Raw genomic sequence first — 72,089 nt, 5'->3', positions numbered from 1 at the left:
CCAAGGATCTTAGCCGCAGTATTCACAATGGTCAAAATGTGGAAACAACCCGTGTCCATCGGTGGATCAATGGGTAAACAAAATGTGATCTGTCCATGTGAGGGAATATTATTCAGCCTTAAGAAGGAATGAACTTTTAACTTTTGACACCTGCTACAACATGGCAGAAACTTGAGGATATTTTGCTAAGTGAAATAAGGAGACACAAAAGGACAAAGATTGTGATTTCACTTCAGAAATAGTCGAATCCGAGACAGATAGTAGAAGAGAGGCCACCAGGAACCGGGGAAAAGGAATATAGGGTGCATTAATGGGTACAGAGTCTCATTTGGGGAGAATGCAACGGTTCTGGAGTCCGATAACGTACAACAATGTGAATGCACCAGTACCACTGAACTATACAATTAAAAGTGGTTAAAAAGGTTAATTTTGTGTTATGTGTATTTTACCACAGTAGAAAGAAATTTCCATGCTTCCCCCCCCCACCCCGATCTAACTACTTTGATTTAACTACTGGTCTTTTAAATATCAAATTTCAGTTACCCAGCTCAAACTGGTTGAAAAAGAACTTCCTGGAACGTGACCTTGGCCGAGTAACCCCATCCCCCCAGGAAGGTGTGAAATGCTTTCGCTCAGCTGTGTAGCTCTTATTTTAAAGCATAACCATGGTTTCAAGTTTGCTGACATACTGATTATATATATATATATATACCCCATTCCGTAGTGTTTTCTGTACTTACTGCACACCTTTTTAAAAGGGGCTTATTTTGTTTTTGTGTTGGTGGGTTTGGTTTTGCTGGGGCGGCGGCGACTTTTGTTTTGTTTTGTTTCGTGTGTCCCCTGAGCTTTGCTTCCTCTCACAGCCTGAGCACACATTTTGCACTTCTGGTCACACCTTCATGTCGTCTACTGTACTGATTTGTGCTGACTCCTGGTGCCTCTCGGCTCATTTATCGTGCATCAGTTAAAACGTAACCCTTCACCTGCGCCATCGGCGCAGACAACCTCAGACCTGTCTGGTTTCCTTCCAAGACACTTTGAATTTCCAACTCAGCAGCCACCCCACATCTGGGCTGTTTACCTCCTCCCCTCTCCCAAGACAGAAGCCCCTGTCTGCCTCAATCAAGACCTCTTCCACGATATTGCACCAATAGGTCTCTATCTGCCTTGGGTGGCAGCATTTTCTCATTCTTGGGGACATTTCCCTCCATTTCTGCATCTGGCGTGGACTCAGTGCTCTCCCAATGCCACTTGCTTGGGGGCGGGGGGCACCTGCTACCTGTGTTCAGAGCCTCTCCGCTCCTTCCCTTGCCAAGACGTAACTCTGCCTTGCATTCCGCCTCTTTCTCTAGGTCATTGTCATCTCCCCTGCTGGTGCTGACCCACTGCATAAAATTTTTAAATAGGAAATTGGAAATTTGAGAATGTTTCCTACTTCTTTTTTTGCAAATGACTTGGTAGCATGAAAAGCGACGGGTTCCCGAGAAAATCTCTGAATTTTATGATGGTTGTCCTCCACTGTGAGCTACATTCACTGTCTTTTCATCACCTTGGCATTTAATCATGTTAGCCGTACTGTCCCAAGAGATGAGATCAGTCTCTGCCTTGCCTTTTTGCCTCTAGTCTCCAGCAGACTTCATGGGATAGTGGGTTTGAATGTGGCCCTGGGCAGGGGACAGCTCAGCACAGCAGTTCAAAACATGGCTCCGAGCCAGACGTGGGAGTTTGGACCCTACATCTACCAATTGCTGGATTTTTCTTAGCTCTGTGAACTTGGGCAGGTAACTCAAATTTGTGAGCCTTGTTTCCTTGTCTGTAGCATGAAAGGTCTTTACAGTATCTCACTCGCTGTGGGAATTGATGAGCTATCATGGGTGAGTGCTTGGCACCATAGCCCCTCCCACAGCTGGCAATCATTCAAGGTCTGGACTGCATGCTCCCTCCCAGGGCAGGACCTTACCTCCCCCGCTGTGTCCCTGGGCCCGCATCCTGCCTGGCTGGCACAGAAGCAAGCACGGATGGAGGCAGGTAGGAGGATTAAGACATGTGATGCTCTATGGCTCCGTGCATGCCCCACGAGACTCTAGCACCAGCTCTTAGAGCCTTCTCTAATGGTGCCCTTCTCCTGGCGGGGGGGGGGGGCAGCCTCTCACGCTTATGCCCATAGTGGAAACATATACACGCTTCCTTTCCAGGCTCCTCCCTTCGGTTCTGGCATGCTCCTCATCTTCAGAGATCCTCACCTTTCTTCCAAACTTGGATGCCCTCATACTTTTCTACGGTTTCATCCAGAGAAAGCTTGCCTCATCCTGCCCAATCCCCACCCCAGGCCAGGCTCCCCCGTGGCTTAACTCCTCTTTCATCTTTCCCTGGTTTCCCCCCGCCCCACACCCCAAGAAAGGAAATCTGTGGTCTGCCTTCTCTTTTCTTTGCCTTTTTTCTCCCTTCCTTCCTTTCTCTTTCTTCCTCTCTCTCTCTTCCTTCCTTCCATCCATCCTTCCTTCCTTTTCTTTTTTTTTTTCAAACTAGTGCTTGCCTTTGCTTGCATTGTTTGGGAACCACTTCAGCCTTTATAATGAAAGTCCTGTGCCTTGCACTATTATAATTTGATTTTAATAACACAGGGGCTTCTCGTCTTGGAGGAAAGCCTTTTCCCACTTTAACATGTCTCAGCCACTGCCCTTCCTGTTAAAGTCACAGCAGAGCACCGGCTCTGGTACCGGGCAGCCTCGGTTTGAAACCAGCTCTCCTACTCTCTAGCTGTGTTACCTTGGGCAAGTCACTTAACCTCTCTGTGCCTCACCTGTACAACTGGGACAATAATGGTCGTTGTGAACACTGAAAGAGATAATGCCTGCAAAATACTTCATGTGTAGAGTGTTGTAATGTTCCCAATAAGTAATTTTGTGAGACTCCTACCACTGGTAGTAAGTCTTTCCATGTTTTCTCATTTCTGCTTTTTTCTCAGGCTGAGTCACCCAGAAACTGCAGGGAGAAGTTGGGCTGGGTGGAGCTCGCTTCCAGTTCCTGCCCTGCACTGCACCCACGTTCTTCTTGCCACGCTGCCCGTTTGCTCCCTGCCCGTTTGCTCCTCGGGCACCCTTACTGGTACCAGAAGCCCCGGCTGAAGGAGAGTCTGAAGACGCTTCTCTGGGCATCGCTGGTAGGTGAAGCACCTGGATTTAAATCTGTACTTTCTGACCTGGGGCCTCCAACAACGACCACCTTTGTCACTTGACAAACCCTGGGAGCCAGGCACAGGGCTAGGTGATGCAGAAACATTTCCCAGAACGCTGGTAGCATGGGGTGGTGACAGATACACAGAGCCTCAAAAACCCCTTGAGAGGGACAGCACCGGGGGCAGGTGTGTGCCCCGCTGGGCCGGGTGAGGCAGAGGAAGAGAAGGCTGCTGAGGCCCCGAGGAAGTGGGGCGAGGGCCACGCTTGGGATGAGGAGGGGACGCTGGTAAGGGCATTCCAGGCAGAGGGGACAACGTCGACTAAGGAATGGAGGCAAAAACGATCTGATCCAAGGGAAGCCCAGAACCAGATGGAGTTGACTGTTACTGGATGTGAAGGGGAGAATGTGTGGCGCAACAGAAGTAGATCAGAACACCAGCTCGAGGGTTGATAAACTCCACCTGAGAGTATAGCTCAATCCTCAGCCACAGGCTGGCTCCCTACACAACCCACCCCCCCCCCCCCCCGCAGTAAACTTACCTCCCCAAACTGCTGGCCTCTTCCTCGGGGTAGAGCCTGCCCAGGCATCAACCACGCAGGTGAGCAGAATTGCTTTGAGAAGGAGACAGAAACCAGAGGGGGGCGCTCTCCGCTCCCCAGTCCCCCTCCCTGCTTCCCCACTGCCCACCACCCAGAAGTGGCCTCTCGTGGGGAACTTGTAGAGGGGCAGAAGTGGGCCCCTGAAATGATGCGACCCACCGATACCTGCTGTGCTCCACTCTGTCCTCCCTGGGTGTGTGGGGGGCACAGGGTTTACCCCCCTCTACAAACTTTCTACAGTGGGAATTCCTGCCTGTTCCTGCCAACCCTGAATCTTGGCTGCCAAGGCCCACAGTGTAGCAGGTGCAGGTATGTGTGTAATGCTCCCGGGACTCATTCAAGAGTCAGACCTCTGTACAGCAAACCAAAGGATGCATTTAAGTACCTTGAAGGCGTCTCAGACCCATGATCCTTCTCTGTAACCAGGTGCTCTCTCAGGGTGGCCCTGTTGCAACAAATGTTGTGCCAGCCAAGCACGTGGGAGCGACTCTTAACATCTCCTGCCCCCCCACCCCCCCACCGACCGTATACCTCCACTACCAAGCCCCGCCTGTCCTACCTCCTAAGTGTTTTCCTTCCATGCGCATCTTCCCCTCTTCCCACCACCCCCCAAGTCCTAGCCACCACTACATCTTTCCTGGACTCCTAAGAAAGCTCCTAATTGGGCCATCCGCATCTCATCTTGAACCCTCCCAATCCGTAACTCAGCCCAAAGCCAGGGTGATTGTTTTCCAGCGAGAAATCTGGTCACATCTCCAACACTCATTACCTTCTCCGGCTTCTGTCTGCCTCCAGGACGAAGGTCCAAGCTCTCGCCAGGACCGATGGGGTTGTGTGATGCCAGCCTCCCGGTTCCACCCATCCCCACGCTGTCTTCCTCTGTCCCTCCCTCCGCCCCCCATCCTCCCGGGCCTTTGCGCAACTTCTACTGGGAGATTCTGCGCCTCCACGTTGACTCCAGTGCATCCTTTAGAACTGCGCTCTCCTAGCACTCCCTGGGGGAAGCCTCCCCTCCCACTCATGGAGGCCCCAGGTGCCTGGTGGGTCACTCATTCTCGGAGCCGACTGTCCCCATGTAGCCCACACCATGGGGTGCGCTGTGTCATGCCTCCGTCTTTGCAACTATTGTTGTCATCCTGTCTCTGTCACCAGCTCAGAGTTTCCCTAAGGAATAATTTTGCTCACTCTGGTCCCTCCAGGGTCTAGGACGGTAGTAGAAACGCAATATAAATTAATGAATTCCTCATTATTAATTTAGAGGCCATCAAGCAGAGACCTACCAGTGGGCTCCTTAAGTGTGGAATTTAATGCCAAATCCCTACGTAATTTTAAACAGTTCTTTTACTAGAATTTGGGGAGAAACGTCATAATGAGAGCCACATGGGGGGTACATTTTACACACATTTGCAGACGGGGAGATGTAAAATGACATTTTCTGCCCAAATTCCCAAGCTATTAATATTAACCCAAGGTTAAACCTGAAAGTCCCTTCCTCCATGAGTGGCACTGAACTAGGAGGCAGTGCGTGAGGGTGTGGCGTCCCTGCAGAGACCTCTGAGCTTCTCGTGACTTTAGAAGAGGAGAAAGAAAGAAACTTCTTAAAGCTGGCAAGAGTGAAACAGAAATGCGTTTGCAGCAATGGCTCTGGCAAATTCCTTAGTGGTTCTGACGGTGCAGTACAGACACAGAATCCGACGTATCTATCATTAAGGTGCTAACGAGAAAACATACACGTATCACCTGAAAGCTGCAACGGAAAGCATCACTGTATCACTGGAAGAGGCGAGAAATGGAGTAATCAGCATCAACAAAATCTATTGTTCCCAGGCTGCAAAATTGAGGTATTATTTCTACTGCAAGTCAGAATGAAATCTGTTTACATTTGTCAGCAAAATGATCACATTTTACACCATTAACATTTGGCAAGACAGAGCACCCTCCATTAGCTAATCTGCCGATGCCCCAAGCACGAATTCAGGAAAACAAAGAGCCAGCAAGGGGCTGACTCGTCCCCACTGAGCCAAAACGATGAGCTAAGGCAGCATCTGGGTTACAACTCAGGTAAGGTAGTGGCATGGTAGGGGAAATGGAATGGTTCATTAAAACAATTCAGGATCTGGTGACTGCTGGGAAAAATGTCACCAGCATGCATTAAATGTCAGGAGGTACTCAGGGAGGGACCACTGACACATTAAGATATGCATGGGGTAGCCGGAAAAGGCTCAGGACATCGCAGTAAATAAAATAAACACCTCTCATTAACTTACATCTCAAGGATGGTGAGCGGGTGCCATGTACTGGGCTCCAACGTCCTCTCTTGAGTCCCCAGTGCTGAATGCTGGGTCTTGGGACCCCCTCCTCATTCCCCAGCCTGGCTTTCTCTTGGTTATGCGGCCACTCGACAATGTCCTTGAGTTTCAGTCCATCTTGGTGGCATCCAGCAGATGGCTTTCCCAGCTGTCCTTCTAGACTCAAAATTCGCTGGATGTCTGGGAACTAAGGTCTGGTTCACAGGTACCACCTACTCCTTGGCCATTGGATATTCTTTCCAGGGAGAGAAGCCCTCATAAGATGTTGCAAAACAAAACTTGTGGCATGAGGCTAGATGTAGCGGAACAGTGAGCTGTGAAACCCCACACCTAGAGGGTGGTCCCCGATGACTTGGGGAAATTATCCAACAGATCCATGAATGGTACCAAGAATAGTAGCAATCACTCCCCCAATTTTCCTTGATAAATGGATTTCTTGAGTCTTCTAAATATGAACCTAAGAAAATATTTTGAAATGTAAACACCATAAGACTTATTAAGAGAGAATCATACTTCAGCATTTGTGCTTACACATAGTGGGTGTTACTGAATGAATGAGTGAATCCCGGCCCCAAGAACAGACATGCTACCATGGAGTCAAGTAAAGTATTAGTGGTTGTGGACACCGAGATTCGTCGGTGTAATGACTCTTCGTCGACGAGCACTGCCATTTCATATGCACCAGTGGAACAGCTTCCAATTGTCATGACTGGGCTGGAATCCAGTTGGAATCTTCTAGCCCAGAAGACTACCCTAACGTACTTTTCCAGCGTGGCCCCTAGTACTAGGATGAAACATGGAATTTCAGATTGACCTGAGCTCCAGACGGTGGCAACACTATTTTCCATTTGTACGGTGCTTTGGAAAAGCACTTCTATCCTCTCTCTTGTTTCCACACATATTATCTCTGAGAGGGCGGTGGGACAGAACTTGTCCTCTGTTGTGAGGACACAGAGGGGTCACCGGGGACCTGGGCATAAGCCCTCACTCTTCCTCTCGGCTCTGGCTGAAACTAACAGGAGACCCAGTTCCCAGCGTTCCACCAGGACACCAAATTCTTCCCACTTTTGACCACTTGTCTGCATATTCTCTCTGCCTAGAAAATCACCCTCCCCCTGCCCCCCACCATCCCCATATTCTGCAGGTAGAGAACATCACGTCTCAGCTTAAGCAAACTTTTCAGGGAGGCATCCCTTTCAACTTTGTCCTTCCCTTCGTGTCCTTCTCAGACCTTTTTGAACTCCGCAATGACATATTTATCTCTGTGTGTATTTATTACGGTCTGCCTACCTCAGTAGCCCTGAACTGCATGTGGGGCAGAGACCCTTTCTGGTTTGTTCCCTGCTACAGCCCACCTCCTTGTTGGCATCCCAACTGCACTGTGTGTGTTACTAAGTTCCGTTTCTGGGTCCCAAACCCAGCCTTCTGTACTCCTCCTCCAGAGATGGGGGCTGAGGCTCTGCAAACACAAGTCTCCTTTGCCAAGTGCTCTCAGTAGGGTGCGGAGAGGCAGCCTGGGCTGGCGGCAGGGCCGGGGAGGAGGGATTTGTTCCTTTCTTTCTGCCGACTCCTCCTGCCAGAGTTTCCCGAGCAGTGTCCGGGAGTTTTTCCTTGCCACCTGCTCATCGTGATCCCCATAGGCCCTCACGCCCCAGCTCAGAGCATAGGTCCCAGCTCTGCAGGGTATCCCTGCCAAGGGCGTAGGTCATATAATATACTGTATATTATATGGTGTACATTGTATGGTATATATCATATAATATTATATATAACTATGTATTGTATTATAATAATAAATATAAATATATAATATAAATATAAAATGTATTATATATTATGCACCATATGATGTACACTATATATATATATATATATATGCTATATATATAATAATTTCAATGTTCCTGCAGCCCTAGCTGGGAGGTAGCCACTTTCAACAGTTTCTGTTTGTGTTCCCCTTTCGCTCTGTTCTCCAACGCTTATTCGGACAGTTTCTCATACTAAATTCTCTCTGTTAAAATAACTGATAATTATTTTATCAGTTAAAATAATTTACTTGACTAGGCCCCTGCTGAGACAACTGCCGTAGTCATCATCATGACGGTCAACATTTACTGAGTGTTTATGACCCCCTAAACACTGTTCCTGGAGTTTTACATGGATCCATCGAGTTCTCCAATCCTGGAAGGTCCACAGTCGGCTCCCGGAAACTTACAAACAGAAATGTAGGAACAGAGAGATGTGCTAAGTTGCCTAAGATTTCACAGCCAGTGAGAGGCTGAGCGGGCGTGCTTCCGAAGGAGTGCACGGAGGATGAATGGCCCAGCCAAGGACTGCAGGCCTCCGTGTGGGCGAACTTCAGGCACTCCGCTGTGCCGTGTTTGTCCTTGGGTGCACATCCCCCGGCTTTCGGAAGCCGTTCGGTTTGCTTTCGTCTCCAGTCTGAACGTTTCCAGATGCCGGATGTTCAGCTCATTCTTCGAGAGTGGCTGAGCTAGACAAGGAACGCCGCCTTCCCTAAAGCTCATCTCATTCCCCGACTTTACCTGCTCTGGTCGTCAAACCCCATGGGAGGTGGTGAGACCCGGCAGGCGGAAGGAGCGTTGCCAGGACGACCCTGGTGGTACCTGCAGGGATGTGGGTGTCCATCACACAAGCTGTTGCCCTGTCTTCTGTCTCACAAGACCCTAAAGGACCACCGGGGAAGGCACAGTGCTTCCTGAGGGCATGCTTTAGGGGAATGAAGCTTCAGAACGTCGGTGGGTGCCTAACATGGAGAGGAGTTACCCTTTGGCATGGTGGTTATTATGAGCTTCCTTGCTGCACTCCGGCTGAGGGTGCTCGGGAATAGAAGAGGCTTTCTTCCACTCTGCAGGATAATTACTTCAATTTCCCTCACTCACATGGATGTTTAATTTTATAACATTGCTATTGGGCCCAGAAAAAATCCCCCAAGAGCCCATTAATAACATCCTGAAAATGGAAAGCATAATCTCAGAACAAATAGCTAAAATAATATTGTGCCGGTTTTATTTTTGCATTGTGAAGAGGGAACGAATGCTAAGCAGTTGTTCTCTCTCTTTTTTCCTTCTGGAGTTTGGTGTGCTAGAACAAAGTGCTTTAGAACAAAGGAAGCTGAACTGAAGAGGGCAGGAGGGGCTTGGCAGTGGAGACTGCATTCCCTTCCAGGCTTTGGGTCATTATCATGTCCTTAGGAGAGGGAACCCAGCCTCCTGCACCTTGCCTAGGTGCTCCCGTGTGGTGGTTGGGACCCCGGATCGTCCCCCATCCATTTTGCCTCTTGTATCTGCAAGCTCAGAATTTGGCCGCTCAGCCATTCCTGCAAATAATCAACTTGTTTAGTTCACGGCACTCCCAGCCATCACCAGCCTGAGCACCCCACCCACATTATCGAATTTTCTGGAACTTTGGGCTGGCGCATGGTTTGGGACCCCATTTCTTGGCACCCAGACTGGGAGTTTAGATCAGCCGTACCCCAGGGCCAGGGGCAGCTTGGTTCCCACACCGCCCTGAAAACAGAGACAATGACAGTGACTTTCCTGTCACCAGAGTCCCCTGGCTCTCTGCACTGAATGGGTACCAACGGGCTTCACACGGATGTCTTCGTGGGTCACCATGGATTTGTTGTTGGGCTTCCCAGGCCTTACTTTGCCCTAGGAGCATTTGGGTGCTTGGCGTCCATCCTGCAAACTCAGCCCCTCAGTGCAGGACCCAGGTGCTTGACGCATCGCGTCGCTGCCCGGCAGCCACCCCGGCTTGGCAGTCATCTCGAAGTAATGCATTTATCAATTTATTGGTACAGGAAGCTCTCACTCTGAGACTTATTCAGCAACGCGTCTTAAAACCGTCATCCAGGAATGTAATTTAAATTTTAAATAAATGCACTAAACAGCGTGACGTGAACCAGGCAACGAGGTGGTGAGCTTAGGAGTTGTGCGGGGAACTTCTAAGGATGCAGAAGGCTGGGCACAGAAGAACTTCCTTGGGTGCGGAGGCCAAGAGAAAGAGCTGGGCTGACTGTGTCACGGGACTAATGCAGATTCCCGTCATGATGATATGTTCCGTGTTATATACTGATATGTTAGATGCCGAGTTAAAGAGTCCCCTCTGGAGAAGGCCCCCTCCCTCCTCGCCACCTGCCCCCTCCTCCCGCCCTCCCCTCCCCAAAGCCTCTTCCACGCACGCTTCAAGCTTTATTTCATCCACTTAATGCACTCTGCTCTGTGCTCAGGTACTTAAAATCTCCCATTACTATCACTCTGGCTCTTTTACGGCTTTTTTTATTTGCTCTATCATTTCACAGTCCAGTTGTTCTTTTCGGTCAGGTGGACTATAAAATACTCCGATAACAAGTTCACACTAGGAGCCGACGCTGGGCTCCATCCATAATGACCGCAGACTCCTCCATGACTAGTGTGTCCCAAATCAGCGCTTTCAAAAAGCTGCCTGTCCCCCTCCTACCCAAAGAACCGGTTGGTTTCCCACACTCTTCTGCGGGCTGCTCTGAAGATGTCTTCTTTCACGTGAACAATTTTTCTTTTCAATAACCCGGCCTTTTTCACCCTTGCTTTTTAATTACCTCTCTTCTCTAAAGGAATTCAAATCTATTGCTGGGCGTTTAATATTTTTCTATGTCGGCATTTGTCAATAGGAAATAAAATCGGTGATGTAGCTTGCTCTGTGGAATGTCTTCATTAGTATGCTACCTTTGTCTGTACCTTCACAGCACACCTTTCACACCTTTACGGGCTCTGTACCCAGGTGGGGAGGGACAGTGGCTGGGGGACTCGCCCCTGGGGTGCAATGCCTGCAGGTCCACCTCACACCGGCTGTTGGGTGACAGTGAGTCTCTCTGAGCCTGTTTCCCATTCCGTCTGTGAAATGGGAATAATAATAGCTCCTCCTGCTGGGATTATCCTGACGATCGAATGAGATGGCCCACGTACTCGTAGGTCTTACTACCGTGGGTTAGATTGAAGCTTTTCTCTCCCCCCGGGGGCACATCTCATAGAAGAACAGTCCTCACTGATCCTCTTCGTGCCTCCATCTCAACCGGGAATGGCTCAGCAAAATTCAAAACCCGCCATTGCTGCTGCCTGGCCCAAGGCCAACCCTGCACGTCCTCCATAGTCATCCTCTACATAAGGAAGTGTGGGCACTCACTCACTAATTCAGACCCAACATGACTTTAAGGCTTGTGTCCCTTCATTTCATTAATCCAAATTTGCCTGAAGTTTATTTTCTGAAAACTTCTCTGCGGTTCATAATATTGGTAGAAATCTGGTATCAACCACACCAAATCCCAGAGTATTATTATGGCTATTTTTCTTTAAAAATTTTTTTAATTATAGGGGCACCTGGGTGGCTCAGTTGGTTAAGCGTCTGCCTTCGGCTCAGGTCATGATCCCAGGGTCTTGGGATAGAGCCCTGCATCGGGCTCCCTGCAGGGAGCCTGCTTCTCCCTCTCCCTCTGCCTCTCCCTTCCCACTCATGCTCTCTCTCTTACTCGCTTTATCTATTTATTTATTTCTCAAATAAATAAAAAAATCTTAAAAAAATTTTTTTCTAAATTATATACTAACTTCACACCAGGCTAAAGGCAAGGTGAAGGGCAAGTACTCTTTACCTGTAAAACCTTTCAAGGTGGGTGTTATTTTCACCCATTTTACAGATAAGGAAAAACTGAGGCCCAAAGAGACTGAAAGTCCTTGCGAGGTCGAGAAGCTGGAAAGCAAGCAGCAAAATGGGATGCAGGCTTAAGCTTGCCTACCACCTACTACCTCCCAAATCTGCCATGCAGGAGAGGTCTGCATCTCTCACCAGCCACAATCCCTTCTGGTTTCACTTAGGCTGGCCCCTCACTTCCCACAGCCACCTGGAGTCCTGAGACTATGGGTCAGAATGTACCAGTGGATCTGAGCAGAGCATTGGAGAACCCGGAGCGCCAGCTCTGCGTATGAGGGGTGGAGTATTTATTATCTGCAATCATTCTTCACATCGAACTCCTGCCACGCTGATTATCGGCTGGAACGTAATATGGCTCTATCTAATGACAGCAGTACATTCATATCACATAAATCTCATTTTGCATAAAATTTGGGAAATTTTTCCTCTCAACTCATCCAACTAAAAATGATAACCTAAGAGGGAAATTACTTTCTCTTCCATCTTATTTTTCTCCCAGATATATAGTGTCCTTTTCTGAATAGAAAGCACCTTGAAAATAATGAATGAATTTATCAGTAGGACATGAAATCTACATATTATGTCAGATAAGTATATTTACTTATAATGGACCCCCATCCATCTCCAAAAATTGTTTGAGGTGGCTTATGGTAACAAATATACAGATGCCAAGATCATACGACAAGTAAAAGGAAATGTATGGACTGTCGATGTGGAGAGGAACATATGATATTCAGCCTGGTGACAGCCTCCTGAAAGTGCGAGATCCAGTGGTGATGAATCATTATGGTGCTGGTCATTACACCTGCCATTTGCTAGCACATACTCTGTCCCAGTTGTTTTATATATGCTATTTCACTGAAGCCCTCCAACCAGCTTACAGGTGGGTATTACTCTCCCTGGTTTCAAGATGGAGTGGGAGTCCATAGGTGATGGTAATTTGCCTAGTGCCTCCACTTCTGAAGACCAAGGAATGCTCTGATTCTGTGGGAATTGGCTTACACAACTGTGGGATTGGCTTACACAAGCTTCACAAAACTCTCCTCTGCACCTCTGTCCCCCACGTCCCAGAAACTCTCCCTTTCCAGACTCCGCTTCTTGGACCACTTGTCCCTTCCTCTGCCCGTTCCTTGAGGCTAACCCATCCCCTAAGATCCCTTGTTTATCTTCTGCCCACTCCTCTGGCCTTGCCACTTTTGGGTCTGCCATGCTTCCTGTTCTGGCCTGGTCCGTGAAGCTAACATTGCCTCCTTTGGCCACGGGGCAGTTCTGTCTAGCACTTCCCATCCTCATGAGCTGTCCTAATTCTCAGCACCCAGACCACCCTCCTGTTGGCCCCCATTGCCCCGAGTAGGCCTTGGTCTAGTCCTTAACCCACCACCCAGCCATAGCCTACCTGATGGACTCCATGTATCTCCCCAAACCCTCAATTCATATGTTGAAATACTAACCCCCTATGGGATGGTATTAGGAGGAGGAGCCTTTGGGAGGTGATTAGGTCATGAGGGTAGAGCCTTCATGAATGGGATTGGGCCGTACTAAAGAGATCCCAGAGAGATCTCTCACCCTATGGGCCATGTGAAGATACAACGAGAAAATGGCAGTCTGCAACCTGGAAGAGGGTCTCACCAGAACCCGACTGTGTAGCACCCTGATCTCGGACTTCAGCCTCCAGAACTGCGAGAAATAAATTTCTGTTCGTTCGTTTGTTTGTTTAGAGATTTATTTATTTATTTTATTTGAGAGAGAGAGAGAGAATGTGTGCAAGCACACACAAGTGGGGGAGGGGAAGGGGCAGAGGGAGAGAATCTGAAGCAGACTCCCCGATGAGCTCAGAGCCGGGTGCAGGGCTCAATCCCACGACCCTGAGATCATGACCTGGCTGAAATCAAGAGTCAGCCGCTTCACCGACTGAGCCACCCAGGTGCCCCACATTTCTGTTGTTTATAAACCACTCAGTCTATGGTGTTCTGTTACAGCAGCTCCAGCTGGCAAAACCAGCCAACCTTCCTCCTTTCCACAGGGCCACCAGCTCTCCACTCTTGCCCCCGGGGGCCTTGCTTACTGGGACATAAGGGAGGACGGATCCAATAACTGAATGAATCACCAAGTGATGGAAATGCATAGATGACGGGCAGAAGTCTCGGGCTCTGCCTGGGAGACAGCAGACACCCAAGATCACACCCCTGAACCCAAACCCAAGTCTGTCAGTCTCTAGGGTTCAGGCTCTTTTCTCCGCACCCTGGCCCCCTGGGCATGCCATGACCTCTTGGGCTGCACACAGACCCACGCAGCTCCGGGTGTGTCGCCCAGGTCCCCATCCATCCGGGATCCCATGGGGATGGCGCCTCCTAAAGCCATGCGGAGTGGCAGCACTATCCACCCTTTGCTACCTCCACGCTTCACAAGGGCTCTCTGGCAGCAGAAAAATCTAACCCCTGCCATTCCAGAAGGCTGGGCATGCCCCAGTGCCAGCCGGTCCTCTGTGGAAGGCCACAGAGCTCAGGACAGGACCGACCCTTGCTCTCCACAAGTTTCAGAGCTGCCTCTGCCCTGGAAAGTGATGGAATATTCCTTAAGAGTCACACTTGGCTTCCTCATAATGCCCATTCAATACATTGTTTTGATGGAAACATCACAAATCCATTTTGTGAAAGCCAATGATATTTGCACCCAAGAATTCAATAATAGGACATGAAACTCAGGGAAAGAAATAATCAAATTGTCCATCCAGGGTAGAGTTAAAATTGTCATAAACATTGATCCTTCGTTGCAGGGAACAGAAATAATAAACAGTTCCTGAAATTGCATAGCTGCAGAGATTTCATTCTCTAATTGTCAAAAAGCATTAAACATCAACTATTTATTTTGCAGCAGAAGAAGCGAAAACAGACTTCAGTGCATCCCTTCACCAGAGGTTGTCCCTAATTGTCATGCATAGATTGCAACAGAGGTTACTGAGAAAAAGTGTTTGCATTTATTAATCAAAAGGAGTCAGAGGCACACAAGATACCATCAAGGCTCCCTTGTGCTGGGGGGAGGCTGACATCTAACATTCCTGATGAAGTGTTTGCAGAGTGTTTGCAAGCTGTTCAGAGCCTTTTTTCTTTGCAGGTGCAAACCTTTCCATCGGAAACATCAAAGAAACAATTGAAAATTAAACATAGTAAACATCGAGAAACAGGTTTCAATCTTCCATTTTTTAAGACAATGGGAGAGGTATAATTAATTTCAAAGCAATATTTGTGTTCTTTCGAAATTCATTTGTGCCCATTAGCATTTCATTAGTTGTGTATGAAGCTCTGTTGCTCCTCTCTCCTATCTTTTTCCCCTTTTGTTTTTTTAAAAATAAGAAAGTTGAACTACTCCCAGACGTCTTTTGCTCCCAAGCATCCATGCATAGATAATTATCTTGCTCAGCCTGTTTGATCAATAGAATAAGTCAGAACTGCTCGGGTAAAGTCAGCAGTAGGAAAATAGATTAATGGAAAAAGAATTCTTTTCTGGTAGTGGTTAGAACTTCAGAAGAAAACATAGCCTCCCTGAATTTTGCTACTGAATAGTATATTTTAATATACTCATTGTAGGTACCTTTTAATATGTTGGTTTTCTTTAATTGCTCTCCCCGCCTCCACTCCATTTGGTTTTAAATTCATCCCCACACAAGATAAATGAAATGAAAATAGAGCCAGCGTATATTATTTTGTTTGAGCTAAATGCTAGAAGCATGTTTTTTTGTTTGTTTGTTTGTTTGTTTGTTTGTTTTTAACCAGTATCTGGCTTTTGGACATTATATTCAACCAGTGATATTTCCTGCATCATCTGAGTTACATACTAATAACCTTTTCCCTTAAGGTCTATTAATTTTACACACCCTGGACAGGAGATCGACTGCCTCAAACAGTATGCAAGGTCGCTCATGTTAATAAAAATATAACTCTTTATTGTGCTCCATAAAATGGCACAATATAACATGAATTCTGTATTGATGTTTTTTGTAAATAATAATGCTGATGATTTTGATTGAAAGTATTTATTGAGTTACTCGGTTACTTTGTCCATTATTCAAGTATAATATATACAATTATTTTATTTGTATTTAAAGCCTTTAATTTATGTGGCTCCAGTGGGTAGGGAATGGAATATTTTCTAAAGAAAATTCAGTAGGGACTCCTCCCTCCAAATGGGCCTTAACCTGGGGGGGTTGCCTTCAGCCCCCACCTCGTGGGACAGCTGTATTTAATGCTTGTTCTATATACATCAGGTGCAACAGGACAGGTGTGGCCCACCATTTCCAAATATATGTGGAATGTCTATTGAAATGCACTCATGAATATCACTCCTCTCTCTCTGCTGTAGCACCCCCTTCCAAAAGTAAGTCTGGATGAAAAATAATTTATTTTAAAATTGCTGTTGACCTTACAGAGTGTTTTCAAAAAGCTGTAACTGGAAATCCACAAATATTTTATTTGACTGACTTGAAAGCAACAATATAGGACTGTTCCTGAGTCCCCTCCAACTCAGCACTGAAATGACAGGAGGAACTAACATGGCAAAATACAAAGTGTCACCCAACTGAGAACCATCCAGACAGCCCATAGATTGCTTGGACCAACAGTCACAGCTTTGGAGACACACAGCCAATACGTATGTGGCTCCTTGGCTTCCTCTCTCGGATTTGGGGATGTGCTATTGTCTTTCTGATCGTACCCCTCTGCTGGATCTCAGATACAGAGATCCAAACGACCACCAGCAGAATTAGTGAGCAGCCCAGCAGACTTGCGGTTTAACTTCATACCCCAAGGTAAAGAGAAGAAAGGCTCAGCTAGCGACTAATCCACCTCTCCTTGTTTTAAATCTGCTCCGTTTCTTTTGGTTGAGAATGCAGCCAAATCGGAAGGAGAATAAGCCACGGTGTTTTGGTCGTTAAGCCAGGATGAGAAGTTTCAGGCTTCTCCACCTTGCTGAGATAGGCAATGACTTTGAGACTTTTTCTTTTTGAAAACCAACAACAGGGTTTGCATTTTCCCAAGAGTGGTACGAAAATGCCCTCTAATTCCTTGGTTGCTTCTGCTCTCCCCGGTGTGATCTTTCAACGTGAGTCCCCGTGTTGTTCAAACAGCACAAGGAAAGCAGAGAAAATCAGCCACGGAACCAAAAAGTCATATTTTTTTTTTTAAGATTTTATTTATTTATTTGATGGAGAGAGACACAGCAAGAGAGGGAACACAAGCAGGGGGAGTGGAAGAGGGAGAAGCAGGCTTCCCGCGGAGCAGGGAGCCTGACGGGGCTCCATCCCAGGACCCTGGGACCATGACCCAAGCCAAAGGCAGATGCTCAACAACTGAGCCACCCAGGCGCCCCAAAAAGTCATTTTTTTGAAAGCTTACTTTATCACTGTATTATAACGTCTGACCACGAGCAAGCCTAACTTCTCAGATAAGGGAAAGCCAGGGCCCTAGAAAATCGCAGAAAAACCTAAAAGAAAAATCTTCAAAAGAGTAATTTTTCATGCCTGGAGGGCTCCCTTCAGGTGTGTGTCCCCCGCGTGTCACCTGCCTGACTGCTCCGGTATTCCTCGGGCTAACTCTGCGCACTCCTCGGACTCAGGGCTGCTTACATCCTCACCCGATGTCATGTTGAAACATCTGACGAGGTCACTTGGAAGCGCACTGGTTTCTGTGTCAGCTTCTCAAGCAAGTAGTTGTTAAGGAACATACTCAAGTTCCCCAGTAACTGACCTGTTCAGGATGTCCTGGAGGCTGCATGTGAATCCTGGAGACAGTAGGCAGAGAGCGTGGCTGGAAGGGCATCTGCATCCCACAAGGCTTCCCAGACAATAGGGTGTGCAGCCTCCCCGTGCCCCACAATGAAGGTTAAGTTGAGGGTGGCTCCGTTTATGCGCTAGGTCAATTATTTCAATGACTTTTTTTTCGAAGACTTCCTTCAGAGACGAGAGAAGTGATTTGGCTCAGATGTAGAGTTCAAGTGTCTTTGCTGAGTAATGCTGTGTTTTCCTTTTGCGAGCCTAAGGCCCCATATGGACCAAAACATACAAATTCCATTTTCCATGGAGCATGGTGATTTGAACCGTGATGAAAAGTCAACGTGTAGAGCTTCCAAAAAATGTCATATGCCTACTGAGACTTGAGAATGATTACATTCTGGAGAGTCAACTAAAAAAACACAGGATTACTCCCTTTTCATGGTTCTGAGATGATTTGCCATGTGACCAGAGGAGAAAATGTTCAGCCATTCATTTTGTAGCAAGTAGTTACTGAGTACCTACTGTGTGACAAGCCCTGTGCTAATTTCCAGACGTAAAGATAAAAATACATGGTCTGTCTTCTTCTTTTTAAAAATATTTTATTTATTTATTTATTTGAGAGAGGGGGAGGGAAGGGGCAGAGAGAGGGAGGGATAAGCAGACTCTGAGCTGAATGCAGAGCCTGACGTGGGGCTCAATCCCACGACACTGAGATCTTGACCTAAGCCGAAATCAAGAGTCAGATGCTCAACCGACTGAGCCACCCGGGTACCCCCATGATCCTTTTTCTTAAGTGGCATATATCTCCGTTGGGAGATGAATATGTAATCAGGAAGACATTCATTTACAAGTATCACTGATCTTCAGTCAAGGTCCCCATCATGGTAAGCACTGGGGGACTGCGTTGGATGACTCAGACCCTCTCTGCCTTCAGGGAGAACAGGTGTCCTGCATGAGACACAGACCTGAAACAGAGGATCATATAGTTACTTACTGGTGACTGTGGCCAGGGCGGTGACCCCATGGCACAGGGTGTCCATCCTAGTGCAAGGAGCCAGAGGATGCCCTGTGAAACAGTGACACACCTGACAGCCAGAGTCACCAAAGGAAAAACAAATTTTAAGAATTATATTTGAGGGCGCCTGGGTGGCTCAGTCGTTAAGTGTCTGCCTTCAGCTCAGGTCGTGATCCCAGGGTCCTGGGATCGAGCCCCGCATCGGGGTTCCCTGCTCCGCGGGAAGCCTGCTTCTCGCTCTCCCACTCCCCCTGCTTGTGTTCCCTGTCTCGCTGTGTCTCTTTCTGTCAAATAGATTAAAAAATCTCAAAAAAAATTATATCGGAAAAAAAAGGTGGCCATTGTGTGAAAAATCAGAACTTTACTGAGTGGTTATATTGTTCGTTGTGTGGTTTAGTAGTGTCTCTGTGTTTCCTTCCATTTTGCAAGCATGCACGGCCAGTGTTCCAGGGTTTTAAGCTTCTGAAAGTCTTGCTCTGGTTCTGGGTCGGTCCTGAGCAGGGACCAGAGAAGGCATGGCCCCAGGGACCAACTCAAGGATTCTGAGCATTGCTCTGGGGACAAGGGAGTTTTAGGCAGCTGAGTGGTCCAGTCAGATTTGCTTTTTTGAGACCCCTCTCTCTTCGGTGTGTTTGGGGGAGGTGGGACCGGAGAGGAGAGGAAATGCAAGGAGACTGGTGAGCAGGCTCCACCAAAAAATAATAATAATTAACTACTGTTTACCAAATACTTCCTCTAGACACGGTCCAGGGGGAGCAAACAGGAAGGACTGCTCAGTGCTGGCAGGAAAATGTCTAGGGGGTGGGTGCAGGCAGGAGGCATTGCTGGGTTTGAAGGATAAATAACTAGTTGCTTTGCAAGGCGGAATGTCTGAGGCAGGACTTTCTAGGCAGGGAGTGAAGGGTGTGAGCCGGAGGCATCACGGGGACGGGAGGGAACTCGGGATTGTGGTGCAGTGGGCACCTGGGGGAGCCAGGGTCCCGGGATCCAGCCCCACACTGGGCTCCCTGCTCAGTGGACAGCCTGCTTCTCTCTCCCTCTGCCCCTCCCCCTGCTTGTGCTCTGTCTCTCACTCACTCACCCTCTCTATCTCAACTAAATAAATAAAGTCTTAAAAAAAAAAAAAGAACGTGAAGCTCAGCCCTGTGGATGGGCAGACTAAGATGTTCCAGTGAAATATAAGCCGTGTTTCTGACATCATGACCATATTGCATTAATGAGTTTTCTATCCATGGTCATATTTGAGTCTAGAAAAGACTTCTGCATGAGGATCCTAGGGGATTGCTGCTCTCTTGCTCAGGACAGGCCACCCCACTTTAGTCCTCCCACCTCTAAACAAGGATTAATAAGGTACCAGTTGCTGAACTGCACCCCGTCTTGACCGTATCCAACTGGAGCTGGCCCCCTTTGCCCCAATCCCTCCTGAGACCATCTAGCATGAACTCACCTCCTCTTGTTGAGATAATCCCGAAGTTCCTTGGGGATACATCCTCCCCTGCTGCATCAAGCTAAGTAGACCTAGACCTAATGTTGCTGACTGTAGATGTACCCTTGGTGATCTAGGACTGGTGGCTCCCACACACTCAGTGGATGAATGCTGAGGAGGAGGACAGCATGTGAGGTTTGGGGGTTAACCAGTCTCAGGTCCAATTCCATTACTTACCAACTGGGGAGTTTGGGAGAGTTATTTGATCTCTCTAAATTTCAGCCTCCTCATCCATAAAATGGGGATAATAGTACCTTCCACCTGGGGTTGTTAACGAGGGCAAAATGCTAGAACGCATTTGCAGAGTTCCGCACATGGCTCACAGCAAGGACGCTATGCTTGAGAAGTGGGATATCATGCTGGAAACTCCTTCATGCCTCTTGCGGCTCCGAAATAAGGCTGTGCACAATAAACAAAATTGGGGATTTTTCCAAATGTTAGTTTAGAGACTGTATGAATGGAATTTTCTGGGAGTCTAGACACCCTTCACCCCAAAAGCCTTACTCTTTAAGACTGATACAAAAAATAAAGGTGTATAACAGACAGAATGAGAGGTGTTCTTGTCGAGCATGGGAGAAAAACAGCTAGACCTTAAAGCCATGTCTTTTTTTTTTTTTGGTTGAATTCCTGAGTGATCAATTACTACTGCCCAGAAAAACCCTTCCAGATGGTACTATGTGCCTTCAAGTAAGTGGCTGTACTAATAAAAAGTTACATCCACTTTAATGCATGTGGCATGGAACAATTTATGAGAACTCAGTTGGAGCTGACACAGGCTCAAATTCTCCACCCCACCACCCCCCGACACCCAAAGCGAAAAGTCTGAGCCACTTGGAGACTCAAGATTGTCGGGGTCTACAGAATGAACTGCACGGGCTCCCTGGATTTGGCATGTTTCTCAGCCCATAAAAAGCTGATATGTTGAGAAGGAGCCTGTCTCTTGTTGTTTGACATGTGATAGACTCACTGCTTCTTGGAAGAAAGTCTGTTATGGACTAAATGTGTCCCCCCCAAATTCATATAATGAAACCTGACCCTCACAGTGAGATGATGGTAGGAGGTGGGGCTTTGGGGAGGTGATGAGGTCACCAAATCACTCATGGGACTAGTGCCCTTATAAGAAGGACTTCTGAGAGCCCCCTCACCCCTTCTGCCGTGGGAGGACACAGCAAAATGTCATTGATGATCCCGGAAACAAATTCTCACCACTGAATCTGTGGGTGCCTTGGTCCTGCTTGGACTTTCCAGCCACGAGACTTGTGAGAAATAAGTCTGTTGTTTATAAGCCCCCCAGTCTCCAGTGCTGTGTTACAGCAGCCTGAACCAAGAGTCTCTTCCAGAATCAAGAGCCAACAGAAGTAGTTTTATTTATTTTTATTTTTCTTAAAGATTTATTTATTCCAGAGAGAGAGAGAGAGAGAGCGAGCATGAGCAGGGGGAGGGGCAGAGGGAGAGAGAACCTCAAACAGACTCCCCGCTGAGTGTGGAGCCCAATGCGGGGCTCAATCCCACAACGCCAAGGTCACAACCTAAGCTGAAACCAAGAGTCAGACACTCAACCGACTGAGCCACCCAGACGCCCCCAGAGGTTGTTTTAAAAACATCCCATCCCTGTTTTAACCCATATTAAGTCATAATTAAAATGCCCAGTGACATTATCCACTGAAACTCATCCACAAGGGTATTGCTTCCTTCAACGGCAACCAACCTCTTCCAGACTTTCTGCTGCATGTTATCATGTTGGGGTGGACGTGTTTGAGCTACAAAATATTGGAGTCCCAAATATCAGATACCATTTCAACCAAGTTCTAATGAATATGAGACAGCTTTTCCTAAGTGAAGTCCTGGGCACAAAAAGACAAGGTATAAACACCAGCGATGGAGGCAGACAGAAAATGCTGGAAGACTCCTGTCGGCTAAATTCCATGGAGACTGTTTTGCAAACGGTGCCATTGCTTCCAGATTCCCATTTGTTCCTTCAGGATATATTTTTGGAATAAAATTATTTCTTTTATCATGAAATAAGTCACTCATTATTGAAGATTTTAAGTAGTAAAATAGAAAACAAAGGGAAAACAGTCACATAATTCCAGTGTTGAGGGTTTTCCCCACTTTCTTTTCTCATTTTTCCTCCACAATTTATATTTTATTGTGTGTGCAGTTTTGCATTTTCAATGAACATCACTGGATAGGATTTTATTCTCACTATTCTGTATTTTTCATAAACATCGTTTTATACATTTCCAAACACTCCTTTGAGTGGCTGCTCCACGGTTTATATGACCATTCCCCTATTGCTTTAGACTCAGGTTGTTGACTGGTTTTTCCCTATTAAACTTACACAGCAACTTGCTTGTGCATCAAGGGGTTTTATACATATATTTTAAGTTATTTGCTTGATTCAAGGATGACGTATAGGGTTACTAGGCTTAAAAGGGGGTGAGATTTCAGGGCTCTTGAGACTTCTGGTGCATTTGCAGGAGGTGTATCTCAAAAATCACCAACCATAGGTAGTTGAGGTAGCCAGAAGCACTTTGTCACATCGACCACTTGATGGGGTCCACCGTTTGCTGGGTCCCTCCACGGAGAGCCTTGTGCTCAACGCTGCGGGAGGAATAGAATAGATGTCACACTTCTTGACCTCAAGCAGCTCTTCCTCTACCAGCTGGGGGTCACTGGCAGAGAGTTTGTGCATCATCCGCCACCTTCCTCGCGCCCATTCTTTCCTTCTGGGGCTGGGTCTCTCCTGCTGCCCCCGTCCCCATCCCCCTCCTGATCCGTTCTCTGTCATTCTTTAACTGCTTTGTGGCCCAAAGGTCTGATCTCTGGGAACTGCACTGCCCTCTGATTTGGGGTTGGGTCCATGGACAGCATGGACAGATTAGAGAGCAGTAGACGGAGGGGAGGTCCCAACCCACCCCCCACCCCACCACACCATCACATTTCTGGTGGCTTCTGGGCTTGCCACTGCTGTCGGAGGTCCTGCTTCCAAGCTCTTGCTGGGCCCACATAGCAGCCTTCCCCCACTTCGCCCAGTCAGCTCCAGGGGTGGGGAAGGTTTTCTACTGTGGCTAGTCCCTGGGTGCTTCACCATGAACTGTCTCTGCAAAGAGTACCTTCACAAAGCTCTCCTCCAGGTGAATCCTCTGATTTTTCCATCTGTTTCCTCGGGGCAGATAAGCCTCCTCACCCAGCTTAGAGTCACAGGACATTCCAATCACCCACCTGCCCGACCAGTCACAACCTCCAGTGACACCAAGCTGTCTGCTCACCCCAAGCCAGCAGCCAAGCTGCTCAAATGAAGTGAGTTCTACCCTCAACATCAGCACATAACACTGCATGATGATCCTTCTAAATGCCCTTGGCATGGCCCTTTTCCTCATCTCAAAATAGCCATTCATACCTTTCCTCTTTCCCTGAGCCCCTCACTACCCTTCCCTGTCCACCACCAGCATTCGCTGGTACTATCTGCCTACTCTGTGTCTCTGGCCTCAAGCACCGACACTCTCCCACGTGTTGACCACATCTGGCTCCACCGATGTTCCCTGTGCTTCCTACATGTATGAAGGTCCTAACTGGCTCCTGCCCTGAGAAGAGAGATGCCCTCTTGGGTCCATCAGCCCATGCCTCCAGCTCCTTGCCCTGGTCCCCACTCTCTGAGCTTCCCCTCTTACACTATGAAAGCAGCATCCTTGCTTCTGTGCCAAGCAACGCCCCACCTCGTGTCCTGCCTTCCAGCCTCTGGTGCCTGATCACACAATCCCCTCTGCACAGGCTCATTTCCAGGAGCACGTAAGCAGCTCGAACACCTGCCATGTTAAATGCCACCTCGTGTCCTGCCTTCCAGCCTCTGGTGCCTGGTCACACAGTCTCCCTCTGCACAGGCTCATTTCCAGGAGCACGTAAGCAGCTCGAACACGTGCCATGTTAAATGCCAAGCCTGAACCCCAATCCCCGGCTCTACAAATCCCTACTCTCCTCCCGTCACACTCATGCTTCTTGGAGGCATCGTTGTGTGTCTTCCCTTCCTCCCGTCCCATCCTCTTCCCAGGTGTCTCCCCACCTGGGCTCTTGCCCCATCATCCCTCTAAACTGCTCTCATCAGAGTCATCAACAACCCTCCAAGCTGCCCCACACAACGGTCTTCCTCTGTCCTCACTTCCTTTAACCTGTTAGCAGCGTCCAAGAGTTAACCACTCCCTCCTTGAAAGTCTTTCTTCTGCTCTTGGCTTCCAGTTTGCCTCACTCACTGATGGCTTTCTTCCCAGTTTCTGCCACTGGTCTTTCCTCCTCCACTAGAGTCTAAATGTATGTGGAGGCAGGTCTCAGCAAGCTGCGACTTTGCCCTTATCTGTGTCCCCCTCTTACTAATTTCATCCAGTCCCATGGCTTTCAATGCTACTGGGGGGCTGATTAGACCCAGGTTTCTGGGTCCAGGCCCCACCGCTCCCTTGGGCTCATGCATCAAGCTGTTTACCAGGCATCTCCAGGCACCTCGAACTTCATACCACCAAACAGAACTCTGGATTTTGCACCTGCCCTTCCTTAACCCACACATCCAATCACATGCCGGGAAGGAGACATGTGCGTTCTTCTCCAGCCTTTCCCACAGCAGAGACTTGCTCCACCATCCACCACTCGCTTGGACTGTACGCCTTCACTCATTCTCGATTCCTCTTTTGTCTGCTGCTCCCACACAGATGGCTCCACCTCCAAACTACTTCCTCAATCCATGCACTGCTCTCACCTCATCCAAGAGGTCTTTATTTCTCACCTACACTGAGACAATTAGCCTCCTAACCAGTCCCCCACCCCCAACCCATGTCCATTACAGCAAAGTAACTCAGGGCATCTTTAAAAAACCTTCCTGTGTCATTGCCATGTGTTAAACTCTCCACCAAACTAAGTCCCCGTGCACTGGGACTAAAATTCACACCTAGAGTCTGGCCTACAAGACCCGACCTGTGCTGCCAACACCGCCCCCACCCTCTGCTGGGGCATCTCTGTTCTCCCACCTGTGCATTTTCTGGATGGCACTTATCATCTAACCCCACCTCATTGATTTTGTCTGTTGCCTTGCCTGCCCTCTCCTGCCCCACTAGACCATACGCTCCAGAAAGTGGAGATCTGTTTTGTTTATGCACAACTAGGTTGCCCACCCAGAACAGTGCTTGGCAGACAGTATGTGTCCAAAACTCTGTGTTCAATAACACACCAATTCAGCAGCAATGTAAGTAACAGTAACCATAACTGAAATAACTACAGCATGTGGAAGGTAAAACCCATGCTCTGTGTCCTGGACAGGAACTCAGATATCTTTCAGCTCTGATCCACCTGTCTTATACAAGGCTCTCAGTGAGTCTGGGAAGTAGAGGTTGTTATCCCTATTTTACAGATGAGGAAACCAAGGCTCACAGAGCTTGAGTGACTTGCCCAGGGTCACCCAGGGAAGAGGAGGGCCAGCACCAGCCTCGGCAGTACTGCTGGGCTATGGCCCATGTCCAGTTCTGACCTGGGATGCCTGTGACATCACAACTATTAGATGTCTATCACCCCGTGATAATTAATTTTATAGGACAAGTTGGCTGGGCTACGATGCCCAGATATTTGGTCAAACATTATTCTGGATGTTTCAGTGGATGTGTTTTTCAGATGAGATTGGTATTTAAATCAGGAGACTTTGAGTAAAACAGATTGCTCTCCATCATGTGGTGGGCCTCATCCCATCAGCTGAAGGCCTTAATAGAAGAAAGACTGACCTCCCCTGACCAAGAGGTGATTCTCCCAGCAGACTGCCTTTGGACTCGATCTGCAACTCCTCCCCAGGTCTCCAGCTTGCTGGTCTATCCATTCTGAATGGAAACAGGATTCAAACTACTGGTTTCCAGGACTTCAGAGCCTGCATTCTTTCCACTGGGCCACAGTGCTTCCTAGACAAAAAGGAAGAAATGGGCACATGAGCAAGAGAGATATAAAGATGTGCAGAGGTTCAAACAAAGCATGAATCCATCTTGCAGTGGTGGAAGTGATTGGGGACCAGGCTCCATCTTTCTGTGGGTAAAATTTGTTGGTCAAGTTCCTGATGAGACTTTCTGGGCCCACTGAAGGCTGATGGTGTTGATTTCTGGCAGGGTTGCACGTGGGTAAAAAATTCTTGCTAAAACCCTGAACGTTTTAAAACTAAATTACAAGTTGATGAAATCTGATATCCTAATGTCCTGTGATTTCCCAGCGCAACCTGTGAAGCCTCCATCTGAGGATGCTAACATTCAGATAAAACCTGATCCTGAGTCAGGCAAAAAGGGGCTTTGATGAGGTTGTTGTCACTTGAATTCCCATACGGTGTCTGTGAAGATACGGCCCAGAGGAACTTTGTTGAGAAGTTTGGAGTACTTAATCCAAATAGTAACTCAAGCCCTTAATGTGCTATTATGTCCAAAAATGCTTTTAAATTGTCATGTTTTTAATAGAAAGATGAAAACAGAGATATTTTATTAAATATTTATCTCATTAATAAACACGAGATAATCACTGCTTTTTATTTTGAATTAACTTTCCCATTTGGGTTCAATGCACATTTCATAGACATATTCTTTTCTCTTGATGTGAGGGAACTTAATTACAAAAGCACAATTGGACTTCTACTCTGTATGAAAATGAAGCAAACGAAATTGCTTTTTCCCCCACAAAGGTTGTTGTTACGAAGAAACACAATTGAATATGACAGTTCTTTGCTACCCAGGAATTGTTTTTGGATGAAGTTTGGGGATTATGTGCAATTATACAACGGTAAATTTTCCATGACCATTCATGTTCAAGGACTTGTTTTAAAGATAAAATGAAGCCTAAGTACAGAATAAAAAGAACCATGATAACAAGTGTTCTTTATGCCCCTGTTACAGCAGCCAACAGATAAGGGTTATATTTGTGTATCAGAAATCAGTAGAACAAAAAAGGTGCAGCAGGAAGCAAACAGTTTGTCAGAAAACCATATCAGCAAGGCATGGCATCTTTTTATCCCTCCTTTTCCATGCTCCAAATATCCGTGCTTCCTCCTCATTACGTAGTTCCTTCTTCCTCCCCCTCTGGCAAGATAAGACAAAGTGAAAGATGAGTGAGCATGGCATCTGGCAACTTGGCACTGCGTGGCGCCTGCGGATGGATGGACGTGGCTGGCTCCTGGCTTGCTCCCTCAGTTCCCAGAAGATAAGTCTGCAGATGGCTTCCCCCAGCAAGAACCGTGGCCCAGGAACACTGTTTAAAGCCTTGGGGGCTGTACACTGCACAATGGTGGCCGGTGGGTGGAGGTGAGGTGGACAAAATTCACATGAGCAGCAGTGAGATGAGAACCCTTGGAGTTGTCCTATGTGGTGGTACATCCTATGCCCTGAACCAACCCCTTCAGAGGCAGGGCTTTATCCAATTCCTCTGGCTGGCCTCTGGGACCTGGCCTTGTGGCTCCTTCTCTCCACCGACCCCAAATGTACTAAGGGTCCTTCATAGCATCCAGCACTCGAGCTCTTTGCCCCTGGGTTGAACTCTGTGTTTCTGCAGCTCCTGATCCAAGGTGCTCCTACCTCCACTGCTTTGATTGGCTCAGGGATTTCTGGTGAGGCTTTGGACTCAGTTTTCCTACTTAGTGATAGTGGGCTTTCCTCCTCCACAGCCCAGTTCCTCATTCTAGGGTGGAACCCCAGCCCATTGCTTCATCTAGCTCTTGGTAAATTCCTTCTATGGGGGCTGAATCTTGCCCTAATCCTACACTGGAGCTCATTGTCAGATCTTCTGGAACAATGACTACTCTGCCTGTTGGATTTCTGATTTGTCTCTGGATCCCATCATCCTGGCTAGATACCCAAACATTCCAAAATCCGGGATGAGCAGGAATGGTTGCCCCCTCAGACATACTGTTTGGGGTTGCCTGGCTATTCTCTTTATGTGTCTGCCCAAGCTCCCTTCCCCCCAGTGGTGATTGGGCTCCTATGACCTGGGCTTCCGTCTCCCTCTGGGAAGTGAGCAGGTCTCCAGCCAATCCGGTATGCTGCTCCATCTCTGACAAGTGTCCCTTGAGAAATATTTCAGGAAAGAATTTTATCTGATCACAACAGGCAGTGATCAAAGAAAACTAATTCCACTGTGTTTGTTACAACAACATCAGTGAAAGAAGTCAAGAATACAGTCTCAGAAGGAGCATAAAGTATGCAATAAAGGCCAATACATAATTAATGAATATCATGTCTCTAACATAGTGTTCTAGAAAACTAAGCACACAATGTGTAATTATTCCTCACATCATCATAAAAGAGGGAGTGGGCAGATGCTGGTTGCCTCTTATAAATAAGGAAACAAGAGAAAAACCAAACAATTTTCCCAAAGGAAGCCCAATAGACATTAGAAATGAAACCCAATAATCTTGAAACCCAGTTGTGAAGCACTTAACATGTCAGTAGGAATCTCCATCTCAAATTTCCAGTGATCTGAGGCAGTCACTTGGTGTATCTGTTTTACAGCATTTGCTGTTGAGAATCCCTGTGTAGCCACAAGTCCAACCAGTTTGGGAGTCACACAAGAAAACCAGTCCATTTACTGACAAATGGCCACAATGCATGATGGGTAAGAGCATGGAATCTGTGTCATGTTGCTTCTGTGCCAGTCCCACTTCTACTACTTAGCTCTTTGGTAAGATTAATTGAATCGGTACATAGACAGACAGATAGCTGATGATGTTTTGATTAATACATGTGCTTGGCATATGGTAAGCATGATATAAGCAGTAGCTCTTACTATTACAATATATTCACTTTTCGTTTTGATCCCAAATTGGAATGAATTACTGATCTTGATCACCCTTGTTATTCATCACAAGTGATTTGAAAGATCTCTGGTTTAAAAAAAAAAAAAAGACGCAAATATATCCTCTAAGTTAGATAAATTGAATATATCCAACAGAATAATTCTACAAGTTCTAAAGTCATTATTAGAATCTTCTGAACAGGCCACAGATTTAAATGTCTCCAGGCAGGTGGCATGAAAATGAGATGTAACCAGGTGTAAGACAATAGGAAAAAGTTTAAGGAATATTGGCTAAACAAAGCATCCTTCAGATGAGGCTCATGATGAATTAGTTTTAATGTATTTATTTGTACCTTTTTGGTATCTTTATCAAATCATTGCAGTCTCTCACACTCATAAAAGAAAGGTTTAAATATATGTGTGTGTGTATATAATTACATTGTATATGCAGACCTTCTTTCATCTGTTTACTTTAAAGGAGCCTGTATTTATGGAATCAGTCTCCTTTGGTTTGGATGATTCTAATTATTCCACAACTCCTTAGCCTGCAATTGGTGAAATATATTTGCACCTATTTATGTAAATCTAATTTGTGTTCTTGAGAATTTGGGTTCTCTTTTCTCTGTTAGAATGAAAATTCCTTCAGTGTAAAAACCCTATTTCTACTGAGCCTAATAATCAGACATATCTATTAAGTACTTAATTGTATCCAATGCTGAGCTAGGCAAATATGAAGAGATTTCAGAGCTGCCTTCCCTCTCATTCTCGTGGTTTCAGAGGTGGGTCATGCTCACGGAAACAGTCCCTAGAGCCATGGTGACCTCTATAGAATATTTGCTGAGGGGTTATACCATGTCAGATCTCTTCTGAGTGCTTTATTATTTCTTTTAATCCTTCCACAACCCAGTAAGGCCATTCCTATTATTATCCTTATTTTATAGATCAGGAAACTGAGCAGAGGAGATTAAGTACTTTGCCAGATAACATAGCAGGTGAGCGCAGACTTAGGAGGAGAACCACACTCTAGTCCCTAGTCTGCCTTCTTCACAGTCCACATGTGCACCACAGACCTGCAGAGCAGGTAGAACCCCTGGAATTCTTGTGTAGATCTCCTTGCCCCCCCAACACAAGCACTTTCTAGAATAGGGATTTTTGCATGCATCGAAGAATCATACAAAGGTCGGGTGAGTGGATGTAGGTTATCTAGTCTTACTCCTGCATCCAAGCCCTAGAGAGTAGGGAAAAAAAATTTAATACTGACATTATCACATGGGGAGAAAAAGAAATGTTAGGGGTTTTCGGGATAAAAGGAAGCAGAGGGGATAGGATTCATGGGGAAATGAGAGTGCGGGAAATCACGGTGCAAGAAGACACGTCTCGGAACCTACAGATCAAACAGGCAAAAACAGAAGTGAAGCTATGGAATAGTGGACTAGCACAATTTATAAACTTGATCTAACTGTATAGAATTTTCTAAACCAAAACAGAGAATAAATATTCTCTTCAAACATTCATAAAGCAGTCACAAAAACTAAGTGTGAATTCTGCTGAAATTGAAATCTCAACTGTCCCCAAAGCAGAAATCTTAGAAGCCAACTTTGCTACTCAAACTGCATTAAATCTGAAACTAGTACTAGAGGATAGAAGAGAAAAAAAAAAAACCCATATGAGGTTTGAGGGTAAAAAAATCTTTTTAATTTGCTGCGTATTATTTATAAATATTATTTCCAAATGGATCACAGGTGCCATGTATGTAAGTAATAGCAAAGATGCAGGGAGGGCAGTTTCCCTAGGGGGTGTGGAGTGGATGGAGATGATAGTGGGCTGAGAGTGATCTAGAAGCACAGCCAACAGACCTCGGGAGCAGATTTGACTGCCCTCACCCTCTCCCCCTAGTCCCTCACTGCCTGGGCTCCAGCCTTGCTCAGCCTGAGCAAGAGCTTGTCTGGCTTGTTCAGCACTGGATCCCAGGGCCGAGCACAGACGCAGACCCAAACCAAGTGATTCATATAGCTTTGGTGAAAATTTTTATTGAAGTCTGTCCACTCAGCACGTAATCCCACCCAGAGAGGGCATTTAGTTACAACCTTCTCCCCTCTCCAGCAAATACCATGCCTGGCCGAGTCCTGGGGGAAAAAGACCACCTAATATTTATATACACTTTGCCACTGACCAAACTCTTGAGTGTAAATGATCTAGTTTTGATCCTAAAACAAGATTACTATTCCCATTTTTCAGATGCTGAAACTGAAGCCCAGCTTACCCAAGGTCACGGCTAGCGAGTGGCAAAGCTAAGATTTGGACTCAGTGTGAGCGAAAATTGAAGAGTCCATGAAAATAAGTAAATAAGCTAATATTTATTGATTTATGGAGTCCCTACTTTGTGCTAAGTATGGTGCTGGTGCTTTATAAAAATTATTAACCTTATTCTGTCCTCACAAGGACTTTGCCAAGTGTTTATAATCTACATCCATTTTCTTTACTTTTTTATTTTTTAAAGATTTTATTTATTTATTTAACAGAGAGAGACACAGCGAGAGAGGGAACACAAGCAGGGGGAGTGGGAGAGGGAGACGCAGGCTTCCCGCCGAGCAGGGAGCCCTATGCGGGGCTTGATCCCAGGACCCTGGGATCATGACCCGAGCCGAAGGCAGCCGCCTAAGGACTGAACCACCCAGGCGCCCCTACATCTATTTTCTATACCAGTGAGGAAACCAGATAGAAATCTGCCAAGGTCACAGTAGAGGAGCCAGAATTTGAACCCAGGTCACAGGTCCAAGGCTCATCATGCCCTTTTCCAAATGTACACTACCCCTCATTGGACCCCTTGCTTTCAACTTAACCATCATCAGGGCATTGACAAATAAACCTTTCAATGCAGTTTAATTCTGATCAAGGAGGATGTTGCTTTTGTAATACGAAAGTGATGCTTTATGAAACTAACTAAGCTTAGGAACCCTTTGAGAAAGTGAAACGCTATTGATTACTTAATAGTTACTGCATAAATCACCTTGGACACAAATCGTCTTTTACTCTCTAAAGGGCAGGAACCGAATATCTGGAAAAAGCTGGACAAATGTAGCACAATGAGCATTAGAATCTAGTTGGAAAGACCCACAATAAAGGTTTATAAATATTTCATAGGCTCACTAGTTATTTGTCCAATAGTTTTAATTTTTATAACCGTCATAATTAGTTATTTTCAAGAGAATGTCTGGAAGGGAAACTTAAATTCTGTTAGGTAACTACAGCAATATTATAAAAGCACAAATCATCTGGATTAATTTTATGTGAACTGTAGTCTAAAAGATATCAATTTATTGATTTAAAAAATAGGGTTGAAGACAGAAGCAATTCTTGGATACCTTCATAGAGCAAAATGAATAGCTCTAATTACTGAGTGTGACACCCTCTTTGTGTTTGCTACAAATCGTAGAGCCATAAATTTTAAAGCTACTTAGTGTTCTGTATTCCTTAAGTGTTCTGAAATTGGGATCAACGTCCAGCCACACGAGAAAATTGTCCTTAAAGAATAAACTGTACATTCCCATTTTTCAGAGGGAAATGAAAATATTGAGGCATTTATGTTAGGACATATAACAAGTTGGTAAATGGACTGATTTATCTAATCTTTTACTCATGCACAAGTTCAAGGAACAATTTGGAATAGTTACTAGGGGCCTGTAGGTTAATAGTTTGGGGGAAGGAGATAAGGTACAGGTAAGCTGGAGGTACTATACTTCATTGATTAGTATCCTTTTAAAATAGCTTTGTTGAGATATAATTGACATACAATAAACGGTACAAAGGGTACAGTTTGATACATTTTGACATGTGTATACACCTGTGAAATCTTCATCACAATTAAGATAATGAACATATCTCTCACCCCCAAAGCTGTCCTCAGGCCTCTTTGTAATATCTTTCTTCCTCCCCTCTCCCTACCCCCCACCCCCCTCCAATGCCCCAGGGCACCACTGATCTGCTTCTGTCACTACAGATTAGTGTGCATTTTGTAGAATTTCATATTTCGTATTTCATGTCAGTACTCTTCATTTCTTCATATGGATTGGAGTTACCATTTGGGGTCATTTCTTTGCTCCCGTATACCTGCCTTCCCTACCGCTCCATTGTGCTATTACTGTCATGTACATCATACATTTATATGTGATAAGCTTAATAACACAGTTTCAGAATTATTGTTCATGCAACCGTCTTTTAAGCCAGTTACCAGAAGAAAGCATATATTTCTACTTTTATAATTACTTACATAATAACCTTCCTGGTGCACTTTGTTCTTTTATGTGGGTTTGAGTTATAGCCAGTTGTCATTCCCTTTCAGCCTAAAGAACTTCCTTTAGTATTTATTAAGCATAGATTTTTCAGCAGTCTACCCCGAATGAAGTCAGCCTCTTGGCCACCCCCTGGGAGAAGCATGGCACCATGGAGCTGGTGGGCAGGGGAGGAAGGCAGCAGACATGGCTAAAATTCCACGGGTTCCCATGGTTTCTTCCAGTTCAGTAGTTTTTCTGAATGACCATTTCTCAATCTGTTGTCTGTCTTTGTTCAATTTCTAGAGTCCCAGAATGATTCTTTTTGACTGTTTTGTCTACTTTTGTGTTGTTTTTTAGGGAGAGGATTTGCCGAGACCCCATTCATAATCTAAAACTACCATCTTGGGGCTTCTGGGTGGCTCAGTTGGTTAAGCGTCGGACTCTTGATTTCCGCTCTGGTCATGATCTCAGGGTCATGAGATAGAGCCCTGTGTTGGGCTCCACGCTCAGCAGGGAGTCTGTTCGAGATTCTCTCCCTCTGGGTCCCTCCTCCCGTGCATGCATGCACATGCTGTCATGCGTGCATGTGCTCTCTCTCTAATAAATAAATAAATCTTAAAAAAAAAAAAGTACCGTCTTGATGGTCTTGTTGTTCCATTAGTTTTTGGTTCTCTTTGTCCGCTTTTTATGCCTTCTTTGGATGAACTGTGTTTTAAAATTCTATTTTATTTACTTTATTGGTTTATTAGTTATTACTCTTTGTTATTTTAGTATTTACTTTAAGGGTATATCATACATACTTAACCCACAGACTACCTTCAGGTGATAGTCTACTGCATCACATATGTTGGAGGAACCTTACAAGAATATACTTCCCTTCACTCCTCCTGGCCTTTGTGCTACTGCTTTCATACATTTCACTTCTGCATATATTATAAGCCTCATAAAACTTTAATTTTTTTGCTTAAATAGTTGATTACTTTTTAGAGATTAAAATAGTACAATAAATAAATAAATAAATCCTTTCCCTTCATCTATGTAGTTACTATTTCTGGTGCACTTTGTTTCTTTGTGTAAACCCGGATTTCCATCTTGTATCGTTTTCCTCCTGCCTGAAGGATTTCTTTTAATATTTCCTATTGTTCAGGTCTGCTGCTGGTGAATCGTTTAGCTTTTATATGCATATGTATGTGTTGCCTTTATTCTGAAAGATGTTTTTGCTGGGTAAAGAATTCTAGGTTGAGAGGTTTTTTTTTTTTTTCTTTTTTCTTTCTTCAGTACTTTAAAGGTAATGCTTCATTGTCTCATAGCTTGCAGTATTTCCAACAAGAAATCTGCTGTCATCTGTATCTTTGTTATTCTGTATGTGATAGGTATTTTTTTCTCTATTTCCTGTTAAGATTTTCTCTTATCACTTGTTTTTAAGTGATTTGATGATGATGTTCATTGGTAGACTTTTTTGTTTCTTCAGCTTGTGTTTGTTGAGCTTTTTCTATCTATGGATTTATAGTTTTCATCAAATATGGAAAGATTCTGGCTATTTTTTCTTTCTTGTTCTTTCCTGTCCTTTAGAGACTCCAGTTAGGTAAATTAGGCCACTTGAGGTTGTCCCACAGCTCACTGATGCTTTATTCACTTTCTGGTCACTTTTTTTTCTATGTGTACTTCATTTTGGATATTTTCTACTGCTATATCTTCAAGTTTGCTATTCTTTTCTTTTGAAATGCCTGATCTGCCATTAACCTCATCCGTTTAATTTTTTGTTTTTATTTTTTAAGATTTTATTTATTTATTTGAGAGAGAAAGCAAGAGTGAGTGAGAGAGAGAGCATGAGTGGTGGGGCGGGGTAGAGGGAGAGGGAGAAGCAGGCTCTCCACAGAGCAGAGAGCCTGATGCAGGGCTCAATCCCAGGATCCTGGGATCATGATCTGAGCCAAAGGCAGACACTAAACTGACTGAACTAACCAGGTGCCCTTATACTTGCTGTGTTTTAAAAGTTATAGCACTGAGTGTTATACACAACTAATTAATTGTAGAAGACTAAATCAAAAACCAATGATGTACTATATGGGGCCAACTGAAAACAATAAAAAAATTTAAATAAAAGAATAAAAATAAATAAAAGTTATTTTCAATTTGTAACTTATTTTGTATATTTGTTCTTGCTCTCATCTTTTTATCTTTAATCTTATTGAATATATGATATACATATTTTTATTGAGTATATATATGAATATATGCATAATATCTTTTTCCTTTTATATATCAATGGACAATTGGGTTGCTACCATATCTTAGCTATTTTATTTTATTATTTTTTTACTATTTTTTTATTTTTTTAATTTAATTTAATTTTATTATATTATATTAGTCACCATACAATACATCATTAGTTTTTGATGTAGTGATCCACGATTCATTGTTTCTATGTAACACCCAGTGCTCCATGCAGTACATGCCCTCCTTAATACCCATCACCGGGCTAACCCATCCCCCCACCCCCTCCCCTCTAAAACGTTCAGTTTGTTTCTCAGAGTCCATCGTCTCTCATGGTTCATCTCCCCCTCTGATTCCCCCCCCATTTTTCCCTTCCTTCTCCTAATGTCCTCCATGCTCTTCCTTATGTTCCACAAATAAGTGAAACCATATGATCATTGACTTTCTCTGCTTGACTTATTTCACTTAGCATAATGTCCTCCAGTCCCATCCATGTTGATGTAAAAGTTGGGTATTCATCCTCTCTGATGGCTAATATTCCATTGTATATATGGACCACATCTTCTTTATCCATTCATCTGTTGAAGGGAATCTCGGCTCTTTCCACAGTTTGGCTATTGCGGACATTTCTGCTATGAACATTGGGGTGCATATGGCCCTTCTTTTCTCTACATCTGTGTCCTTGGGGTAAATATCCAGTAGTGCAATTGCTGGGTCATAGGGTAGCTCTATTTTTAATTTTTTGAGGAACATCCACACTGTTTTCCAAAGTGGCTATATGAAATTGCATTCCTACCAATGTGTAAGAGGGTTCCCCTTTCTCCACAACCTCTCCAACATTTGTTGTTTCTTGCCTTGTCAATTTTTGCCATTCTAACTGGTGTGAGGTGGTATCTCAGTGTGATTTTGATTCGAATTTCCCTGATGGCTACTGATGATGAACATTTTTTCATGTGTCTGTTAACCATTTGTATGTCTTTTTTGAGAAGTGTCTGTTCATGTCTTCTGCCCATTTTTTGACTTGATTATTTGTTTTTTGGGTGTTGAGTTTGAGAAGTTCTTTATAAATCTTGGAAATCAGCGCTTTGTCTGTAGTGTCATTTGCAAATATCTTCTCCCATTCTGTGGGTTGCCTCTTTGTTTTGTTGACTGTTTCCTTTGCTGTTAAGAAGCTTTTTATCTGGATGAAGTCCCAAAAATTCATTTTTGCTTTTGTTTCACTAGCCTTTGGAGATGTATCTTGAAAGAAGTTGCTGTGGCCGATGTCGAAGAGGTTACTGCCTATGATCTCCTCTGGGATTTTGATGGATTCCTGTCTCACATTGAGGTCTTTCATCCATTTTGAGTTTATCTTTGTGTATGGTGTTAGAGAATGGTTGAGTTTCATTCTTCTGTATATAGCTGTCCAATTTTCCCAGCACCATTTATTGAAGAGACTTTTTTCCATTGTATATTTTTTTCCTGCTTTGTCAAAGATTATTTGACCATAGAGTTGAGGGTCCATATCTGGGTTCTCTATTCTGTTCCATTGGTCTATATGTCTGTTTTTATGCCAGTACCACGCTGTCTTGGTGATCACTGCTTTGTAATATAGCTTGAAATCCGGCAATGTGATGCCCTCAGCTTTGTTTTTCTTCTTCAACATTTCCTTGGCGGTTCTGGGTTTTTTCTGATTCCATACAAATTTTAGGATTGTTTGTTCCAGCACTTTGAAAAATGTCATTGGAACTTTGATCAGGATGGCGTTGAAGGTATAGACTGCTCTGGGCAGCATAGACATTTTAACAATGTTTATTCTTCTGACCCATGAGCATGGAATGTTTTTCCATCTTTTTGTGTCTTTTTCAATTTCTTTCATGAGTGTTCTGTAGTTCCTAGAGTATAGATCCTTTACCTCTTTGGTTAGGTTTATTCCGAGGTATCTTATGGTTTTTGGTGCTATTGTAAATGGAATCGTTTCTCTAATTTCTCTTTCTACAGTTGCATTGTTAGTGTATAAGAAAGCAACTGATTTCTGTGTATTGATTTTTTATCCTGCCACATTACTGAATTGCTGTATGAGTTCTAGTAATTTGGAGGTGGTGTCTTTTGGATTTTCCACATAAAGTATCATGTCATCTGCAAAGAGAAAGAGTTTGACTTCTTTGGCAATTTGAATACATTTTATTTCTTTCTGTTGTCTGATTGCTGTTGCCAGGACTTCTAGTACTATGTTGAACAATAGCGGCCAGAGTGGGCATCCTTGATGTTCCTGATCTTAAGGGAAAGGCTCTCATTTTTCCCCCCATTGGGGATGATATTCGCTATGGGTTTCTCATAGATGGATTTTATGAACTTGAGGAATATTCCCTCCATCCCTATACTCTGAGGAGTTTCAATTAGGAAAGGATGCTGTATTTTGTCAAATGCTTTTTCTGCATCAGTTGAGAGGACCGTATTGTTCTTCTCTCTCCTCTTATTAATGTATTCTATCACATTGATTGATTTGCAAATGTTGAACCACCCTTGCATGCCAGGGATAAATCCCACTTGGTCGTGGTGGATGACCCTTTTAATGTATTGTTGGATCCTATTAGTTAGGATGATGTGCACTGGTATACTTTTGTGTTTCTTTAGCTTGTGTTTATTGAGCTTTTTCTATCTATGGATTTAGAGTTTTCATCAAATATGGAAAGATTCTATTTTTCCTTTCTTGTTCTTTCCTGTCCTTTAGAGACTCCAATTAGGTAAATTAGGCCACTTAAGGTAGTCCCACAGCTCGCTGATGTTCTATTCACTTTCTGGTCATTTTTTTTTCTATGTGTACTTCATTTTGGATATTTTCTACTGCTATATCTTCAAGTTTGCTATTCTTTTCTTTTGATATGCCTGATCTGCCATTAACCTCATCCATTTTATTTTTAAATCTTAGTTTTCAATCGTAGGAGTTTTGACTCATGTCCTCTTTTATATACCCACCCCCCCATGTCTCTAACATAGTCAACTTTTTCCTAGCTTCTTGATATAGAGTATAGAATGAAGTCACAGTAATTGTTTTAATGTCCTTATCTATTAATTGTATTATTGCTGTCATTTCTTGGTCGATTTCAATTGATTGATTTTTCTTTTCATTAAAGGTTGTACTTTTCTGCTGTTTTGCATGTCTGGTAATTCTTTATTGGTTATTCATTCCTAAAAATATCCTTGAGCTTTGATCTGGGATTCAGTTATTTGGAAACCATTTGATCTTTTTGGGTCTTGCTTTAAGCTTTGTTAGGTGGAACCAGAAATGTGCTTAGTTTAGGGTTAATCATCCCACCACTGAGGCAAAAGCCTTCATAATACTCTAATACTTCATGAATTATGAAGTTTTCCCCTCTAGCCATTACAAATAAGCACTATTCTCTGCCCTCCATCAATTCAGGCACTATTCTCTCTAATCCTTTTGGGTGACTCTTTCCCTCGCCTTGAGTAGTTTCCTCAATATGGATTTACTAATCAGTACTCAACTGAATACTTAAGGGGAACCCTCTGCAGATCTCCAGAGCTCTCTCCTCTACAGTATTCCTCCTTGTTGTCTCTCAGCTGCCCTGGTGTCCCAGGGCTCCCTGCTCTATCTCCTCAACTCAGGGAGTCCACTCAGCTCTGTCTGCATTTCCCCTTCCTGACCTATGGCCTGGGAACCTTCTCTAGGCAGAAAGCTGGAGCAATTATAGGACGCATCTCATTAGTTTCCCCATCTCTCAGGAATCTCCTTCCTTTGTTGCTTGGTGTGAAATGTCTTAAGAGCCGTGTTTCATATAGTTTGTCTTGGTCTTTAGTTGTTTCTGGTGCAACAGTAACTCTGTAAAAACTGTTTTGTATTCCTGGCAAAAGCAGAAGTCTAGTCAATATTTTTTTGAAGGGGCTTTTATTGCAACTTTTTATTCGACATCTACTATATACAAGGCACTATGTCTACTATTTCCATGGCTCCCTAGGATTTTGTTTGTTCTTGAGATGTGGCATTAGGGAGGAGAAAGGAGGTAGAATGCACAAGTGGCAAGACATGATCATCCCCATTGAGGAACTCACAGTCTGGTTGGGGAAACAAGATACAGTCACAGACCAGAGTTAAGGTAACTAATGCTGCAAAGAAGAAGATAAAGATCCAGAAACATTTATTCAACAAATATATATTGAGAGACTATTCTAGTTGCTGGGAGGTGAAGTGATGATCCAGACATGATCCCTCCCTTCATGAAGCTTACATTTTAGTGGGGAAACAAACAATAAGCAGATAACTCAGTAACTGTAATCTTGAAAGTAATAAGAGCAACAAAGGAAGATTAAATGGGGTAAAGGGACGGAGAATGGCTGGGGTGCTATTTGAAAAGGGGAAGCCTCTCTGAGGCAAGGCCATTGGAGGGGAGACCTGAACTCAGTGAAGCAACTAGTAAATGAACAAGTGATCCACACATTTCAGAGGAGGAGGCTTTCCTTCCAACTAGGGTGATCAGCAAAGGCTCAGGAATGTTACATTTGAATTTCCACAAGATTTTTATAAAGAATGATCCATTGCTGGTGAGAGACACTGATAAGAACAGGAAAGGCATTTTTGTAGGACAGGGATTACAGGTGCTCACCTGGAGGCAAGTATTTGGCAAGGAGTAAATGAAATAAGTAGGAGAGAATCTTAGTGCCCAACCCTAGAAGGCCTGAGCAGACGAGCTAGGGAGTCTGGTTGGCTTTGCCAGAGTTGTGTAAGAGGTGAAGCCAGCCAAGCTTTGAGATGACCACTGAAGTCCTCATGAGTGTGGGAGGAATTAGAACCTGGGGCAAGGATGGAAGAGGAAGGGCAGCAGCCAGCCCAGCAGTGGCAGTGAGGGTCGGTGTGCCAGACCTAGAGTGGGGCAGAGGAAGCATCGGCAGTGCTTGAATACTTGGTGGGATGGATGTTGGGCAGCCAGGAGGTTAGGGGTCAACAATGCCACAAGGGTTAAAATTCATTGTAAAGGCTTAAACTTAGGGACTAGAGTCGGATGGTAATAGAGACTTTCCACAAATAAAGACTCAAGTTAAAAACACAAGTGTTGATTTTAAACTAGTTTTTCGTGGTGCCTTTTCTTAATCCACTGATAGGAGGACAATGACGTCAGTGGGCTCTCATGTTGTAAGACTTGATTTTCAAGGGAGCAGCTCAAATCCAGCATCTTTGGAAGTCTGAAACATCCCATTTTTTCTGCCAACCGAAGGCGTTCCATTAAAAAAGAAAGATCACCATTTTCAGAAAATCTTTTTAGTTTTCCCATCAGGACAAAGGTTTCTGAAAAGACAGTGGCAAGCTTCTTTAGACCTCACATAAAGAAAACTATGCTCGAGGGACAATTGCAAATGAATGAAGGGAAGCTGCAGCCAAATGAAATGCGACAAACAACTGTCATATTCCAAACGGTCAATCAAAAGCTGGAACAGCGTGAATGTAACAGAAGTCCATTATGATGAAAATAATGATCTCAGGACAAGGGATACTTAATGATTTGCAAATTTAAGTACAAGATAAATATTCATCCATGTCCAACTGGTAACTTTCAAGTTCTAACCATTTTGTATGGCTGAGAGTATTACCTGCAACGGTGGGGACACTTTAAAGTGAGAAGGGAAACAAATAATTTATCTTCATTTTAATTTCAATACAATTGCAGAATACCGTGGTACACTAGAAATGTGAATGATACACTGAGGGGTATCTTTTTTACATTCCAGAGTATCTCACTGCTTGGGCAGAATGGTTCTCTTACTGGAATTGTTCACAAAGCAACCTATTATATGGTGAGAGGTACCCTCCAGGCACCATTGAAATTAATATGAAAGGAACAATCAAGAATGCCAAGTGCATTACATAAAACACAGGTAGGTGGTGGAAGACAGATAAGCAGCCATGAGGTTTAAGTTGCAGAATCTAAAGCTGCAGAAAGATGTGTTATACAATTTACATTACAACCAGTCACGATTTTAGAATGGGTAATGAAAAGCTCATATAGTTAAGTATTGAGTCCATAAAAAAAAAACCCACAAAAAGCTTTGCAGCACAAGGGAACTAAATGATGGGTAAATAGACAAAGAAGATAATCAGAGAGGAGGAGGAGAAAGCCGGACTTGCTTTCACAAAATTCCTCTCGTTTTGGCAACTTTACCTGCACATCACACATAGCGCTCTCTCTCCAGTTGGATCATTTTTAAAGAGAGTTTCTCAACCTTGGAACTAGTGACTTTTGGGGCCAGAGCATTCTTTGTTGTGGGGTCCTCTGTCTGCCTCATAGGATGTTTAGCAGCATCCCTGGTCTCTACCCCCCCTCGGATGCCAGGAGCACCTGGTTCTCTCAGCTGTGACAACCAAAAATGTCTCCAGACATTGCCAAAGTCCCTGGGGCGGGGGGGGGGGGGTGATCTGCCCCCTTTTGAGGAAGCAACAATATAAACTACTCCAGTGAATTACTTCTGCTTCAAATCATATGCACTTCATCCTTTAAAGAGTGTCACTTATAATAAAATGCCAATTTTGGTTAAAAAATCTGCACACCAAATTAATCTGGAGTGCAACCTAACAGTCATGTAAAATAACTAATTTACATGAGTTCTGGAAAATCTCTTCGCTGACTTTTCATTCTACCTTCAAACAATTGGGAAAAGTGTTTGGTCTCCTGTCCATTCATGTAGTGAGCAATACTTGGTCACAATAAAACCACAGACAGTTACCCTCCTAAGATACAGCAGCAAAATAGTAGTTCAACACTTTCCCTACTTGATGCGATGTAAAAAGAAAGCCAAGTATATTCTGTAAATGAGGGAGAGACACTGAAGCAGCAGGAATGGTGTCATGGTCACCAGGCTATCAGAGGTGTGGAGGGGCCATTTTGATTCTTCCGCAGTAAGATACTCTTTATGACTACATGCTGGCTACATGGTTTGTGCTGTAAATTAAACTTGTGTTCACTATGTCTTTTCCTAACCTGGAAATAAGGCTAGACGATTAATTCCATGATAGCAGGGACAATATCTCATGTGCCTTGCTCACCACTGTATCCATAACACCTAGCACAATGCCTGACCTATTGCCAGCACCCAACAGATGTTTGTTGAATGAATAAATAAACGAGGACAGAAATGCTAACTTCCAAGCAAATAGATTAGGCTGTCAGTTCCTTATTCTTTTATTTCTGTGCCACAGCCAACACTGTGGTTGGCAGCTGCTGCATAGTAGGTGGTCAGCAAACGTCTGTGGAACTCATCTGAATGGAAGGTCTCTGCCTGTGTCTCCTGGGCAGCAAAGCCTATCTGACCGAGGCCCAGGCAGGTGGGCTGCCTGAATCTGGTGGCCCTGATCATCCATTCAGCTGTGTCCAAGTATACCATGAGGACCCAAATTAAGACATCTTGTGTGTAAAGATTTAAATACATGCTCTGCAAAAGGACACTGTCACCCTCTTTGATGGGTGAGGAGGCAGATTTGGTCCCTGAGCCTCTGGATCCTGTTACCAGAGAATGTCTAAGGTGCCACAAAGCCACCCATATGCAGGATGTGACATTATTGGCCATGCTGCAGCCTCAGAAAAGGCTTGGGAATGTTCTGTGCAAATTAAATCATCACAGGCATCAAGGAGTTTATCCTCATCTTAAATGGCATTATCTTTCATATTGAAACTTTAACAACTCGTCTAAAATGAAAAATCAAAAGTGTGCCAAAAAGCAGAGCTGCTGGAGGAATAATGATGTGGCTCTTGGGGAAGGCGCCGAGACTCTCTCTCTAAGAACAGAGGGCCCAGCGAGTAGCGCGCTGGAATACAAGGGGGGGCTGGTAGAATGACAGTGCCCAGAAGCTACTGTGAATGGTAATGACAGGCAATAAAATACCCCTTTAAAAATCCAGCAAAAGATAAAGACAGTAGATTGTAGCAATGCTTCAATAACCAACTGTTAGTAGATTAGCATAGGCACGCGAGAAAACACAACTAAAAATTATTCAATCATACCAAATGCTTGCAGGGAAACTAGGCCAAGAAAGCAATCAAAATCAAATAGAAGCAAGGTGTGTTTATATAATTCAGTAGTTCAAAAACATTGAGAAATGCATTGCAAAGATATTTCAAGGGTTTCTAGCTCCAGTTTAAGAAAAAAAATTAATGAAACCTTCATTAATGTGAAGAACGAAGAACACAGTTCTCTCTTCCTTCCCCACCCCCCTCCACCAGGGTTACTAGGAGACGCCATATTCCATGTGAGAACTCCAGGACGCAGTCATAAAATACAACACACATTTATGTAATTTGCATTAAGTTTGGTTCTACAACATATGTGGCAGACCTCTTGAATTAACTGCATTCAATGTTTTCAGCTAGAGAAAGAAGATTCATGACTCATAGATGCCATAAATGAAATATGGCATACAGGTAGTAATTACTCAAATTGCATTCTTGAGTCTTTGAAGATAAATTAGCCAACAATGAGAAATTGATAGCTAATGCTGCAATTAGCCACAGGTACAACAGAGTGACCTATATGACTTCCCATTTTAAAAAAATCTAAAATTTACACAGGTTAATAGCATAAAAGATTCTTCATTATTACTCGTGGCAGAAATGCAGTTCTATAAATGCACTAGCATGGTCTCCTGATGATAACTGCTTGACGAATACAGAGGTAGAATTGCTCGTGTTAATTCTTTGAATAAGAAAGGCTCAGATTAACTAGCACTCACCGAGCATTACTGTGTCCTAGGCACTCAGAAAAATGAGATCTCATTCAATCTTCCCATTGGTCCCGTGTGGCTAGATATACTCCCATTTCACAAACAAGGGAATGGGGGCAGGGGTGATGCGGATGTGGCTTTTCCAAGGCCATTGCCCTTCCTGCCCCTTGCCTCAGTGGGCTAGGGGTTGGGTGTGAGAGATGCCTCTCAAAGCATTCTTGCTGAGTCAGAAGGTAGGGTTAGTCTATGGGGTACATGTATTTGCCTGTAAATATCCCTTCTGCTGGGAAACCAGCTCTCCCTCAATCACTAATAATCTTGTTGGGTCTATGGGGTTTGAGTGGAGCTGACCTCTGAATCCTAGTCCAGGAAGTAGCATATGAACCAGCTGGCCGCTCACAGCACAAGGAGAGGATGGGTCAACTGGAGAACCTACTCCCTGGGTTCTCAAGCCCATAGGACCCCATGGGCCGGCGCTGCAGTGGCCTCATTGCTCCATGTAGGACAAATCTGCTGAGGACCAGCCAACACAGAGAAATAGGAGATGGAGAGACATAACATCATCAACATCATTTAATTGTGCCCTAAAGCCAACTCTACCTCTTAAAATGTTTGTCACTGTTGTTGTTGACTTCTCTTTTCCATTTCATTAGTTTGCCCCTAATGTCCCTTCTCTGTTCCAGGATCTCATCTGGGATGCCACATTACATTAGTCTTCAGGTCTCCTTAGACCTCTCTGGGCTGTGACACTTTCCCAGACCCCCCTTGTTTTTACTGGCCTCGGGAGTGTTGAGGAGTACTGGTCAGGAATTTTGTAATATGTCCCTCGGTGTTGGTCTGTCTGAGCCTTTTCTTGTGGTTGGACTGGGGTAATGGGCTTTGGGAGGAAGACCACAGAGGTAGGTGAAGCACCATTCTCATGGCATGATATCAAGGGTGCATGATTTATCACTGACAAGGTTGTGAATGTCCTTCATCAGAGACCACCAAGAACACACCTGGAGTTAAACGAGTTGTGCCCATCACCCCCTGTGGTGAGGGAGAACACACACCATGAGGGTGTTAGAAACAACCTATGATAGGCTTTGGGCTTTGGTTGGGCGATTTGGAGGCGGGTCTAAGGAATCGGGGGTTTCCTTTCGATTGCTGTCAGAAATCGGGGCAGTTTTATGATTGGTATCTCAATAAATCTTATCTATAGGAAGAGGAGACTAGCACAAGTCCCCCCTACCCACCCCTTCCAGTAATCACATTCTTGTGACCAACTGATACCAAAGAGGAGACCACAGATGTATACCGTACAAAATAAAACATAATCACATGATCTGGTTAGATTAACTAGAATTACTGAATGGATACACCTCTCGGTGACAAAACACCCAGTCAGGAAGGTGTGTGATGGCCAGTGCTGCTTCCCTCTAAGGGCACATTCCTGGTGGAGCTGGGCTCGTCCTCCCGTAGGTCTGCCCAGCACTGTTGAAATCTTGCACAAAGAAGCTCTAGCTGTCCGAGCATAGCTGCAAACCGTGCTGATCCAGCAGCAGCCCGGACACCTCACATCCATAAAAATCAGACTTCGGATTTTGAACCAGCTATTTCTTTTTATGGTCTTTCTTCTCCTCTTCCTAAGATGGACACAGTAAATCTCTAGCCGGAGGCGTGTTGACCCTTATCTATATTTATCTAGCTACACATGGACAGATGCAGTTCTCTAAATCTTATGGTGGGCAGGCGAGGCCAGCACAGGGGAAAGCTATCCTGGGAAAGACGGGCAGTCACTCCTGGGGGCTGAGGGGGGAGTGTTCGCTATTCTGTGGGGGGCATAGCGACCTCGGTTCTGTCTGCACTTAGACAACAGTATAAAGTGGCCTTGCTTTGTCTCATCTTATCATGGTCTCAGGAGAGCTTTGGGTTTGATTTTCTGTGACGTGGCGTCTTGTCAGAGACTAACGCGGTCTAGCTGTGGGAGCCAGACCAGCCTCTGAATGTCAAGGGCATTTTCCTTCTCAGTGCTCACCCTGGCCACCCCTGTTGCCAAGTCCCTCCACCGTGTGGTTACTTTCCAGCTCCTTCCATACTGTCCTCCTGGAAGGAAGTCACAAGGTGTGGCTGACATTCTCAGGGTGGTGGTTATGCTCCACCAACCTGAGCAGTCGTCCTTGAATGTTTCCATCTTTCTTTTTTTCACTGAGGCTGGTCTGCGTCAGGTTTTGAGGAACCCCGAACAGTTCCGACAAGTATTCTCAGGCCTCAGGGTCCTTCTTGCTCTTAGGACGGCTGCGCTGAGTTCAGGTCCTCTTGTTATTGAAACCATTACAATGAAGTCACCAGGGAGATCTCTCTGAAGACTGATTAAGGAAGATGATATGTCTAGACCGATGAACCAGGCTCATTTTTCCAGGTATCCCGTTGGGAGGGGGGAGTCTCATGTATCAAATAAGAAATGTACTTCTGGGAGCCTGGACTCTCCACCATGGTCCAGATAAGAACTTACTCTGAAAATTCAACCTGAACAGAAAACCAAGTGCTATGCGATGTGTCTGTCTAGAAACAATAAAGATCCACACTGTGGGGAGCAGAGTTCCGAACAAATGAATGAAGCCTCATTCTGGCCCTGGGCCGGGATGATCTGAAGAAAACAGGTTGCTCTTTAAAAAAAAAAAAAAACAAAAAAAAAAACCAGGAGCTTTTGTTCTGCGCTAGAAAAGATAGAGTTCTTTCCCTTCAGCAGCCGGCTTCTATTCACTGCCAGCTTTTTTCTCCTGTGCAGGAAAATCAATAAAGACAATAAATAAATGGCAATCCCATTGAGGGCTGCTTACTAAGTGATTAAATGTTTCAAACCCCAAATACTTGCATGCTTCAGGGATACAAATCTGAATGAACATATGTAAATGGAATTAATGCTCAAATAATTTTCTAGTTACTTAGCACAAATGTGCAATTATTAATACTGCCATAATTTATGTTTGAATATTTATCCCCGTTTTCCTAAGCATAAAATCTTTAATCTACTTTTCTGACATAATTTGAAAGTAGATATGGGAATCTTTTTAATCATCTTATGTTTTTTGTAGAGAAAGGAAGGAGACAGAAAAAAAAAAGCCTCAGGTAAGGTGGGATAATTTCTGATGTCTCCACTCCCCCTACCAGAAAGGGAAGCAAATGGTCCTCCCAAATCTGTGATGAATTTGGTACAGGGCTATCAGTTTCAATTTCACTCTTGGCTGCAAGGACCCTGACCATGCAAAGAAGGGTTTTTACCTCAACTTGAGAATTACAGTCCTTTAGATGCCACCCTTAAGAGTTTTTAAAACTTTGATGCAGGACAGAAAATCTTCCCTGCCCAACTTATTCACCTACCTTGCTCTCCCTGCCATCCACACTGGGAGGGGGATAAAACCAGATGCTGAGAAAGATAAAGACGACAGAGAAAGAGCCTCTTGTATCTGCATCCTTTTGATGAGAAGGAAGACTGGGGTCTGAATTCCAGTTCAGCCACTCCCACCCTGCGTGATCTTGGAGAAAGAAGTTCTCTTTGAACCTCTGTGTCACCATCTGTTAAAGAAGGAGGGAGGGAGAGAGGAAAGAGGGTAAAGATGGAAGGGCCACAGAAGAGAAGGGAGGAGGGTCATCTCTAAAACTTCCTTCCAAACTTGAGTCTATGGCTCTGAAATTCCAGATTCATGAATCCTTGTCTGCTATGCCTTCTACTTCTCTTATGTCCTGCCAGCCTCTCTCTCCCACCTCCTGGCGGCATGACGACCATGGTCCTACTATCTAGGAAGGTCCACCGAGCTGGGATCAGTAGGCAGAGTTTTCACTGTCTACAAACTTCCCAAGTCCCAGGCACCTAGGGATTGGAGGACTGACTTGGGTTTGAATGTCAATGACATAAATGTATTTCTAGTTTAATGAAAATGAAAGCATATGGTATCAGGGAATATTGTTGACACTGATTTTAATAAGAGAAAATGGAGGACTAAGTAAGAAAAATAAAACTATAAAAAGGTGGTTTGGTTATAAAAACTGAATAACGCAGTCATTTGTGTGAACCCCTAATTTGTATCTCATTACTACACAGAATCTTGTTATTCCTGAAATATATTAAATTAAACTGTACACATTTTAAAAATATGTAATTATTATTTGTTTTGAATTAAACATTTCAATCACTTTGTTCAAAATACAAACATTTCCAAGTGCGTATAATGAAAAGTCTTCCTCGGGCATCCAGTTCCCCACCTCAGGGGCAAACGATGTTCCTAATTTCTTATGTATCCTTGTTTATAAAAGTAAATACAGAGGGGTGCCTGGGTGTCACAGTCATTTAAGTGTCCGACTCTTGGTTTCAGCTCAGGTAGTGGTCTTGGGGTAGCGGGATTGAGCCCCGCATCGGGCTTTGCACCCAAATCGGAGTCTGTTTAAGACTCTCCATCCCCCCTACTCTTGCTCATGCTCTCTCTCACTTAAATAAATAAGTAAATAAATAAATAGATAGATAAAATATACAGATTATTCTTCCTCCCTTTTTACACAAATGATGACCCACTATAAGTTGTGTAGATTTCACATTAAGAAAAGATAATCAGGTCACATAAGCTCAGCCCTCATAACTGTCTGTTCGCTAATGTAAAAAAAAAAAGTGGGCATGTTTTGATTGTCATTGACTGTATTTGTTTATGTATATAATAAATACATGCACAGAGCTTGCAACATGCCAAGCATTGTTCTAAACTCTGTTAAGTATTAACTCATTTGATGCTCATCTATCCTGGTACCTTTTAAAGGAATCCTAAAAGAAGACTCAGTTTATTTAAACAGTAGTTCTCAAGGGAGTTGTACCACCCCCTAGGGGGAATTTTTGAAATTTGCAGTGGTAGTTTTTGGTTGTCACAGTGACTGCTGGGCACCACTGGCAGCTATTTGGTTAATACCCTGCAATGAATGGGACAGTCCTCCACAACAAAGCATCATCCTGCCTGCAGTATGACTTTGAAATCTCCCACTGCACATTATCATTCAATCGTAGAACCTAATTCTGTTCACCATAAAAGCACAAAATACCTTTTGCATGGTTTCCATGTATGCTGAATTTTCCAGAAATGCAACGATGTAAATTGAGGGAAGACTGCATTTTGTGTCTTTGGACATTTTATCATGAGTTCTTCACTATTTCAGAAAATCATATTGTTGACAGCAATTCCTCCTGTGGGATTTGAGTCTTCAATGCAACACACCTGTATCAGAGCAGACCATGCCCTTGCGAATTCATCAGTCTACATGACCAAGAGACTCGAACTCGCTTAACTATTTCTAACTATGATTTTGAATCAAGAGACTTAGAGATGGATGTGAGGATGCGCTTCAAACACCTGTAAAACTCTTTCAACTCAATAGACCACGATCAATACTAAAAATGAGAATCACCCGAGAACTCCGGAATCTGCGTGGCTGTTACCTTGCTTGTCTATCCTGGTTTGTTCCTGTCACCTCTAGGCAAGTGGGAGCCTGGGACTTGGTACAAGCAGGACTTCTGAAGTGTGTGTGTGTGTGTGTGTGTGTGTGTGTGTGTGTGTGTGTGTGTGTGTGTGTGGTGGGGGAGGGACTACTTGAGTTTGTACCTTAGGAAAGAGCCAGCCCAGGAAAAAAGCAGGGCCTAAACGTCCAAAACAGGTAGGGTGACAGAGAGGGAACAGAGACTGTGGAATCCGGAAGCAGAAGTGACAGATTCTCAGAGAGGGTGAAGGCAGTGGGACCTTTGTGATAACCTGAAGGGGAGCCAGGGAATAAGAGGGAGCTACAAGGACCCTGTGGTGGTTTCCCTCCTAGAACTAGGCTGGGCTATCAACCAGCCACAAGGAATGTACACAAGGAATGCAGCCACTCTAACTAGCTAATGCCAAGGAAAAAGACTTAAAGACTTTACAATCTGGTTTTGTAGATGTGATGGTTACTTTGTTATCTTCCTCCACATGATGATGCTGCTGCTTGAATTGGAGGAAGCAACGGAGATAAAGGGAACAAACATTTAGCATAAACAGACTTAGACAACATGTTTATTGATTCTTTAGGGATTTAAATATAGGACAGGCCATTTAGCCAGCACTGGGTGTACGTTTTTGATAAATGTAACCTAAAAACACTTAGTGTAAGACTGAAGATGCGGTCAGCTTCCCTGTTTCATGTCAGGTGGGTAGGATTGGAAGAGGAGAGAACCTGTGAATGGAGAAGGATCATGAGCACAAGCATTTTAAGGAGCAATGTTGCAGTAGCTTATTCTGCAGCTAGTGTTTTGCTTAGTCAATGTAAAAAAACACATCATGAAGTTTAACTTTTGGTAAACTGTGCACACCACTGGGGTCAACAGTCAGTGTTTGCTTTCAAGATAACTGAATATGTTTTCAACTAAACAGGTTACACAGTCCCCCATCCAACCTTCCATCTTCCCTTATTTCTTAGTTTCTCCATTTCTGTCTATTATAACATCACCTTGCCTACATCCGATTTGGTGCCAAGTTCCGAAACACCTTCCTTTGAGTCTCTTCTATTTGTTCCCTCTTTGATGTCCTCACTGCTGTGTTTCTAATGTAGAGCCTGGTTGCTCTTTTTCCTTTTTCGTCTACCATCTGAACACTGTTGACATTTTTTGGGGGGAGGGTGGGCAAAGGGAGAGAATTTTTTTTCTTTAAGATATTATGTATTTATTTGTCAGAGAGAGAGAGAAACTGAGCAAGCAGTGGGAGTGGCAAGTACAGGAAGAAGCAGGCTCCCCGCTGAGCAAGGAGCCCCACGTGGGACTTGATCTCGGGACCCTGAGATCATGACCTGAGCCAAAGGCAGCCACTTAACCGACTGAGCCCCCCAGGTGTCCCAGGAGAAAGAGAATCTTAAGCAGGCTCCACAGAGGCTTGATCGCATGACCATGAGACCACAACCTGAGCCAAAATCGAGGCGGAGCTTAAGCGAATGGACTGCCCAGACGCCCCAGAACATTGTTGACATATTAATATTCCCCAAACAGTGTTCATCAGTCGTTCTTCCAATCAAGTATTTCCCCTCATCAGGATGAGACTTTTTGCTTTTCAACGTCTAAAATCTCTTCCTACATGTGTTCTCACATTCACTTCAACCCTTTACTGCCCCATCAATCCATTACTAAGTCCTACTGATGCTGCCACTGAGATCTTTTTTGAATCTACTTTCCTCCATTCCCTGTTATCACTCTAGAATAACCCTCACCTGTGTCTGTGTCCCAACTGCTCCCATCATTCCTCACGTCCCTCTCCAGTCCATCCTCAATGGTCAGTAAGAGTGAATTTTTAAAAATGTACATTAGATCATGTCCCCTTCCTTAAAACCATTCACTGGTTTTCTGTTGGACTTAAAAACTCCTTAACATGAGCTATAGGGCCCAGCACCATCTGTCTCCTGTTTACCTCTCAAGCCCCAAATTGTGCTACTCCATCCCTCACTCACCATTTTCCAGTTATATAAGCAACCATCACTCCATCTGTATGTTTCATTCATGTCCCAAGCTTTCTTTCACCTGTGTCTTTACCAGGCTATTTCTCCTAAGCCCCTACCTTTCACCCAGAGAACACTTTCTTATCCTACAGGTCTCAGCTTACATGATAGCATTGTTAGAAATATAAACATTCTCAAGGATATTAACTAAAACAGGATCTTCATGAAACTCAAGATCAACAGTGAGATGATAAAACACAAGAATAATATGAAAAGAGAACTGGGAAAATAAGAAATTGAGGGCAAAATAAATCAGAATGCAGAATGAATCGATCCATTACAAACAAGGAGGAGAGAATTTGGCTTTGTAGAAAACTGAGTCAGAGACATGGAGAAGAGATTTGAGAAAGTCAAGCAGAATACAGAAAGAAACAAGACTAAAAAGATAAGAGGCATGATGAAGATATGAAGGGCAGACAGCAGAGATCCATACTCAAATAACCGATGTCCTAAAACAGAGAACATATCAAAGGAGCAGAAAGATATATTCAAAAGATAATAGAAAAAAACTTTCTTGACGTGAAAAAACTGCATCTGCCTGTATTAGGCTCCCAGAGAAACAGCCAATATGATCTATAGGGATATATATGTGAGAGTTATGTTATTATAGGAACTGGCCCACGTGGTTACAAAGGCTGAGAAGTCCTGCTGTCTGCAAGCTGGAGACCCAAGAAAGCTGGTGGTAGAGTTCAGTCTGTGTCCAAAGGCCTGAGAATCAGGGCGCCAAGGGCGTTAAGTCCCAGTCTAAGTCTGAAGACCACCAAACCAAGAGCATTGAGGTCCAAAGGCAGGAGAAAGTGGATGTCCCAGATCAAGCAAAGAGCAAATCTGCCCATCTTCCACATTTTTGTTCTCTTGAGCTCCTCAACAGATTGAGTGCCGCCCACTGGCATTGGTAAGGGCAATCTTCTTTACCCAGTCAACTGATTTAAATGCTAATCTCATCCAGAAAAACCTCATATACACACCTAGACATAATGTTTTACCAGTTATCTGGGCATCCTTAGCCCAGATAAGCTGACACGTAAAATTAACCATCACACTTCCCATCAAACAGACTCACCAAAGGATGAGTCAGTTAAGCAGCTGTCTTTGGCTCAGGTCATGATCCCAGCTCCTAGGATGGAGTCCGGCATCAGGCTCCTGGCTCAGCAGGGAGTCTGTTTCTCCCTCTGCCTCCCATTTCCCCTGCTTGTGCTCTCTCTCTGACAAATAAATAAATAAAATCTTAAAAAAAAAAAAAAACAGGTTCACCAAATTCATCACATGAAAAATGATCAAAACAGGAAGGTATATCTTGGCAAATTTACTGAACTTTAGAAATAAAGACCACTGCCCGCAGCTAAGTAGATAGGACAAGTCTCTCTGAATGGGAAAAATTAAAAGACATTTGCAAGTGTGCAAGGACTAAAGGGACATATTGCTCTTACATGTGAATCAGAAAAGTCTTAATGAAGCAATCTAAGGAGCTCAGAGAGGATAGAAAATAAGAAAGCCATTGTTCTACAGGATTAGAGATGAACACTGAATCCACATAAATAAAGGTAAAGAACTACGGTGGTTGTTATTCAAAATAGAATGTAAATCTATATGCAGACACTTTTCAATTTTTAGTGAGAAAATTAGAAAATTTAACAAAACTTGCGATTACAAAGAGAACATAAATGTTTTGTGCAAAAATAATAACATAACGACAAGAGATAAGGATACTGAGATATATATATGTGTGTGTGTGTATATATATATGTATGTATCTCAATTAAATACACCAGAATATTCCAATTAAAATTAGGAAGAAAAAGAGTGAAGGAAGAAAAAGAAATGAAAGAGTCCTAATTTCCTCATAATGTTTAATTTGGTAAATTGATAAATGGAGAAAGATTTAAGAATACTGTTTAAAGTTGTAAAGGTAGACATTAGTTGGAAATTAAAACAGTCTATGTATCTTCCATTTGCCTCCCAGGACAATAAACAATCAAAACCAAGCCAAAATATATAGTGAAAGAAAGAACACAAAATCAAGAAACAAGAAACCCAAAAATTACTACATAGAATTACAAAGTTGAAATGAAATAGAGCTATTACAAAAACCAGTGCAAATGGGATCAAAAACTAAAGTCATCTATTTACTCTTAGGGACAAAATGTGAAAGTAAAAGAACGGCCCACGACACATCAGGCACCCACAAATAAAAAGAAAGCAGGGTTTGCAATATGAGTATTAGACACAGTTGAATTCAGGTGGGAAAGCATTATAATGCTGAGGTATAAACTTCATAATGAAAATGCATGTTTCATTCATCTTTATACATCAAACAATATAGCATCAAAACAGATAAAAAGTAAAAGTTGCAGGAAATGAAAGGATAAAGTATTTGAAACACAATAGTAAGCGGAGACTTTAAAACACTTCTCTTAGTCACTAATGACTTCCATAGACTAACAACAATAGACAAAAAAAAAACACTAGATCTGATTCATATAATTAATAGCAATTTCTTTTCAAGTGCCCATATATTTTGCAAAAACTGGACAACAAATAAAGTCTCAGTCAATTCTAAGAAAATATAAATGGTGCAGGTTTTCTCACCACAATTCAATAAAACTAAATTTAATAGCGAAGAAGAAATTAAATAGCGAAGAAGAAAAAGTAAAAATAAAAAATCCCCACTAGTAGTAAAAGCACAAACATCTAAACTACTCAAGTCAAGAAAGAAATTGAAACCATAAGCCTCTGTAGCTACAAAATAACACACATTAAGTCCTAAAATATCAGTTTTAAATTCTTTCTCTAACAATCATTAAAGAATGAAACAAATGAATTCGACATCCAAATCAAGTATTTAGATAAAGAACACTAAAATAAACACAAACAAAAAAGTAATTAATAAAGATAAATGCAGATATAAATTAATTAGCATACAAAACTGGCAGAATTGATCCATAAAATCAAGAGCTGGTTAAGGCGAAAGCAATAAAGACCCAGAGTAACATAAACTACTTGCTAGACTAATCAAGAAAAAAGTAAGAAAGCACAAAAACACAAAATTAGAAACAATAGAAAAATAACCATAGATACAAAGGGAGTTAAAAGAATTCAAAACAGCATTTTGCACGATTCTAGCTAATACATTTGAAAACCTGGCTGAAAAGTCAGTTATTACATTTCCGTGTCCCAGCTTCCCAGCCTCCTCTGCTGAAGGGGTATCCATTGGGGGGCTTTGGGAAAAGTGCATTTCAGCTAAAGAACATAGGTGCACCAGCTCTTCCCGGACTCCCAAAGCTGCTGAGGTCTCCTTGGAGCCTTGAGGGAAAAGCTGAGACTCACAGACAAGGCAGGGTTGAACCGCAGAATGAACTAACACCCTCTCCCTCCAGCCTTCCTGTTACTGGAGGAAAAAGAACGTTTTATATAAATCTTTATTACTAAAGTTTTCTGTTATTTGCAACAAAATGTATTTCTGACAGGAGCATATACTTTGTTACTATGACAAAGAAAGTACCTTACATTTATTTTAAAAACAGGAACAAAGCAAGGATGCCATTATTACTTACTCTCATTATGCTGGAAATGTTAGCCAATACAAATAGACAAAAGAACCAAATAAGAAACATAAACAGTAAAAAGAAGAAGGCAGGTTGTCATGATTTTAAATGCTATGACTGATAGAGTAACCAAATGAATGAACTAAAAACCATTATTAAAAATATAACTTAATGAGGTGGCTGGCTACAAAATTAATATACATATATACATAATAAAATATAAAAAATATACATAATAAATACATAAATAAATATTTATACATATATAAATAAAATCATGAATTAAGAGAATATAATGGAAGAAAAGATCCTATTTATAATAGCAAAAAATTGATAAAATGACTAGGAAAATGTTTGGAAAAACGGGACTTAAAACTCTAAAAACCTACTTGTTCTTCAAAGGTAACGACTAACATTATAATGTTAGTTTTTTTCTCTATGAATTATAAACTCAATACAATCTTAACAAAAGAAAGCTGATGAGGCAATATTAAAGTAAACCAAATGAAAATCATGAAGAAAAATACCAAATGGAACAAAGAGGGATACTTGATCATGATAAAGAAGCAATCTACTAAGACGATAAAATAGTTATAAATTTTAATTTATTGAATTGTGTAGTGCAAAAATTGTTAGAAAAATCAGAATATTAATAAAAATAATAGTGAGACAATTTAGCACAACTGTCTCAGAAATGGGCAGACGAAGACATTATGAACAATCTTAATTTAGTAGGTACATGCAGAAATGTATGCCTGACAAATGGAAAATAGTCATTCTATTCAAAACAGCTTAGCATTTCAAAATGTTTACACACATATATGTAATATATAAACACATATATTCCATAAAGAAATCTCAGTTCCTAAAAGTAGAAATCATAAATGCCAGTTCCTTTGATTATAATTCAATTAAACTAGAAAATTAACAATTCTAAAACCTTGCACATTTACAAATTCTCTTCTAGATATATGTGTCAAAAAGAAAATAAAAATTATAGAATATTTAGAAACTGATAAAAATTGAGGCACAACTCAGTTATTGAGATGTAATCAAAATAATATTTAAAAAATGTATTGCCTTACTTGTGTTTATTGGAAAACAATGAAGACTAAAAATTAAAAAATTAAGCATTCAATTCAAGAAGTTTAGTGAAGGAATAATAGCCTAAAAGGAAAGGCTGATTTATTCATATCTCATCTCCTGAATAAAATCAGAAATTACTGCGATAGAGAGCAAAATGGTAAACCTCATCAGCATAATCAATAGTTGGTTTCTTTTAAAATAACTGATAAAATAGACAAATCTCTGGTAATTCTAACCATGAAAAAAATGGAGAAAACATACATAAAAATATTAGAAAATCATATGAGGCATCATCAAAGTCATGGGAAAAATTTAATAAGAGAAGATTTGTATACTCTCTTCTACGAAGATGTTTTAATAAATCTTATAAATTACATTAAGAGTAGGGTAACCCTTGCCAGGCAGAGGAGGACACTGCGGTGGCTGTCATTGCCCACATGTGGCAGAACTTAGCTTTGCTTGGAAGCTCAGTCTGCATTCCATTTTCACCTCAATGAAGTCATTTCCACTGGTAAAAAAACAAGCATTTGAATTTCCCACTTAAATTTAGACCCTATAGGTATGCATAAAACATTTCAAAACTGATCACATTAATATGAAACTCTGAGGGTGTAGGGCCCTGTGTTCTGGACCAGCTCCTAAGTCTAAGGAAGCCAATGGCCTCCCTCCTCCACCCCACTGTAGGGACTGCAAGAAGCATGCCAGGAGCAGGAAAAAGGACCCCACCTTCATTTGTTTCCTGGAAGAGCCCACTGAATAGTTGGAAAGTTCCTACTATGAAAATAACATGGTCGACATAGCCAAGGGCAGATATCAAATTATAAGAACACTGGAAGAGAAACAACACTCTAGTAGCAACAAACATGCAAAGTGCCCAGATTTTGGTTTCTAATTCCATTCTCCAGTGAAAGGAACCAGAGCTCCTTGGAAAAATGGTTGATTCCAGGACTGGGGTAGAAAATATAAAAGATGAGTCAGGAGCATCTGGTAGGGCCAAAAAGTAAGATACTGCTAAAAAGATACATATATATTTTTTTAAAGCCCCCAAGAATGAGGATGTGTCAAAGAGACACAGGAGCCAACCGAAAGAAGTCCCAAAGACTGAAGACAGAGCAATTTGAGCCATAAAATTTAAAAAAGCAGTATTGGATTGGGGCGACTGGCTGGCTCAGTTGGTAGAGTGTGCGATTCTTGATCTTGGGGTCATGAGTTCAAGCCCCATGTTGGGTGTAGAGATTACTTAAAAAACATTTTAAAAAATGTAGTATTGGATTATAACCCAAAGTATAAGATAAATACTTATCATATCAGTCCATATCATATAAGTAGATAATTGAATAGATTCATAAGTGGAGAATAGACAAATCTCCTTGTAGAAATATTCCAAATAATTTATGTAGAAACTCTGCCTTCAAGGAGGGGAAGCATAACTCCCACTCCTTTGGTATTGGCTAAGTACGGTGACTTCCTTCCAAAATGCACAGCATGGAAAGGAGGGGGTAGCTTTACACTGGAGATACCCCAAAGCACTACCTCAGCCATGTGATCAAGGGCAACATCCACAATCAGACATCATGTGGATAGTGTGTACTCCTAACCTGTGTGATGAACGTGGCACTTCATCTCTATGATCTTCCTGCCAATAACCCATAACTCCAGTCCTATCGTGAAAAGACATCAGACAAATTCCGGGAGAGGGGCATCCTACAAAACGCCTGACCAATACTCCTCAAAACTGTGGAGGTCATCAAAAACAAAGTCTGGGAAACCGCCACAGCCAAGAGGAGCCTAAGAGGACATAATGACTGAATGTCATGTGGTGTCCTGGATACAATCCTGGAACAGAAAAAGGACATTAGGTAAAAACCAAAGGAATCTAAATAAACTATGATCTTTACTAATCATGTATCAGTGTTGGCTCATTAATTATCACAGAAGTACCATACTAATTAAGATGTTAATAATAGGGGAAACCTGATGCCAGGTATATGGGAACTCTCAATTTCTCTGAAAATCTAAAACTGGAGCAAAACACAAAGTCTATTAAAAAGAAAAAATGGGTAATTGGTGGAGCTAGGGTATGGACAAAGCAGCCTGACTCTACAGCCCATACTGTTAATAAGTAAGTAATTTTCTAGAGAAATTAAAATTATCACAATTTTCTTAATAAAGAGAATACAAAACTAAATACAATAAGCCTAGATAAATTCAACAGGTTGTAAAATTGCATATCTTCACCTCCTCATTCCCCCCGAACCCCAAAAGGCAGCAGGCCCATGGTTTCATAAACAAGTTTTTCTGAAGGAACCAACTCCTGTGACATTTTTTGCTGTTACAGAGAATTAAAAACAAACAAAAAACCGAAAAACTGAAAATTTCTCAACTCATTCTATAGAATCAGTATAATTCTGACACCAAACAGGATGCGTGTGCACACACACACACACCAATAAACCAGTGCTATTTGTGAATACACATTTAAATTTGATGTAATAACAAATTTTATGCTGGGGAAAGTCAGGGCAAGCAGAGTGAGTCATCAGAGGCCAGGGAGTCATGCTGTCTACCTACTAATACAGACCTAATTCAATATTTAACAGCTTTCCTGATATGTTCTGGTTGACTGTGAGCCCCAGTACAAGCCCATTTATGCTATATATCTGAGCATTCCTGTGTTTTCAAGTCAGTAAATATGCAGATCAGGATCTGGAAGGACACAGACCACACTGCTTACAAGGGTGAGAGAAGTAAAGCCAGAGCTATGGTTGGTTTTAAAAAAGGTGAGATTTTACTCAATTATCCCCTATTATTTAAAAAAAATTTTTGGTTAAAATAAGACATGTATTCAATCCAACTTAATCAAAATCCCAATTAAAAAAATTTGATGTGATAATGTATGATAGATTAAATGAGTGTAAAACTTATCTGTGAAAATAAGCATGTGCAAATGGAAAAGCACGAGGTTGGGGAGTACAAAACTTGCCCTAAACTGATAGTAAAATATGTTACAAATCTCAGTGTTTTAATAAGTGTCCTACTGACTCAGGAATAGATGGAAATGTCAACAGACTATAGTGTCCAGAAATGATCTCAAGTATATGTAAATTTAATGTATGGTAAAAGTGGCATTTTAAATCAATAGGGAAATGATGGAGGGGAACTGGGATGTCTAGCCATTTGGAAAAATATTCAATCTAATCTCTATCACACTGTTTACCCTGAAATAGAGTATAGGTGCATCAAAGATTTAAATGCAGAAATCTAAGAACAGGACATGAATGACCTGTACAATCTTGGCAAGGGAAAGCTTCTCTGATAGGATGAGGTAACTAGAAACCACACAAAAGCACACCATTACACTCCCTAAGAATACTTTTGCACAATAAGGCATACTGTAAGTAAAATCAGGGTAAGAGATAAGCTAGGGAAAATGTCTGCCACATGTATAGGATGAAAATTCATATCCCTTGTAGAAAAGTAAAAAAATGTGAAAAATCCCAAGATGCACAGGAAAAAGGAAGCAATAAAAAGGGAAAGGGAAAGTCCTTATTTAGTGCCACATAGCAATTCCTCCTCACACAAAATATGCACCCTTTTTAGCTGAGATGTTCCACTCCTAAGATTCAATTCTCTAAACTCACTCACAAAAACTGGAGCACTGTTTGCAATAAGGAAAAAAAATCTAGAAAAATCCATTGTACACTAAATACTCAAAACTAGAGTATTGAGTAAATAGATTGAGGCATATCCATATAATGGAATACTCTGCAACCATCAAAAATGAAAAGGTAAATCTATATGTACTGACATGGTAGTGTCCAAGATAATTAAGTGAAAAAAAAGTTGCACGGCAAAGTGGTCACATTTTTGTAAAATAATTGGAATATGTATAATTGCATAATTATAGAAAAGGATCTTGGAAGAATGTACACCAATCTGTTACAAGGATGATTTCTAAGAAGTGGGAAAAAAGTGAAGTGTAGGCATCTCTATTCTCTTTCTTACGTTCATATATAGTTTGGACGTTTTTAAGTTTGCATTATATAATCAATAAAAATAGAAATTAAAATTCAGAAATTTTAAAATTGTTAAAGTTCTTTTCTCACTTTTATATTCTGTATTTATTAGCAAAATGAAAAATTCTAGAACAAAAAAGGCAACCACCTTGATTGATAAGCCAGCTGAATGAATTAGGCGTCATAAGCAATCTCAAATTTTCAGCCAGAGTGCTAGTTCATTCATAAAGAACATTCAAAAACGGGAATAAGAGAAAAGCCCCACAGAAAACCATCACAATCTCTCCCACAAACTTCCCTAGTTCCTTCATTCTCCTAGCAGCTTGATGGTGGCATTAGCCAGGGACAATAAGTGGTGAATCAGTAGCTTTGGACAGGAAGTTGCCATTCCAATGGGAAACTCGGCGGGGATACTGAACAAATGGAAACTTTGTGAAGTGAAGAAAGCCCACCCGCTATGTGGAACACTGGTGGCAACTGCTGTGTAGTAAAGGAATACTGGATTTGAGAGTCCTGGAATTTGGGTTGGGTATTTCCATCAAGACTGATTTAGAAAATTAGTGAACTTTTTGAGCCTCATTTTCTTCCTCTGAAAATGGGATTAATGATACCTATCTCACAGGGTTGTGGTGAAAGATCAAAAATTTTTAAAAGATTTATTTATTTATTAGAGAGAGAGCATGAGAGCATGTGGGGAGGGGCAAAGCAGACTCCATGCTGAGTGGGGAGACCGACATGGGGCTCAGTGTGGGCTGGATCTCACCACCCCGAGATCACAACCCTGAGATCATGACCTGAGCCGAAACCAAGAGTCAGGGGCTTAACCGACTGTACCACCTAGGGGCCCCTGGCTCAGTCGGTAAAGCATGTGATTCTCGAACTTGGTGTCATGGATTCAAGCCTCAAGTTGGGTATAGAAGTTCCTTTAAAAATAAATAAATAAGATAAACACGTGTATAGAACACTCTGTAAATAGTAAGACAGTGTGAATGTGTAGTGAATGTTACTATACTACTTGTGGAATGTGTGAGCCAGTAGAAAGCGGTAGTGGGACCATAACTCTTAGTTCATGAATTCAAAGCACCACGATAGGGCTAGGGTTGCTGGATAAAATACAGGATGCCTAGTTAAATGGGAATTTCAGATAAACAATGAAAAATTTTTTAGTATAAGTAATGTCCCATGATAACTGAGCACAAGTTAACATTTAATTTTAACTATTTTCTATTGTTCTCTCATTTCGAATAAATTATGTGTATCTCCCCAACTATTATGAAAGCTCTGTGGGAATACAGATCATATCATATATTTATCTTGGGTAATAGGTATGATTACCTATTACACCAGGTATGCTCCAGGAAGCTCAAACACTGTCATGCTTACAACAGATACTAATAAATAATGATGAGAGAAAGGATTTGGTTTGGGTGTCATTAGTCCCTCTAATACCTTCAGGGCTTGACTAAACTTGCTAATATCTACAAGGTCCTCTCATCTGGCTACCCTGGGAACCTAGTACTCAAGAGCTCAGATACTTGCCCATTTCTAGAAGTTAAGGAAAGAAGGTTACAGAACCTAGATGACACTAATGGAGCTAAGGTCATTCCTATTTGCCTTCATACCATATAACTCAGGTGCTCGATTCACCCACACTTGGCTTAAAACCTTAAATTCCTCCTGTACTCTGCTTGAGTGTTGCTACATAGTTATGATTCACTAAGAGATAAACAAATCTATTTGATTTCTTAAAAAAGAAGAAAGACAATTTGCACTTTTAAACTGGAATCTAACTCAGGTTTTGCTGGGTTTTAGGCTTACCAGATTTTGAAAGAAGACAGCATTTCTAAAACACTGGTCTCTGTCATTCTTTCTTACTTGGCTCTTTCTTGCTAAATTTTTCAATGAGGTTTTGGATCTGCCACAAATATCCTTGAGTTAAAAGAACATATTAAATCAGTGCTCGGTTAGAAGAAGGGAAAAAAAACAAAGAATGTTAAGAGTCACTCTACCCATCGGCAAGATGATAATCTCGATGCACTATGCGTAATGCCTGGTGTATTTTTTTTTTTTTTTTTGAGGGACGATACAGAACTTTCTCAGAACTCTTCGATGAAATATACACTTGAATCACACAAAAAAAGAAAATGTGACAAGGAAATACTTTGCATACTGAGTTGTGACCATGGTTATGTAGGAGTGTACACCATTTCCAATTAAACAAAGAAATAGGCAGTAGAAAACACTTTTTTTTAAACCATGAAGTCTCTTTGAAAGAAAAGAATTTGCACTCTACCTTATTCATTAAAGTTAGAAACTGCCATCCCTTTAATGAGCAGCCTGAGGGTGGAGAAAGTGTCTTGAATAGCTATATTCCAAGGAGTACTTGGCATCATCACTGAAACATAATGTGGGACTGCAATTGTGTGGGGTTTTTTCCCCAGTGAATAGGAAGTGATCAAAGATAACACTGCCTGAGAAAGAATTAAAATAGTGTAACATTGCATCAAGTTATAGCCAATGCCAATCATTATATGGATGAATGAACAAGATCCTTTAAGTAATGGTATAGACGTGCTGTGGCATTCAAAATATAATGACCAACTTCAGTGGGGTTCAAATAAAAATGCAAAAGCATGTGCCCACTCATCTGGCCAGAACAGTGAAGTATAAGCACGTCTCCTTAAATAGATCTGTAAGCCACATCCTTCATTTACATCATCTATAAAACACTGGACTATAGGAAGTAAATTAATTCCAAAAGGCTGCCTTAGGAATTTTATCTTAGCAATGGGAAATGCTATCTACTAGGATTCTAGAAAAATTAGAGGCACGATAAAAAATATAAAGTAAAAAGGACTTATTTAATTACAATGTGATCACCTTTCCCTCTGTGAAAGGACAGGAAAGGAAAGCCACAATAAAAAATATAAAGTAAAAAGGACTTCTTTAATTACAATGTGATCACCTTTCCCTCTGTGAAAGGACAGGAAAGGAAAGGCACAATACAGGAATTGAAGTCATCATTGTGTAGATGGAGAGTTCCTGGCATATAATGCTAGACAGAGCTATTTACTGGAAAAAGTGTTGGTTTATTTACATGCTAAACAGCACCACCTTCTAGCTTCGGGCCAACTGACAAATAACAGCACAGCAAGGGAGAGAAAGAAAAGGCAATCTTCCTTATTCCAGAGAGAATTAGAACAAGACAGACAGGGGTTGTCACAAATCCAAACATCTTGACCCCATCATTATAAAATGGAGTGCCCAGCCTCTCCAAACATCTCCAAAGAGATAATCTTTGCTTTTTTGGTAACAAGAATCATAGCAAGGAAACTTGACTCTGCATCCAGAAGAAGGGATGAGGGAGAGGGGAAAAATAATCAATATTTGCCTTAGTCTAGGAAATCTCCATAGCACAACTCTTTCAAAAGATGGGAAAAATAAAATTTAGTCTTTGCCAAATGCGCCCTTGTGCACTGGATAAAAACAAAGGTGAAAAAATATCTGATTTGATGAACAAAGACCGGCTGATGAATGGAGTGAATCATTTTAATACAGTAAACAGGAGATCTGAGTAAAAAGATCAAAGGAAGCCAGAGAGGGTAATGCACCCACAACTGCAAATGCTCCCCAGGGAGTGACAAGAATAAAATTGGAAGATTTTGCTCAGAGAGATACTGCCACTGATTCTAATCTAGTTGTCTATGCTAATCAAGGCACAGCCTTTGAGCTTTCTCTAAAAGTTTTCACTTGATTTAGAAAATAATGCTTGCACTTGCAGTTGGTATATATAAATTCTGACAGATACACTAAGAGGGGAAATGAGGGTACTGAGCGGGGAAACAAATAAAATATATGCGATATTGTTCTAATCATGCCCACTCCTTGCTATGCAAGCTTTGGCAAATCATTTTATCCCTGGGCAACCATTTCTAGATTTTATGTGTTTACCCTACCCTAAATATTTGTATTTTACAATAAAACATGCTACCTTCCCCTCTCCCCACCCCCCCTTTAAACAAATAAGACTGGGTCGAGTGAAAATTCACGTAAGAAACGGTATTGACAGGATACCCGTATTTTTCTTTCCTCATTTGACATTTAGCTTACTCAGTGGGATGAAGTATATCAGGAAGTTATCTGTGCACCATCTACATATATTACTTTAAACTTTATTAACAGGGCTACAGTTGGTCAGAGTTGAAAAATAAATGTTTGCAGGATTCTGTCTGATTTTCAGTTTAGGTGGCCCAAGGAAGGAGGACACGCTCACAGCGAAGCAATGCTTGGGAAGCTGGTGATGAAAATGGTGGGAAGAGAGGGGGGTCATTAGCAGCCTAGAAACTGGCCACATTTCCTTCACAGAACCAAGTGCGAACGTGTGTTCACTGAGGCCTTCACAGGCGATGAGCACTCACCAAGGCCTGGGACTAGGCCTGGACGCATGGGCCACTGCCCAACCGTCACTACCCAGCAGCCAGAGGCCACCCACCATTGCCCGGCCGGCTTTGCCCTCTGGCCCCTACCCGGCAGCCACTGACTCTTCCCGTTACCTGGCACCATTATCAGGAGGTCGTTGCCCTCCGCCGTTATCTGGCAGCCATTGTGTGTGGGTCCTCAGCGACCCACTACGCAGCTGCGGCCACTGGTGCCCATGCCGCACCCCTGCTGCAGGAGCCGGCTGCCGATTTTCTCTCCCCCGCCCAGAACTTCTCCGTAGCTGGAGGGTCCGGCCAGGCGCCACGGGACTTCCGGCCAGGCGCCACGGGACTTCCGGCCAGGCGCCACGGGACTTCCGGCCCCCGCTGGTTGGCTCGTCAGCCCGGGACTTCCGGGACGGGCTCCTCGTGGTGCGCAGAGGCTGAAGCTGAGTAAAGCCTGGGCCCCTGGACTCTTGTCCGGGAGGCCTCCGGACATTCCGGAATCCTCCCGAAATCCTACAGAGATTCAACGACTGTTGTATTTACGACAGCGCCTCTCGCTCTGGGGTCGGAAGACTTTAAGACGCTGATTTGTGTAAGATACCTTGCCTGAGTGAGGGGTTAACCAGAAGTTTCTGCTTCGCCCAAATAGCTGTGCCCTTAGCCTGCCAAGCCCCGTCATCTGCGCTTGGCCCACCCCTGGCCCCAGCGGCGCTCCGTCTCCCCTTTCGGGAGATGCGACAGGAACCACGTCTCGGCTGTGCTCCGTGGTGGGGAGGACTCGGACTTGAGCGGCAGTGGGGCTCGCACTGTACCCCAGTCCGGGGCTTTACCACTGTGGTGTCAGAGGGGTCTGCCTGGGGGAGCTTGGAGTGGAGGAGGGCCCCGGAGCAGCAGGAGACGTCCCCCTGCAGCAGCTGCAGAGGACAGGGAGGAACGTGGGGGGTAGCACCGTGGCGGGTAGCGTTAGAGAAATCTGTTCTGGGACTGGCACTGTGGCTGTTTTCTCCCCGGCTGTGTGGCCTGGGAAGCGTGGAAGGCTGAAACTGCTGTGGCACCTCGGAACTTGGACCTCTGACAGGCGCTGGCAGAGAGACTGCGGGCTTTGGGAGTCATTTCCTAAACAGGCTCCTGATGTGCAAGGGTTTGTGGAGAGTGGGTGACTTAGGTTTCAACGTCCCGGGCCACTCCAAGGAACCACACATTTCCAACCCCTATGAATGAGGTCCCCAGACAGTCTGCAGGGGTAGAAAGACTTCCGTGAAGAAAGCAACAGATTTGCTGGGTTTGCTCCTACTAATGAAATTTCATACTTCGTGCCAGTCCTCAATACAAATCATAGCCTGGAACTATGTCCTAGAATGACATGAAAAGAGAAAAGGTTTGGGGCAAAATATGGCAGCTCCATTCTTGGAAACAAAATTTCATCTTGGAAGCTTAAAGTTCCAGGCTTTTATAAACATTAAAGTTATAAGCTTATCACAATATTTCCAGCACTAACTGGTAATGCAAGTAAAGTGATGACTTTACTATTTCATCCCTGAAAGAAAATACTTTGCACCATTTATACACCTTGGTTCGGTAAGGTCAGTTTTTTGTGTTTTGTTTTTTACATTTTTGGAAGGCATTTAACAACAACAAAAAAGATTATTTTAGAGTGAGGGAGAGCCTGCGAGGGGAAGGGGCAGAGACACAGGGATGGGGAGAGAATCTCAAGCCGACTCCCGGCTGAGCACGGAGCTGGATGGGGGGGGTGTCTCCATCTCCCCACCCTGAGATGCCTCTCCCTAGAAGGCGTTTTGGATAAAAAAAAAAAAAAAAAAAAAAGGAGAACCCCGTAAGCTCCAACCCTCAAGAAGGCTAGTCTACGGGCTGCAACTATAAAACAGCAGGCCTGACAATGTTATTTCAGGGTTGTGTACATCACATTCTTAACCCTATGTTCCCTAAAGGTGGTGATCTTCAAGTAGGAGTGACAAAAAGGGGGGGGCAATGTTGGAATTTTTAGGGTAAACTCCGGAGTGGTGTGGTGAAGAGAGACTCTAATACAGACTATTTTCATAATACAAATGAGAGAAGTTAAAGCTTGACAAAATCTTTTGCTGGTGGGAGGTATGCAAGGTTTAAAGAGGGGAAGTTAATTAAAATAAGCTAATTTAAATAAAAAAGATTGGGAAACTTTCTTAATATTAAGCTGGTCTAGAGAATTTATCTACTGGGGTCCCTGGGTGGCTCAGTCAGTTAAGCCACCAACTCTTGCAGCTCAGGTCATGATCTGGTTGCGGGATACAGCACACATACCCCACCCCCACCCCTTGGGCTGGGCCTGGGGTCTTGCCTATCTCCTTTCTCTGCCCCACCCCCTGCTGGTGCTAGCTCTCTCTCTAAAACAAATAAATAAATCTTTGAAAAAATTAAAAAAAGAATTTATCTACTAAGAAGGAACTTAGGTAGAGAAAATAGTCACATGAAAGCATAAAATACGGCATAAACTGATGGAAACTTCCTAGCCGAATGATTGCTGAATTAAAAGTTAATCATCATTGCATTAGGAGACTTCAACTTTAAGCAATGAATGATAGACTGTGGATTTCCAAAACTGAAGAACTAAGATCATGAAATTCACCTTTCATTTCTATTTTAGACCCAAATAAACTTAGATTTAAATTCAAAAGCAGACAAGTATTCAGATCCTTAATACTGTGATTTTATTCGGAATAATTATCTTTTATTTTCAATGCCTGTTGTGTCTTTACCTCATGTCACAATTTAATCCCTCTTTAAACTTAATTTAATGCCCAATTTAATCTCAATATGACAGCTAATAATTAAGATAACTCATGTTGTGTAGCATCCTGTTTGGTTGTGTTGGTCATGTATATGTGTCATGTACAATATTGTTTTGTACCATGCAATTTAATGAACAGTACCACTTGATAATATTTATTAAGGAAGAACAAAAAACCAAGCTACCATCTTTTGAGAGTTAAAACATAGGTTTTCATGGTGATGGTATGAATAGCAAAAGATTTTACATGCTACAGAGGACTACTTTTAGTATTTGTACATTACAAGTGTACAACCTACAGATTATGTGTATTTTATATGTACAGATCTGGACAGTATATGTACAAATCTGAAATAATCATTTTGTAAGTATAGTAGTATGTGGATTAATAATTTGTATTAGTGGTTTTCATCCTTTTCCCCCTTTTTCTCGTGGAATCTTTCAAAGGAATTCTTGGAAGCCCAATTTGCAAAACAGACACAGGTAGCTCTCTGCTCTGATCGAAGTGTTTGTGGGGCTGGAGATGGGGTGAAGGGCCTAAAGGTAGCCCTTTAGGTTCGCTCTCAATGGCCCCTAAGCCCTTTCATGTAATCTCTAGAATTTCTGGAGCATAGTTTGGAAATTGTTGTCCTATATAATGCCCTACATTTGTGGTGGGCATTTATATATGTGAAGGTACTTCCTTCCCACAACATTCAATGTTTTTTCATTTTACAGATAAGGAAACAGGGACTCAGGTCAATTCATTTTCCCACTGTCACATAATTACTGAGTGATTAGATTTAGGACTTGAACTCAAATCTTCTGCTCTGACTCATGTTTTTCCCCTTAATTCATACTGTCTATAACCATAGAAAACATGCTCAGGATGTTTTCTAACATCCAAGTAGGATGAGGTAGAATTTATGTAAAGCATGAGTGTTTCTTAATGTAGTCCCTCTACAGCAGAAGTGAGTGATGAGAGTCATGTGGATCACAGCCCTGTGGCTCACCCAGGTCACCGACTACAGAAGGCTGGGAGATGTGTGTAATCTTTACCTATAAACCTGGCCCTTTCTTCCCCACTTGAGAAAGCATATTGGAGTACAGGGTACAGGGTGATGATATTATCGGAGTCAATTTTTATTTATGAACAAGATGAACAGTTCACCCCTTGCCTTTGGCAACCACCAGTCTGTTCTCTGTATCCATGGGTTCAGGTTTGTTTTGTTTTAAATTCCATATATAAGCGAGATCATACAGTATTCGTCTTTCTTATTTGTCTTTGACTTATTTCACTTAGCATAATGCCCTCAAGGTCCATCCATGCTGCTGCAGATGGCAGGATTTCCTTCTTTTTTATGACAGAGTAGTATTCCATTGTATATTTACACATTTTCTTTATCCATTCACCCAAAAACAGACACTTAGGTTGCTTCCATGTTTTAGCTATTGTAAATAACGCTGCAATGAACATGGGGGTGCATATATCTTTTTTCAGTTAGTATTTTCATTTCCTTTAGGTAAATAACCAGAAGTGGAATTGCTGCATCGTATGATAGATCTATTTTTTAAAACTTTTTGAGGAAACTCCTCACTGTTTTCTATAATGGCTGCACCAGTTTACATTCCCATCAACAGTGCTTGAGGGTTCTCTTTTCTCCATATCTTCAACAACACTTACTTCCTTTCTTTTTGATAATAGTCATCCTAACAGATGGGAGGTAATATCTCATTGTGGTTTAGATTTACATTTCCCTGATAGTTGTGGCTCCTTTTTACTCTACTTTGGAATGCTTTTAGGTCCTCAGAAGGAAGGAAATATAGAACTCAGAAAGATCATCGGTGAACATCTAACCAGTATTGAACATACTTGCCACATGCAAGATTTAAGTCCTGCATCACAGGTGGGTGTTGAATGTTATTATTCTGATTGTTACACTAAACACTTCCCATCTTATGCCCAGGCAGTTTATTTTTTTTCCCTAATTTTCCATTTTTCATTGGCCTCTATTGAGTCCCTTCACCCACTAAGGTAACTTTTGATTTCAGTATTATAGTCAAGATGCTGATCACTCATTGCACTTCTTTAGATCTACTGTCTCTTAACTAGAAGATGAAAAACAATTATTTCCACTGATAATTAAAGTACTGAAGTTTGTGAACTGTTCATCTTGTTCATAAATGAAAACTGACTCAGATAAAAACAGGATAAGACTTCTCAGACCCCTTGATATGTTCATGTACATTGTAAAGCTGAGAGCACAAGAGAATCAGAAGCATTTTTACAAAGAGCTAAATAAAGAACTTTCTCCCTACCCTTTCATACCTCAACAAAGCACTGGAGTTCTGGAAAATGCCGATGTACAGCAATGTTCTTAAGCAAGTCAGAAAATTGGCAGATACTTCCTAATTAAGAAGAAAGCTCAATATGTCTGGAACCAAGCATAGTAATGTCACACTAATCTTCCCCTACCCCATATCACACAGGACTGGGGCTCTATGGAACACCCTAGTCCTGTGGGTGAGGCTGTTCTAGCCCAGCTGTTTTCACTTACCCAGGATGACCTACAAATACCCACCTTCCTTTCTTTTTTTAATTAACATTCCTCCACTTGGAAGGTCTTGCACTAAGCACCTGTTAGACACAGAATCCAAAGCTGATGGCAGGGGAGGAAGAAGGAACTGAAGGATCCTGCCCTCCACAAGCTTCCAGATCAGCATGTAAACTCTGACCTAAAGCCCTGACAATGTTTCCCTGCACTGACTCTTCTGAACCTGTGGATGTTATGTTTACACTGCTCTTATAACCCCTACCATATTTTACTTTGTATAATAGTTATTTTAAATTTAATATATATTAACAGATATCAATATCTGTTGAGTTTTCTTATTAATTAGGAGGTATCTGTCAATTACTGACTTGCTTAAGAACGTTGATGTACATCTGCATTCTCTAGAACTCCAGTATTTTGTAAGTCATGAGGAGGTAGGGGAAAAGTTTTATATTTAACTGTTTGTAAAATGCTTCTGGTTCCCTTGTACATGTACAAGGGACATGTGTACATGTACATGAACATATACAATGTACATGAACATGTCAAGGTGTCTGAGAAGTCTTGAAGACACCGGTATACCTTTTTAAAACTTCAATGAATATTAAATATCAAATATTGCCAGGCACTGTGCTAAATGCTATTCAGGGCAAGGAAGGGAGTCTTGCCTTCAGAGCAATTAGCATGCAAGGTAAAAAGTAATATTAGAAAAGTTAGAAAGGTAGTTATTGGTTTATTTTTTGACAAATAAACTGGCGGATAATTGACAAAGTTTATGTATTTAAATGATATGTATACATTTTGAAATAACCACACAATCAAGTTAATTAACATCCATCACATCACATAGTTACCTTTTATTTTTTTAATATAGAACACTTCACAAATTTGCATGTCATCCTAGTGCAGGAACCATGCTAAATAATCTCTGTATCATTCCAGATACAGAGTATCTGCATGTGTGCTGCTGAAGGGACACTAGTCATTGAGCGTTAGCACAAGTCTTAAATCTCCTGACTTCATGAAGAAATGTAAAAATTTTCCGTTAGTTGTAGACATTTAAGTACACACCCTCAATGCTGTGTTTTCCTTTGCCTTGCCCTCCCAGCCTCCAGTCCTGTAGACGAAATGAAAGACTCCGAATTTAGGCTCAAAGTCATGTTTCTTTGTACATAAAAGTGTGACCATGTCTAAGGTACCCTGAACCTATTTTTAAACTAAATGACTGGAAGAAGAGGTAGGAAATTTAATATTAGTGTTCTATTTTTTTCTTTAAAATCTTTTGGGGCTACCCTTTATTTTTTAATTGTTTTCTTCTTCCATATTTGTTTTGCCACTTACAACTAAATAACAAAATGAAATGGAAGTGGAACTATTAAAAAGAAAATAACTAACAATTAGTTATTTAGAATACTTAGAATTTTGCTTTATAAAAATATTGCTAAAGCTATTACTCATGTTGAAGTTTTAGCATTCATTAATGTATGTATTTTGTGCAAAATCAGCAAATTCCACATTCCCGGTTTGGCTGTTATACACACAAATTAATGAATGTACTTTAATGAATTTGATTAATATGCAGCAGTTTAAGATCCATTTTGTATTATTAGCCCATGAAATGTTCCTCATTGAATGCTGCTGAATCAGAATGCTGTATTTGCCTGGGAAAGCTGTCTCTCTCTCACACACACACAGAGACGCTCTTCACAAATAATGTAAAGCTAAGATTTTCGTAATTATCATAATTCACTCATTAAGATATTAGCAAACTGTCACAACCACAAAAGATTCTCTATGCATGGAATTTTCCATCTTTTGCCTGAACCCAAGATATACATGCAGTGCCAGTGCCCGAGAAGGTTAAATGGAAACCCTACTTCTGCATTTTATTAGCAAGTTTTGCAAACTACAAACAGCTTGAGTGTTGTATAAATTTATAGTTGTACTTGCACATTTGTGACAGTGGTTTTCGGCATGAAAGTTTTATCTAAGAGCTTTTACTTGGAACTGCACAGAGCAATTCCAAAACCTCAAAACTAAAGGAAAATAAAATTGAAGTGCCTTTACAATTGCGTGATTTATACGTTAAAGTATTTATTTTAAAACAAGATTAAAAATA

At 42.6% G+C, this 72,089-nt stretch overlaps 1 long non-coding RNA gene and 1 other non-coding gene across 2 annotated transcripts; both read right to left on the bottom strand.

The window, feature by feature from the left end:
- Positions 1–43,377: 43,377 nt before the first annotated feature.
- LOC114221821 (uncharacterized) lies at positions 43,378–64,936 on the bottom strand. The gene is made up of 3 exons (XR_003611815.2): positions 64,781–64,936; positions 47,417–47,611; positions 43,378–46,815 (listed from the first exon to the last, which is right to left on the bottom strand). It is a non-coding gene; the product is annotated as an uncharacterized LOC114221821 (long non-coding RNA).
- Positions 64,937–70,834: 5,898 nt separating this feature from the next.
- On the bottom strand, positions 70,835–70,937 carry LOC114221865 (U6 spliceosomal RNA). The gene has a single exon (XR_003611826.1). It is a non-coding gene; the product is annotated as a U6 spliceosomal RNA (small nuclear RNA).
- Between the last annotated feature and the right edge of the window lie 1,152 nt (positions 70,938–72,089).

Source organism: Eumetopias jubatus, unplaced genomic scaffold, assembly GCF_037043125.1.
Source record: "Eumetopias jubatus isolate StellerSeaLion01/CBP00866 unplaced genomic scaffold, mEumJub1_p1.0 scaffold_17, whole genome shotgun sequence".
NCBI classification, from domain to species: Eukaryota; Metazoa; Chordata; class Mammalia; order Carnivora; family Otariidae; genus Eumetopias; species Eumetopias jubatus.
Note: the sequence above shows the minus strand (reverse complement) of the source record. Positions and strands in the feature narration are given on the sequence as shown.